The following is a 72,089-nucleotide window of genomic DNA, read 5'->3' on the forward strand; positions in this document are numbered from 1 at the left end:
CTCCCTGATGATCATTTCTGCTTGCTTAGGCCCTGCGCATCGAAGCCAGGGCGTGACGAACCCCCTTTATCTGTGGGGAGTATCCCGCTTATTAAGAATTCGTAAATGGGAGTCATCCAATTCTCCCCTTCTTCTTCCACGGGGTCCGATACTCGCTTTTCTTCAATTGACTTTCCTTCAGGACTTCCTAAGTGTCCAAATGTGAGCGAAGCTAACTTGCTTAGGGCATCTGCGTTTCTGTTTTAATTTCTCCGAATGTGTTCTATTTCGAAGTGGCTAAAGCATTCTATCAACTCTCGTACCTTTTGTAAGTATAACTTTGTCGTACCTTGCTTTGCGTCATACTCTCCCTTTACTTGGCATGCCACTAGCTGGGAGTCAACATACGCATGGATGTTGTAGATCTTCATATCTCTTACCATCCGCAGTTCTGCTAGCAGTGCTTCATATGCGGCCTCATTGTTTGTTACCTCGAACTCGAACCTCAACGCGTAAGTGAATTCTTTATCTACTGGGCTAGTTAGCATGAGGCCCGCCCCATGGCCATCTGAGCTGGCAGCTCCATCAGTGTATAGTTTCCAGGTGTCGTATTCGACACTTCCTACTAGTTCTAGTGACACAGAGTGTGTCATGGAGTTCTTCCCTTCGTGGACTTCGCTGATGAAATCAACCAACACTTGTCCTTTGATTGGATTCCTTGCTCTGAATTCTATGTCATGTTCTCCTAGTTCAATGGCCCATTTAGCCACCCATCCTGACTTTTCCGGTTTACCAATATTTGTTTTATCGGTTTATCAAATAAAACAACAATGGGGTGTGCTTGGAAGTACCTCATAGCCTACGTGCTGCGTGGACTAACGCCAGGGTAAGTTTTTCTAATTCCGGGTAATTGGCTTCTGCGCCCTGCAAGACCCTGCTTACAAAATAGTTTGAAATTTGGTGTCTGTCCCTCTCGGCCACCAACATTGCGCTTACGCATTCGGGCGAGACTGCCAGGTATACAAAAAGAATTTCTTTCGGTTTTGGAGCTGTGACTGTTAGCAGGTCTGCGATGTACTCTTTCATTTGCTCTAGAGCCTTATTTGCTTCGTCTGTCCATGTGAAGTCCTTGTTTTTGGTGCAACCTTTCAATATTTTGAAGGAATGGAGCTGTCTATCTACGCCTCGAGAGAGGAAATGGCTGAGTGCGGCGAGTTTGCCGTTTAAGCATTGTGCTTCCTTGATTGTCTTCGGTGTTGGGATCTGTTTTAATTTGTTTATTTTTGAGGGGTTTGCGTGGATCCCCTTATTGATAATGTAGTATCCCAGAAACTTTCCTTCCTCTACACTGACGGAGCATTTTTTAGGGTTAAGTTTCATGTTTATCCTGCGAAGGTTTCCGAAGGTTTCGAGAATGTCCTCTATGAAACCTTCCTTGTCCCTGCTCTTGATGACCATATCGTTGACATATGCTACCAGGTTCCTTCCTATTTGTGCGGTGAAGGCCTTGTTGACCAACCTTTGGTACGTAGCTCCTGCGTTCTACAAACCAAATGGCATTTTTCGATAGCAGTAGGTTCCCCTATTTGTGTAGAACGTTGTTTTGTCTTCGTCTTCCTCAGCCATTTGTATCTGGTGATGTCCTTTGTATGCGTCCAAGAAGCACTTTAGTTTGTGCTCCATTAGCGATTCCACCGTCCAATCGATCTTAGGTAGGGGTAGCAGTCTTTGGGATAAGCTTTGTTTATATTTGTGAAGTCGACGCACATCCGCCACCCCCCGTCACCTTTCTTTACCATCACTGGATTAGCGATCCAGACCGGGTATGTAGACTATCTTACTATTCCTGCTTGCAGTAGTTCTTCTACCTCCTTTCTAGCAGCTTCGTCTCTGTCGGCAGAGACGCTACTCTTTCTCTGGTGAACCGGCTCTATGTGCTTTCGTTCATTCAGATGGTACTCCGTCACGAAAGGCTTGCCTTCCAACATGACGACCCGAGGGACTCCGGTCATGTCTTTGTACTCCCATGCAAAAATATCCATGTTTGACTGTAGCAATTTCCAGAGCTTATGTTAGCATCCGTCTGAAAGGTGTATGGGTTGACTATGATCTTTATCATGTTTTCCTCTTCCTGCGTGTCCTTCAGGACAGAGGAGCTTCCGTCCTCAGCCCTTTTCACGTCGCTGATTTGCTTTGCTACTTCATAGGATGAGCAGATTATTCCTATGCCTGTTTCGGATTGGAACTTCATGAGCTTATGGATCACTGAGGGCACCATTTCCAGCCGCTGCATTGCGGTTCTCCCTAAGAGAATGTTGTAGGGCGAAGGGGATTGTACTATTAAGAGATCCAGAGTCTCGGTCTTCTCGTGTATCCCGTCGCTGATAGTGATGTCTAGGTCAATTTCCCCTAGCGGCCATGCATGTTCTCCCGGGCACCGGGGATCTACCTTCCGGGCTCGTAGGCCATCTGGAATGTAATGATGATAATTGACCTTAAGTATCTGTTTTAGTGTGTGTTAATGAGGAAATGTGTGTGTAAGTGTGTGTAGGTGCCGAGAGAGAAAGAGTGTGTAATGGAAAGATTAGATTGCTTGAATGTGTAAAAGGTTACAATACTAAGCTATGGAGGGAGTTTATATACCTTTATACAATTTACATTAGACCCCCTTCCATACCTAAGACAATTACAAACAAGTACAAAATATGATAAAATACAAAATATGATAAACTACTAGAAATAATATTTCTAACATGGTAACTTAAGGAAGCAGTGTTCAAAGATGACATCGCACTCGCTCCCGCTATCTAGGTAGACCCTCCGCACCTCGATATTAAATACCGCGGCTTGGATAATGAGAGGGTCGTTGGAAGGTTTATTTTCTCCCAGAGGGGGGAAATAAAAATCCTCCGATTTGATCTGGACTAGATTTGGGCATCCCTTGGCTCCTATTCTTGTTTTTCTTTACCCTCCTTCACGGCGTGATTGCACAAAAATCCCTGTCGTGGGTTTTTGATTCTGAGTAGGGTCCCACGGATGGCACCAAATGTTTTTAAACCAAACCGAGATTAGGTTAAGAAAGGGCCGATGGTTGTTTTTGGTTGTTTGTGGGCGATTCCCCGAAGGTAGAGTTGATCTCTTTACGCCAATCAATTATGATTGATATATATCGGATGGTGATCGGACTATGTTGATCGAAACGTATTCCAGATGAATGAATGAGTGATGTCGTGAAGTCTTTATGAATCTCTGTTTATAGGGAGGACTTCGGCTTGGAGAATAAGCCAAGATCTAAGGTTTTCATGATGAAAGCTAAGAGTATAATTTCCATAATTACCGGTTTCTTTGATAAGAACAAATCCCGATGTTACAGGGAAACGATTCTTATCCCTTTTATCCTCTGTGCGACCTTCGCTACATATAGCCTTCGTAGCATGCTTCGTACCTCAGGCAGGGTGTGTCATCAGACATGTACATTGGAATTCTAGCATTTACTGTGTGATTTGTGGCAGTGTGAGACATTTGGATTGTACGAATGCTTATTGTAGATTGGCTTTGACTATTCGTGCTCAAGATATTGTACTAGGTCATTTGTACTTGTTTTTCTTGTCAGGTGAGTTTCATAGCCCCACTTTTATATGCTTTGGGGTTAAAAGTATACAAATGTTTTCTAACAGTTTGTCGATTTACTGTTTTTATTATGTTTATTGAGCTGTGCATTTGGAGTTGTTCATGTCCATTACTTGGTACCAAGTCGGCCCGTGTTCATGGGATTCATTCATTAGTTCCATTGGGATGCGTTCCTGGTACTAGTCCTGGCCGTATGTGCATTAGGTCATTTTCAATCTTCTTCCAGGTATTGGACTAGGAACATTTGGTGGAGCTGAAGCGATTGGTGTTGGTGCAAGAATTGTTGATGATCGCGGTGGAGAAAGAATTGGTGGAATTGGAGAAGAAACAAATGGAAGTGGTGTAGAAGGTGGTGATGGTGTTGATTGAGATGGTGGTTGTGTTGATTGAGAAGATGAGATGATAGGTGTGATGGGAGATTCATGAACATTTTCTTCCTCAAAAGTTACTCTTTTCGATTTCTTTCTTATTGGCACAACAGTCCCCTTTCCACTAACCCCTCTTTTTCTTTTCGTACTCCTAGAACCCTCACTTGCCAACCTATGCATAGTTTGGGTAGGAGTTTGACGGCTTTTAGACCCCGTAACCGTGTCTAACCACTCTCTATAATTCCTAAGGTGGGGACTGTTGGCCGGCACCAAGTTTAATAAGAATGGTGGAATAGGGAAGGGTTTAGCAATCTCACTACCAGTGCCTCTGATATTTGACTTTTACATAGCAATGACGCATTCGAAACTGTCTTCTAATTTTGGAATTACATCAGTGGAATCAAGAACATCTTCAATGAGCAAGGTGATGAATTTGATGTAAGGGATGTATTTTCTATCTTGTTTGTCTTTGGCTTTAACAACTTGAGCCATTTTCTCCTAGACAATCTTTGCATAGTCAGACTACACATTGTGAGTGACTGCATAATATAATGACAGAGAATGTTTCGTCATAGCATCTATTCCTTTCTGAGAAGGCATCAAGCATGTACTCAGAACATTATACATTGTGTGCCATAGAGAAGCCACATGCATTCTTTTAAAATCTCGCAAAGATGCCAACTCTCCTTCATAACCCAAAGCTTGAACTGCAGCCAACAAATCTTCTACAGATGGCAGTTCTTCATATTCTTCTCGTTTAAGGAATCCCAAGATGGATCTGAATTGTTCCAAGTTAAATTTACACAAGTAATACTTTCCTTTAGATTCTAAAGTGTACTGAAAGTAGTCTTCAGATTTCTTTCTCTTATCAGCTTTCGTATATTCAATGGATTCCCATAAATCAAAGACATACTTTTCTAGAACAATAGCTCCATTTGTGAGAACAACATTTAATGGCTGATGATTTAGAATCTCAGTGATAATCGGGAATTTGGAAGTGAAAGGAATTTGAAGTGCATGGTTTGCTTGCATTTTCATTGAAGCACCTTCTGCAAACATCGCCATCTTTTTATAATTTTATAATCTGAAAGAAAAACAAACTAACCAAAATTTGACCAGAAAAAAAAACTTTAAACACAACACAAAGAAATAAACACATCTGAACAACTTAGACACATTATTTTCACAAAGACAATGCTTCGTACATATATTAAAAATGAGACAACAAAGGTAGTACGCAAAGGCGTTTGATACCTTGCTTCTCATCCTAATATATATAAGAAACAAGACAATATATAGAATCACATAAGTATTAAAAGATAAGAGAACAAGAGTAGTACACAAAGGTGTTCAATACCTTGCTTCTTACCCTAATACTTATGAAACTATAAGTAAACACACAATTAGGACACATTCACGTTTATTTAGACACAGCAAAGTTGTTAAAAACTAGAAATTTAAAACAAGAAAGAAAAAGAAAAACATTTACAAGTTCATAAGTAACAACAATTTTGCCCTATAGCTTTACAAGTATGGAAAATGGTTTTGAAAAAGATTTTGGGCAACTTGTATGATTTGCCGAGCAAAAACCTCGGCAGATAGAAGAAATGCATTCCAGTGAGAATGTAAGTGAAGTCTACTATATGCCGAGCAAAAACCTCGGCGTTTAGAACCAATTGATTAGACTTCATTTTCTAATATATGAAAAATCCTTTGATTAAAACAACAAGAATGTTGCCAATTGATAAATGATCATTTCAAGGAAGATACAGTAGTTTTAAGTCAACTTAGAGAAATTAACTATTTGCCGAGCAAAAACCTCTGCAAATAGTATAAATTGAAAATCATGACTTAGAAAATTTTTCATGAAAATTATAAAATGCAGAGCACATTTCTCTGCAAATGGTTAATGAAACTTTTGAAAATGATTTTTCATCAAAGTATATGGTTTGCCGAGCTTAGTGCTCTGAATAGATAAAGAAAGTCTTTTGAAGAAAAATTTATCACCTTGTGCTATTTGCCGAGCTTAGAGCTCTGCAAATAGTTGAAGATGACTTATGACCAAAAATTCAAACCAACTTGTACTATTTGCCGAGCTCAGAGCTCTGCAAATAGTTCAAATATGCCTTAGAAAGAAGATTTTCTCCAAAATGTAATATTTGCCGAGCAAATAGCTCTGCAAATAATACCTTTTAAGACTTAGCCAAAATTTTCAACAAAAACAATGATTTTCATGAAAAACTGAAGTATGTCGAGCTCAAAGCTCTGCATATAGTTGAAAACACTTGAATGAGTTTTTGTGAAAACAATTGTTTGCCGAGCAAACACCTCGGCATTCTATATTAAAAGAAAGATATTAACAAGTAAGCCCACCTCGACACTTAGAACAAGATCTTCAAATACTTAGAACAATTACCCAACCCTTTATAGATCAAACCCAGAAAATCAAATCAAGCAGATTAGAGTATCTAAAATAGACAAACATCAAATATAAACCTTAATCATGCATATAAACACATCAAACCACACATCAAATCATCACATAAAGTAGACAGATCATGATTAGTTCATATAGGCATTTTATCAAACACTTAAAATGCATAATCAAAAAATGATAGATATACCTTTAAACCAACGATTTGATCGATGAAACAAGATGGAAGTCACTCCAAATCTTATTATTAATCCAATATTTATTTGATTACAACCCAACTTTTTCACCAGATTAAAGAGATAAAGGATGAAATGATCGATTTTTGAGAGAGAGAAAAAAATTGGTTTGAATTTGAACAACAATAAATGAGCCCCGCCCAAACCCTTTTTCCTTTTAAAAACAAATTCGGGTCATGGATATGGGTTTGACTCGCTTGTCAACCCAGATCTAGACTTTAATTTGGGCTTAGACTTAAAAACTTGATAGGCTCACATGGTTTTGGTTTTATAAACAAAATGGGTCAATCTAAAACAACATTTAAAACAATACTAATAAAAGAATAGAAAACAAACAAAAGATTAACTAGAAACTTAAAATCTTTTTTTCTTTTTATATTTTCTATATTTGTATTTGGTTTTTCAATTTTAAACAAACACACAAATAAAAGAAAATTTTAAACAAACATGACAAGTAATAACAAAAACATAAATATTTACATGCAATTGCATACTCCCCCTCGAATTAAGCATATAAGAGAAAAATAAATTTACAAACTCTCCCTAAAATCATGCATTCTACCCTTTTTCTCCCCCTCAAACATTGCATGTAATAACAAGTAAAACACATCAATGTTTGAAACAGAAAATGAACACAGAATACATGGCATGATATCATTTAAGTTTGTAAATCAAGCATTCAAAGTTTGGTTTTTAGAAAATTGAACCTTTTTTCATCCAGTGGTTTAGTGAAAAGGTCTGCTAGCTGGTAGTCAGTAGGGACAAAATAGAGTTCGATGTGACCTTTCTCAACATGATCTTTAATAAAATGGTATTGAACATCTATGTGCTTGGTCTTTGTATGTTGAACTGGATTGCAGGATATTGCAATAGCACTCTTTGAGTCACAGTAGATAGGGATTCTCTCAAACTGAAATACATAATCAGTCAATTGTGTCTTCATCCAAAGAACTTGTGAACAATAGCTAGCTGCAGCAAGGTATTCAGCTTCTGCAGTAGATGTAGATACACAATTCTGCTTCTTTGAAGACCAATTGACCAACCTATCCCCTAAAAACTGTACACTTCCCGAAGTACTCTTTCTATCCAACTTACAACCTGCATGGTCAGCATCCGAATATGCAACTAACTGAAACTCGATATCCTTTGGATACCACAGACCAAGGTTCACAGTGCCTTTAAGGTAACGGAAAATCCGCTTGACGGCCTGAAAATGACTTTCTTTGGGATTGACCTGGTACCTTGCACACATACATGTAGAAAACATAATATCTGGGCGACTAGCAGTCAAATACATGAGTGACCCTATCATACTGCGATATTTCTTTTGATCAAAAGGTTTACCATTCAAATTAGCATGAATTTTTGTTCGAGTTTCCATGGATGTTCCAATTGGTTGACAATTCAACATATCAAACTTTTTCAACATGCCAAGAATATATTTATTTTGACAAATAAATGTACCATTTGACAACTGTTTGACTTAAAGACCAAGGAAAAAGTTTAATTCACCCATCATACTCATTTCAAACTTGCTAATCATCAGGGCAGAAAAATTCTTGCAGTACTTAAGGTTAGTCGACCCAAAAATTATGTCATCAACATAAATCTGGATTAAAATAATGTACTGCCTTGTCTTTTTATGAACAAGGTAGTGTCAATCGAACCTTTGTTGAACTCATATTTCAAAAGAAAAGCAGTGAGAGCGTCATACCAGGCACGATGAGCTTGTTTCAAACCGTACAAAGCCTTATCTAACCTGTAGACATAGTCCGGATGTTTAGAATTCACAAAGCCTTCTAGTTGATCAACATAGACTTGTTCTTTGAGAACGCCATTCAAAAATCCTGTTTTGACATCCATCTAGTATACAGTAAAGTTCTTGTAGGCAGCATAAGCGACAACCCCATTTTCTTCCTTCTTATTCTTGAAAATCCACTTGTTTTTAATTGGTTCTTTATTTTTGTACGGATTCAGAACCAATCTCCACACTTAAAGTCTTTCAAAATGATTGAGTTCTTCCTGCATTGCTTTCACCCAATCGGGACTACAAAGAGCCTCAATCACTATTTTTGGTTCAACCATACTCAGAAAATTCACAAACAAACATTCATTGGCAGAAACGGGATTACCAATCATCTGAGAAATGGGATGAGCTCTAGAACATTTGGTGGTGTGAGGAAGTGGATCTAGTGGATTACTTGGTTCTTCAGAATCAGTAAAACTAGGAGTATATTACTTAGTCAATTGTTCCAATGAAGTACCAATTGGCTCTACAAAGTCATCAATTTCATAAGCTTCTGGATGTGTGCTGGGATTTGTCACTTGAGTGATATGAGGAGTGGAATTTGGCAAATCAGAATTATCAGAAGATGGAGGAGAATCAGATGATGATAAAGAAAATACATCTGATGATTGTGATGGTGAAGACTCAGTTGGAATAGATCAGTCAGAAGTAGTGGTATGGGAACCAGAAGCTTCATCAGAAGGAAGTTCGGGATCACATACATTGGGATGATAATGGTAGAATTCTTCAAACAAAATATCCAAGTCTTCTGTTGTTGGAGTTTTGAATGGAGATTTGACAGTTGAAGTAGATTTTGTTGCGGAAGCTTATGGACATTGAAGTTAGGGTCTTGAACTGTGTTGTTCAAGAACCATACCTGAGAGTTCATCAAATCGAACATTCATACTCTCAACTATCTTCTTTGTTCTACGATTGTACACACGATATGCAATCGATTCTCTTGAATAACCAATGAAATATGCCTCATCACCCTTTGGTTCAAACTTTCCCAAATTGTCTCGATCATTGAGAATATAACAAATACATCCAAAAATGTGCAAGAAGTTCACATTGGGCTTCCTTTTATTGATCACCTCATATGGAGTTTTGTCAAATCTCTTGTTGATTATTGACCTATTTTGAGTAAAGCAAGCAGTAGCTATAGCCTCAGCCCATAGATTTGGAGGCAACTTTGAATAGGCTAGCATTGTTCTAGCTACTTCAACAAGAGTTCGATTTCGACGTTCAACTACTCCAATTTGTTGAGGTGTTCGTGTGGCAGAGAATTGATGAGTAATACCCGATGATTTAAAGAAAGAATCAATTGTAGAATTCTTGAATTCTGTGCCATTGTTTGAGTGAACAATTCAGACTAATGATTGAAGATTTACTTCGGTTTTCTTGATGAAATTAATAATTTCATTTGGAGCATCACTTTTAGCATGAAGAAAGAATACCCAAGTGTAGCGAGAATAATCATCAACAATCACAAGAATGTATCGCTTTCCATGAATGCTTTGAACTTTCATCGGTACACACAAATCCATGTGTAAAAGATGTAAAGCACCTTCGGTACTGAGATAATTCTTTGGTTTGTAAGATGCCTTCTTCATCTTGCCAATAGCACAAGCCAAACAAACATGTTCACTTTCGTACTTGTAATCAGGACGACCTTCAACAAGTTGTTTATCCACTAAAGCATTGATTGTTTGAAAATTAAGATGAGACAGACAACGATGCCATAACCAAGAATTTTGTGCAGAGGCTTTGGAAAGAAGACAAATTTAAGAAGAAGTTGGGATATTGTTAAGATCAATGGTGAACAGGTTATTGTCCCTTGCTTCAGTGAGAATATCTACCCCTCTTTAGTTTGAATTTTGCATTCGTATCTTTGGAAAAGCACTTGAAGATCATTGTCACATAATTGTCCAACACTAAAAAGATTGTGACCTAAACCATCAACATAAGAAACTCTCTTGATTGAATTTCCATTCTTGACAATGTCACCATAACCAAGAATAGGAGCAATATGATCTGTAACACCCCGAGCTAGGCTCGAAATGCACCGAAAAGCATGACACGAGATGGAATTATCATAGAACGAGACTATATGAAAAATAAAAGGATTCCGTGAACCCAACATTTAGTTTACAAGTTACACAAACAAGGAGCATACAACCATCAAGAGTTTTACAAAAATGATATCAAAAGATGGCTCATGATCCTAAGCGAGTCCCATCAATGGGAAATGAATCACGGATCCATGGTCATAGTCCAACTTCTAGCAATGCAATCAAGCTCTTGGGTTATCTTGGTTACCTGAAAAGTGTACTAAACAATGTCAACACTAGGTTGGTGAGTTCGTAGGAAAGAAGGAACAAGAACACGTACCAATGCCATCCATCACAAATGCAAACATAAAGAACAAGAGTTTAGACATCAATTAAGTATCTAACATGACCAATGATCTCACACTTGCACACAATGTCCCTCAGTTGTTCTCATGTCATCCATAATTGTCATCAAGTACATATCGTACCCGTATAATGTCATCAAGCACTAAAAGTGCCCGTTTGTATTGTTATCATGACCCTCATTTGCATTCATTGCACATAAATTGATTATCCATGACCATCATTGTCCACACATAACCAAACGCCGTGTCTATATACTTCGTATGATACTACTTTTTGAAAGGCCTTTGATGTTTATGTATAGGGTCACCCGCAGCCTTCCCACCACATCTCCAACCTTTCAAAGGCATTATCATCCTCCATATATACCCAACTATCCTAAACAAACTCATCATACATAAACAAGTAACCATACAACGAAAACACATAATTGCACGTCATCAAAACCTTCACACAACATGTAATTTACAAATTGTCATCATGCACGAAGTACACTTTTCAGCCCGACTCTTAAAAGAGTAAGGGAAGCTACGAAAACTCACCTTTGCCTTGCAAATGCTAAGGTTAGAATGAGCTACAACGTCAATTGATCACCAAACGTTCCCGACCTATCAATGTATAACATAATGTCATCAATGTCATCCCTAATCCCTAGGACAAGTTGGTCTAGTGGTTCAACTCAAGTCGCTAACCCACAGACACTACAATAATCTTCCCGAGTAATAACAAGACACTTTGGCTCAAAATTTTTAAAAATGAAGGAAGATTTGACCTAAATGATTGTTACCACAAGAAACTAGACTCTCATAAGATTCTAATGATTGGTCATATGGCTCGATTGGACTTACGGATCAAAAGTTATAAACCTTTCAAAATGTTATAAAAACCAGTCCTTAACGGGAGTTACCAAAAGTAACGGCCATCACGCCCTTCAGATACTAACGGCCATTACACACCCTTCAGATACTAACGACCATCAACAAGACTAACGACCGTTACAGGGGTAGCCGTTAGGGGGGGCAAATGACTAACGGCCATTAAGATCCCTAACGGGTGTTATGGCCTGCAGATAATTCCAAGATTGATCCAAAACCCATTTCAACTCAAAATCTTGACACAAGGCTCGAATTAGCAGTTCATAAACTAAATTTTTGACATACATAACATGTTTTAACTTCAACCAACACAATCCATTTCAAAACTTGATCCATTAACACAAATCTTTGCTTAAATTCGGCCATAAACAACCCAAGAACAGCCACATTTCGATTTTTGACTTCTTGTTGATTAAGGATACTTTTAACATAAATAGACAAAACCCACATCAAAAACACACTTATTAACACCCATCTTTGCTCAAAATAGTTCTTGACCATCACAAACCCTAATGAAACCCTAGCTTTGAACCCAAATCGATTTTGACCCGAATTTGACCAAGGACACTTAGATTTAATTAAGAGACATGCTTAACAACTTGAAATAATAAATTTGGGCTAGAAATCACTTACCAAAGCTTCCACAAGCAACCAAACCCGAATTTGACCTAAATTGAGCTTTTTCTAGCACTAGAAACCTTGAATTTTTGATATGATGCTAGAATGATGATGAGGATGATGATTTTGTTATGATTCTACTTGAACCCCATTAAATTTGTGAATTAAATTAGAGAAAGATTGAGATCTTGAGTGTGTGTGTGTTTGTAAGTAAATAAGAAAGAGAAAGAGATGGAGAAATGGGTGGGGGAGAAAGGGATAGGGTTGGGTTAACTTGGGTGAGTCATGGTTTTGGCACAACCCATGGGTAGGATCCATTTACATTTTACTAGTTAGCTTGAATGTCATTTAAGTAAAAAAAAAATCGATTAACACCTATTAATTATCTTGATTAGCACATAATTCTCAACTTGAACAATAAATTGACCCATATGAAGACATTGTACCCAATTGAACCTTAAATTGCACTAGAACATTTATTGATTACTAATGCTTAGTCAAAATGTACACATAGTCAAATAGTCAAAAGTCACGATTGTTACATGATCATTTCCAAATCTGACCGTTCCCATAAACTTCTCAACAAAATTGGTGAGTAAAGACTTGTTACCAGTCATATGACAAGAACATCCCGAGTCAACATACCAAACACATATGAGATATTCCTGCAAGGACAAGTTATATTGTTAAGGTACCCACATATATTAGGTCCTTGTCGGTGAGAGGGATAAAATGCAAGTACAGATATAAACAAACATAAACAAAAAAAAAAAAGCACACAAACATAATTTTATTCAAACAAACACACATTGTTGTCCAAATTTGAAATACGAATTACAAGCAAAACAAAGAAACAGATTAAATACAAGTTTTGTTATAAGCGGGAGTAGTTCAAGATATATTAGCATTATCTAAAGATTTTGATCTATGAACAATCCACACTTGTTTGACATGTGTCGAAATTCCATCAAGATTGAATTTTCTAGAAGCATGTAAAAATCTATCTTTAGGAATCCACTTACAGCTACTAGTTAAGCACACGTCACTAGAAACGTGAACATTCTTTAAATTAGAAAACAAATTGGTTTTTATGTTCTTGTCGGGGTTCTTCTTGATGATTTCGTTACTCTTTTGAACTTTCTTTATATTATTAGGTGACATCCAACGATATTGATCTTTATATTTAGTAATCCCTAAGGTTGTGTCTCTAACTACCTTTAAAGTGTACTTGGAGGTCGTCTGAGAACGCCTAGAAAAACTAGAATGTGTATGAGTCTTTGGTTGTTTGTTACCTAATAATAATTCATTCTTCACCGGTTTTGAAACCTTTGGGAGTTTTACTTCTGTTGGTGACATAACTTCAGATTTAACTTTAGTCAGATTTGAGTCACGAGAAGTCTTAGATTCGTGAGAACTTGAGGAAGCTTTTGCGGTCTTTGGTCTTGTCAACTTACCTTGTTGATTATGTGACGAATTGGAATCTTTGTCTCAGTAAATTCAAGTTTGCTTTTTTTTTTTTTTATCCAAAAGTTTTTCAAAGTCAGGATCAAATTTATGATTTCCATTCATAAAATCATTGAACAACTGAGATTCCGTTTCCAATTTCACACTTGTTTCAGTCACATTTATCTGACATGAACTTTGCTTGATTGAAATTGATGCTTTTTCTTTGTCTAAAAATGATTGAAGTTTCAATTGTCTCAAAGCTAATTCTATTTTGACTATATTAAGTTCCTCAACCACTTTTATTCGTTATTCCTTTTCCTTTTCAAACTTTTTGATTGCATCATCAAGTTCATTCAAGTAAGTTTGAGTTTCCTCAGAGGGCTTAGGGATTGATGTATCAAAATAAATGTCATCGGGAGTAAAAGAAACATCATCATAGTCAGCTTGATCACATTCAGTTTGAACAGAAACATGCACAACTTCAAGATCGGTTTGCCCAGATGTATTCACAATTTCACATATGGAACAGGTAGAATGATTTGAAGTTTTCATAACTTCAGAAGTGGTTTGCCCAGTTGCATTCACAATTTCACATATAGAACACCCTGGTTGTCACAAATGGCGGAGGATATCTTGGATGGGTCTCTTTTATTAACACAATGATTTTGAGTCTTCAATTTTTCTATGAGTGCTTGATTTTCATCTAGAGACTTTTTAAAATCGTCAATTTCTTTTTCCAAAACACTTTGAGGTATATAAGGTCTGACTTTTGCAAGTTTTGGAAATGAAATAGAATTATCCAAAGGTTTTTCCTTAAAACACTCAAGTATTTCAGGAACTTCAACCTCATGATTATCTTTATTGCTTTGACGCACAGGTTGAGTTAAAAAATCAAATGACTCATCAATTAACTCATAATTAAAATAAACATTTGCACTCTTCTTTAGAAAATCATCTGTCTCAAAATCACCATGACTTGGTCTAACAAATTGGTTAGTCGTCCCACTTTTCATATGAGATTCTTTATATAAGGGTGGAACTTCTTCTTGTGCTTGGAGCAAATGTTCTGGATTGACATAACCTAACCCTGAGTTTAATTGAGTTTTCGAATTTCTTGGCCAATTGAAATAGATTTTTTGATAAGTTCGATTAATCTTGTACAACTTTTCTTGATAAAAATCTATCTCAGTTTTGAGTTCCCCATTTTTCTTTTCAAGTTGTTGATAAAAGTGAATCTTTTATGCAACAATCATATTTTTGGTCAGAAATTTTATCCTCCATTTCTTTTAAATCAGGGGTAGACTCATTCAATTTGACATTTAATGATTCTATGTCCTCAACCAAAGCATTTGCTCGAAGCATCTCATTGGTCTTCTCGACTTCCAATTGTTTCATGGTCTTGTTTAATTCAAGGACTTTGGTTTCAAGTTCTTGTTTATCAAGATGTAACTTGGAATTTGGAGTAAAAGTGACTGCAGCCTTTTCAGAATTCAAATTGTCAAATTTCTTTTGAAGTAGATCAAATTTAACTTGAAAATCATTTAAAATTTGGTCTTTTTCTGACAAATCTTTGTTTGTTTTTGAAATCTCTTTACTTTTCGTTTTCCCTTCTTGAATAGTTGTTTCACTTTTATGCATGTAAAATCCTAAGAGTTTCTTTGGTATTGTGATTACCTCATTATCATCTTCAGTTAGAACATTCAGCATCACCATCTAGCTCCTTTGACTTCTTGATTTTCCTCATAAAGCACACATTTGCTGCAAGTTCAACACTTTCTTTATCAGTGAGGTAAAGCCATTTGTCATCCTCAGCCAGAAGACCAATCCCACTTTCTTCTTGTTTTGCTAGCATGAGCTTGTATTTGTAGTATTCTAAATTCTTTTGACGGGGTTGGTGCAATCTGTGGCTATATGACCCGGAATACCACAATTGTAACACTTTTTATCCACATTCTTCTTTTCCATGACTTTCCTCTCAAACTTTTTCTGATTATCAAACTTCTTTTCACCATCAACTAACTCTTTGTAAGTCTCAAACTTAGGAACACTTGCATTCTTGACATATGAGGAAACTAAGGAGGACCTAAGCTGATTGTTGGTGGGTTTCTTCTTGAAAAATTTCTTTTTGAAAGCCTTTGTGAAGTAAGCTAGTTCTTTGTACATTACATGATCCTTTTTATCTAGCTCAGGATCACTTACTTCACTTGAAAGAGAATCAGTTTCAACTTCAACACTACATTTCATTGAAACTCTTGAAGACTTTTTCTCAACTACTAGAGCCAATGGATCAGAATGAACACTTTCTTCTTTCATCTTTTGAGTCTTCAAAACTTGATTAGTGTTCAATGTCAACTTTTCATACAAAGTGTGAATGGTAAGGTTCCCAAAGTCTGCTTGTTGGTTGAGCTGAGTGCCATAAACTTGCCATTCCTCGTCAAGATTTTTGATGAATTTGATGTTCAATTCCATGTTGGTTCTTTTGACATCATTCTTTCGCAACTCATTGATGATATTGAAGAATCGTATATAGACATCACTGAGAGGTTCTCCTTTCTGTTGTCTGAATGTCTCATACATGTTCAAAACAGTTTACAACCTTATGGTGTTTGAAACATCAGAACCTTCCATCTGTTTTTCAACTTCATCCAAAATGTCCTTTCTAGTTTCATGTGAGTCAACATTGCAATATATATCATCTGGAAGATCTTGATAAAGATAAGCAATGGACATTTGATCCGCCTCAACACGATTTTTCTGTTCAGATTTCTTCTGGTAGAGGTTCATTATTCACTGAATTTTTGGGAATTTCAGGACCATCTTTGTAAGATTTTCTGATGTTCTTTGCATTCTTTTGACGATCAATCTAATTCAAAAATATTTTCTTCCATAGGATAAGATCCTCTAAACAACACAGGAGGTCTACCGTCAGAACCAAGAGCCAAAGCTTAACTTGAAGACATTGTTAAAGATTTTGAAAATTTGAAGAAATTTTAACCAGACTTGTGAAGAGTGCCGAGCTTAGACTTCGGCAGATAGAACAAGATGATTTTAAAGAATTGAAAAATTTTACAACTAAAAGAAAAGCAGATTAAATTCTAAACTTGAAACAAATTTTCTTTGAAAAAGGTTGATTTGTGAAGAATGCCGAGCAAATATCTCGGTAAATAGAACAGTATCCTTCCAGTATACTGAATCAATGTCAACTTTAACTATGTGCCGAGCTTATACTTCAACAAATAGTACAATCACTAACATTGATCACCAACACTTAGCCAAAATATCACACTTCACTTATTTGCCGAGATAATATCTCTGCAAACAGTACAACTTGTTCCAAGTATTAACCAACTCCAAAGACTTCACGTATTTGTCGAGCAAACTTCTCTGCAAATAGAACAACTCGTCTCACCACTTCACAATTTTCAGAGAATTCAACTATTTGCCGAGCAAATATCTCTGCAAAGAGAACAACTCATCTCAATACTTAACAAATTTCAGAGAAATCAATTATTTGCCAAGCAAAGAGCTCTAGAAATAGAACAAGTCACTCAATACTTAGCCAAGCTTCTCAATACTTGTATTTTCCGAGCAAGGAGCTCTACAAATAGAACAAGTTCAAATCAACCACCTTGGTAAACACTAGAAATCACAAAACGACAAGATAGTCGCTGCCTCTGTGCAAACAAGGTCCGGACTCACATATTCACCTATTTTTTGAATGTTCGTTCTCTTCTCAGGTTTGTTTAAGCGTACGCCATCTAGCTCAAATGCAACAATTAGTCCAAGGTGGGATAATATTTTTCCTTGGCTACTTCAACGAGCAAACTCAAGATCGGCGAAAAGTGTTATTGGAAGACTTTTAGTGGCAGCAACAACATATTTTATTTGGCAAGAAAGGAATATGCGTTTGTTCTCTGACAAGGTTCAAGCACATGACCAGATTCAAGACTCAATTGTTGCTACTGTCAGGCTAAAACTTGTAACCTTGCGATTCAAGAACATGGAGTAGGTTGATCGCTTTGTCAAGGCTTGGAATCTGCCACGAAGCTTGGTGGTTTTTGATAATATAGGGTGCTCTCATTTGTAATATGTAGTGCCTGTTGCACAGTGTAGTGTTTCTATTCATTGATTGCTAGTTAGCGAGTGTTTCCTTTGATTTTACATATGCATGGTCTGTCATGTATATGAACTAGTATGGTAAGCCAGCCATACTACTTGATTTGTAATGTTTGGTTTTGGTATAAAATTCACAGGGGTAAACCCATTAACCAAAAAAAAAAAACAACACTTTTATGTCGAGCTCACTGTAAATCTTCATTTTCTTTTTCAATTTTGTGAATTAAAACTTCAAATTTGTACCAAAATGCTCAGAAAAGAACTGCGAACACATTCTAAAACAAATTAACACCTAAAATCAACCAGAATTCAAATCCACTGATGTATGCATTTACCGAGCTCAAACGAAATCTGATCAAATGATGGAATTGAACTATAAAATTGATACTGAATGAAGATAAACTAAATCCTAATTGATCGGTGAACAAAGTTTGAAGAAAAACACACTAGATTTGCGGAAATCACTAGAACAGTGATCTCGGCAAATAGACCAAATGTAGAATCGGCTGAAAAACAACAAAATAAGAACAAATTCAGCTTCTAAACTGCTTCTGGATCGTTCAGTTTGACTAATTTTGCTTTGATACCAAATGTAATGATGTGAATTTGAGCTTTAGTGTGTGTTTTAGTGAGTGTTAATGGCGGTTAGTGTGTGTAAGTGTGTGTGAGTGTCGAGAGAGAAAGTAAGTGTGTAAGGAAAGATAAGATTGTATTATGGGTGTAAAGGTTACAAAACAAAGCTATGGAGGGGGTTTATATACTTCTATACAATTTACACTTATCCCCTTCCATACTTATGAATATTACAATACATGTACAAATATGTTTTTAATACAAATCAACTACTACAAATAATATTTCTAAAAAAATCAAACCTACGCTTTTGGACAAGATAGTCAACACTTGGCGGCACGTTAAGAGCACGTTTACCTATAATGAACACATACTTAATTATGATAACTTGAAACAGATTGTTGCGTGTCGGGTATTTGCTTACTGATATCTTGCGTAGCATAATCTTGTTGCTAGCATTCAGGTTAGCTTCGTAGTCCCCTTTTTACATGTTTTCTCAGGGCTGAAAGGATACAAAATGTTTTCTTGTAAAACAGTATTTATTTGATATGATATTGTGACAACCTATTTTGACTACACGATTGATAACCTATTGTGGATACATTTTGATTACATATTGTGGATACATTTTGATAATGTTATTTGGATACATATATGATTTCATGACTTGGATACCTATTAATTTACATTATGGATACATTTGGATGCATTGGATACATGTTATTGAGCACGACTGGTTGTTGAACCGTAAGTCCCTTCCTTTGTTAGCACGACTGGTTGTTGAACCATAAGTCCCTTCATAGTCAACCTTAGCCAGGTATCGTAAGTCTGTGGCAACCTTATGATTATGTCAACCGCGATAAGTCCATGGCAACATTATGACTATGCAACCTTGTGATTATAGCAACATTGAGTATACATTAAATGCGTCACGTTAACCTGACAACCTAGACTAAAATACTACGAACTCACCAACCATTGTGTTGACGCTTTTAAGTATCCTTTCAGGTGAAAAGGTTAGAGGTGGCTGAGGAGAGTAGCATGGAGCCTTTATAGCAGACTTTGGACTCTAGGATTCCTTGTTGCTGTTATATCATCTTATGTTCTCTTTACATTAGTATGGCATTATCCCTAACCTTTGATCCCCTGTGTGGGAGTTGGATTATGCTTTATTTGTGTTTGGATTTATGTTAAATGTTTGTGATAATCTATGATAAGACTATCTATATTCGTGGATTCATTTAATCCTCCTATGTAATATCCATGACGCGTGTACTTTGCGTCGCATCCCGAGTTTTCCGCCTTAGTCGGGGTGTGACACATAATGTCATTGAATTCCTTATAGTTGCACCTGGCAACTTCATTAGCCCAAAACAACGAGTGCAACACGCTATCTTCAGCCTTGTAATAGAACGAAAAACCGAGGAAATACTTTTTCTTTTCTTCCATTTTATTTATCAGCATTTGTGAGTCGCTTTCACTAATATAAACATTCAAGTCCCGTGACCATTTCCTGAAATCACTTAACGGTTCCATTGACATTTTCATCACAACCTTTCATGCTACTATAAATCTGATGTGCCTTGGTTGGTCCTATATTGCATACTGATGCATTGTACACAAACAGTTGTTCTGCGTATTTGAGCTGCCTATCATGCCTTGACAAGTGTCTGTATTGAGGCGAAACCATTTCATGGTTTTGTATTTCATCGAAAACAGTGAGCCTGAAATACCCTGTTGCACCTATGGCATCAAATCTCACCATCGCCTTGCATCTTGTACGCTCTGCATTGCTTTTTCTAATTGGCCTTTCTTGTGTGTCCACTTTCATTTTTGGTGGGTTTCCAGCTCTGCTACATATATACCACTTCTGGTATATCCTCCTGTCTTTTTGTTATTTGACTTTTTAACATCAAATCCTGCCCTATATGCATAATCTTGGTACATTTGTTGTCACTGTTCTAGGATTCCTTAATTCATTCTTAAAACTGGTTTATACTTTAAATCAACATCCGGCTCACGATACAAGGACCCTTCTAGTGTTGCATGGTTTATCGTTATAGTTGTTTTTGGCGTAACTTTTGAACTGCCAACACTTGTATCATAACCTGTGACACGCAATTCCTATCAAGCATTTTTTGATCAAACTGTTTATGAGCAAAGACATATTAAGCAAGCAAATACAACTCTTCAATCATTAATAACGTGATTCCATATAATCCTTCTATATCATTTAAACTATACAAGCATCTTGTGTTTCACAATCTACGAACAATCAGTTTTATTCAAAACTACCAATAACCTGTTTAAAACTACGATAATCACAATTTTCAACAAGCGTTAAACCAGTTTTATTCAAAACTACGAATAATCACAGTTCCATGCAATCCTTCTATCATCGAAAACATTAAACTATACAAGCATCTTGTGTTTCACAATCTATGAATAACCACTTTTATTCAAAACTACCAATAACATGTTCAAAACTATGAATAATCACAATTTTCTACAAGCATTAAACCAGTATTATTCAAAACTACAAATAATCACAGTTCCACTAAATCTAACTGTCATTAAGCAATAAAATAGGATTAATAATGTGATTCGATATACAAACACAGTCTTTCATTGAATCCATTAAAACATACAAACACCTTGTGTTTCACATTCTAATCATATTGAGTATCAAACAGTTTGAATAAAACCTAAAAATTATCACAGTTACATGAAATCTAACTGTCATTAAGTGACACAAACACCTAGTGATTCAGATTGATCAACAATTATGTGATTCCATAAACTGCAACTATAAATAGATACAAACAGCTTGTGTTTCAGATTCACTTACCGTTTACTATTTGTTCGAGTTCCTCATCACTTATCACATCGTCTTTCTCCATTAATTGATTAACAACTCAAAATCAGTTACTGTTTTAATTGACGGCGGCGAGGTTAATTGAAGTTGAATTTTCCGGCGCCGATTAACAACACGAATCATACAAAATAGATCAAAGGAAGATGACGGCGTGGAAATTGTTTGATGTTGATTACCGACAGCGATGACGCCATGTAGTTTGTCAAATAGGATTTCCGGCGGTGGTTTATTTCATCTAGGGTTTTCGTCGCCGGAGAAAACGCGAATTGAAAGAGGAGTCAGGTGTTTTTTTGGGTTTATATACAGCGTGTATAATTACTTTTTTGCCCGTCCGTGTTGCTTTTTTTTAAAATGATCTTGGCCTTAGATTAGATCTGAACCAATGGCCTACATTTATTTCCTGGTTTTCACAAAAACCTTTATTTTCAAATGAATACAACTCTAATAATTATATCTAAGGTTCGTGACTAATAATAGCTATTTTCGGTTTATGATTTAAGGTAATTTTTTGTCTAATCATTTAAAACTAGATTATAACCCGCATGAAACATGGGAGAAACCTATAAAAAAAATTGATATCTTTACGTATAAAAAGTTAACACAATGATATAAAAAAAAGTACTTAAAGCTATAAAAACATAACCTAACAATAAATAAATAAATAAAGAACATTAATCGGTTGTTGTTTTCAATAACTAACCATATTATAAATATAAATTTAGAGACTAAGGTTTAACACTGGTTTCTCATCCACTCAGCAAGTGTATTTTACTTTCTATGTAGTGTCATAAATGATTATATTTTGTACAATATGCACTTTTTTTCATTGAGTTAAAAGCTATAAAGGTTGGCCTAATATAGGGAAGCAGTTGACTACGTATAGTCACAAAGTTATAAGGATCCATTGATGTCAGCCACCCCATCAAACACAAATTGATCTACCATGATATTGTATATGTGGAACTAAGAGCAAAAATTTAATCTTTATTTTGCTAAATTATAGTTCACGTACAATACTCATACATTTTTTATATCACGGTGATCAATGTTTGTCAAAATATCTCCAATGAGCTCATTTAAATAATTCACAATATACTACAATAATCATATTTTTCAACCAACATAAGGTTAATCTAGACTATAATTCAATACAAAATTAGTTGTATTATAAATTTGTAATAAAATCAATTAGGAAAAATAAACTATGATGGAAGATGGATCAATATTACTTGACACAAATAAAAAAAACTCTGTGTATATTTGCTAATACTCGTTAGAAATTCAAGTATTAAAAAGTTTAAAAAAAGGATTGAAACAATCATTTTTTGATATCAAATCAAGAATGTGCAACATTATTTGATTTAGTATCGGAAATAGCAACATTTGACACGTTATTGGATCATTACATGTTTTTAGAAATGAACTTTCATTTATTATCGAAAATAGCAACATTTGACACGTGTACATGATGATGTGGACATTTTTTGATTACGTGGCACTTTTTAATGACGTGACATTATTCTTTATTTATTACTATTTAATTTTTTATCGGTCATGTCATTTCCCAAAAAAAAAAATATGGTTCCGTTTCAGTTTCAGTTCCGGCAAGGTATTTTTTCTCGTCATTATATTCTGAAGCTGATTTCAGTTTCTTTTCATTGACTTTTGTTGAGTCTCTTCCATTTTCAAGCATTGAGAAGCTGTGTATGAAGATCATAAAGGAGACATAGATCTATATCTTCTTCGTCTATTTCGAGATTTAAAATCTCTAAAATTAGATGCCAAAACATCTTTGTTTTCGTCAGATAGAGATCCTGTGGATGTTTAGGTAAGACGAGAGTTTCATAGGCCGGATTTGGTTTCTTTAAGAAGAGTTTGTTTGCGGATGAGATAGATCCAGATGACGAAGGTCCAGAGATATTCTCGAACTCGAACAAACTATCGACGCTTTCTAAGTTAGTTGAAGAAATTGAAGAAAAAACCATCTCCACATCCAACACTGACGGGGTGATGAAGTAATCCGACTATAAAGTAGAGTTCATTTCTATTTTCGTAAATTGTTCGAAAGGTCCTTTCTATTTTCTGTGTTATACAGAATGTCACGTCATTAAAAAATGTCACGCAATCAAAAGATGTCCACGTCACCGTGTCCACGTGTCAAATGTTGCTATTTCCGGTAATAAATGAAAGTTCATTTCTAAAAAACAAAACTTTTAAAGGTTACTACTATTTATTGGTTTAAAGGTGCTTTCTATTTTCTGCAGTTATCCCTAATATTAATCCATAAGAAGATTTATAGAAAATTCAAATATGAAATTCATATAAAATTAAAAGAAAGATAGATGATATATGTTATATGAGATCGATGTAAATCAAAAAAGATAGATAACCGAAAAATTATACATATTAATTTTGATATCGTTGAATCACTATAATATTAATTAAAATTGTTGTAGCATTTTATCTTAGTTAAGGATTAAAATAGTATTTGACTGAATATTGATTTGTCATGTTGATCCAAAGGTAGATAAAAAGGTTAGAAAATTCAATAAATGGTCTAAATTACTCCATTTTTAAATTAAAGTTTCCGTCTTAATATTTATAAAAGATATATAATTAGTATTGTCATTTAAAAAATATAAAATAATTAAATTTAATCAATTATTTATAAATCAAAAATGAAATTTATATATATATATATAGGTTCTTATTTGTTTAGTAATGAATTTAGTAACATGTTATATATACATATTATTAGACAGATACATAAGTTGTATTATTTGTTTAGACATGTAAACAATATTATATATATTTTTTGGTTTTGAATGATGTGCGTCGTAATATTCTATCTTCATAATTTTTTATTGACTTATTATTTTGGAGATCCCTGGACTCTTGAGCCGTGTTCCGAAATTTTTGAATATGCCGAGAGAAGACACTTCTTTATCTCTTTCTATTGTTAGTCACTTGCCAAATTTGGCAATTGAATACAAAAGAAAGTCACCTGTATGACACAATTCACATAATTTAAGGCGGAAAACCCTCGAACAACAACAGATAATCTCTATTTATTTGATATGTAATTTAATGACGATTGGTAACCATTTTAAATACTATTCCTCCATATATAACCAATCTCGTTAGCAAATAAAGAATAAAAGGTTATAGTAATGGCAAACATGAATTTAAGTAACGTGGTTAAGGCGTTTAAGAACATTGTCAACGAGGTTTCATGTCCATCTTTTGAGAAAAGCCATAGAGCATTTGTCACGGCTTCGAGGCCTTCGCAGAAAGTATGCATATAATGTTTTAATTGTTATAATCACCCATCGAGCATTTTGTTGGACCATTTTGATTATTAGAATTTACCAAATATCTATCATGGTTACCACCAATGGCCCAATGGGGTTGGTAAGTTTTTCGAACTTTGAAAGACTTGGTTCGAGTCTTACTTTTCACATTTGAGAGTCTGGACTAACAAGAGAGTGTTTCGAGATTCCTGATTTCCAGGTATACGTGTAATTTAAAAGTAAAAGTAAGATAGAATGTCGTTAAAAAAAATTTAAAAATTCCATCATGGTTCATAAGTAGTTTAAGAATGCCTAGATTGGAATTAACATTCCTCATTCTATAGTTAAAGCTAATAAAAGGGCATTTGGCATATCGGTATTTGACCAAGATGAATTATAATGGATTGTAGGTTTTAGACAGTTTTTACAAATTGTGAACGTAAATATGTTTTAATTTGTATTGAATAATGTCACAATTGACATATACGTACATATATACTTTCACATTATACAAAAGGAAGTTTTGTTTAATATTCTAATGTTTCGACGATTTAAAGGATAAATCAGATCAAAAGGTTGAAGAAACATGTGAACAGGTAACTCAAGCAGCCGATGCAGTTAAGAAAGGAGCAACACAAGTAGGTTTGCAATGTATTTATTTATTTATTTATTTATTTATTTATTTATTTATTATTATTATTATTATTATTATTATTATTATTATTATTATTTTTATTTTTTATTTATTTATTTTTTTTGTAATAATTATTTTTTAACGACATTATGAGTTGTTGGTGGTTCTTGTTCGGCCGGTTAGTAATGTAACTTTGAATTCCGGATTTAAACCCGATACTTCAAGAGACGTAAAGTTTCCCACCTGAACCACCTGACCAAAGCTCATCGGCTTTAATATTTACTTTGATAATCTTTCATAATTTGTTGTAGTTATTAACTACACATTAATTAATCTTAGGTTACAAACATGACCAAAGACGTGAGAGGAAAAGTAAATGAAGCAACGGACACCATAACGAAAAAAGCTAAAGATGATATTGTTGATGTGGCTGGCAAGAAACTTAAACAAAAAGTTATCGAAGATAAGTGAAGAACATGTATTTAATTCCCGTGTTTGAACATATTTGTAATTCAATTTAGTTATATCTTCGCTTCTCGATTATGTGTATTTGTGATTTTAGGATTAATCTGTTAGAATATGAACACATAGACATACATAATCACGAGTAAGCGCAACGGAAGAAATCGAAACATATATGCAATTAAATTAATTAACAAAGAATAAAATCGAAACGTGTACCTTATATGCAAAGATCCAACAAGATAATAATAATAAGATTATTATTAATGCTTAGGGTTTAAAGCAAAACCCCTCCACGATCGCACACTAGATACCCCGAGTAATGTATGCTAGTACCCCGATTACGAACCTAAACAACCATTTGTTTAAAACCCTTAAACTTAAAATCGAAAACCGAAAACCCTTAGAGAAGGGGGGCTTCGGCCGAACTAAAGAAAAGAGGGAGGGAGGAAAGAATTTGCTTTGTGAATGAACGAATGAAAACCTAGAATTAACCCTTGTATTTATAGGGAAAATAAGTCCTTAACCAAACCGTCCCCCATGATAGACTTTAGGTCCAAGTCCACTTTCCAATTTTCACATTTTAATCCTCCTTTTTAATCAATTAAATATAATTAACCTTTTAATTATGTTTAATTAATTATTTCGTGATCAAATTAATTAATATATTACTTTAATATATCAATTGTTATTATCGAGTTACCGTGTTATTTCGTGTGACCCCGTAGGCTTAAACTATTCCCGGATATGCGACTTATAATAATATGATCATATGCCAACATAATCTTACATAATTTAATGCACATTTGCTTGATTTTATGGAGGATACCAGCTTATCAAGTGCACTATTTACGCAAAGCCATACTTAAAATAAAATATACAGTTAACGGCCTTACTAACATAACAAGTTTCGTCATTAACTAACATCACAACAACAATAATTAAGGCCCTTCCATGGGGCCTTGTCACTACAAGAAAAAGATGTTTTTGCGACGCCTAACCCCATCCCCTTATGTCCCATAAGTCTTAGAGAAACTTTGATGACAACATTTTGTAGTGTGACCTGTATTGTCCTGAATATTGGTTACCTAAAGTTTTTTGCCACAATATTTTTGACGACGAGTAGTGGGGCCCATGAAAAGTTAAGAAAAATGGAAGAGAAAGTTAAATACATTTCAGCAACGATATATAAACATATTCGGCCGTTTGTGACCCATTGGTAAAGTTTTAAATTTTGGGGAAATCCATAAGGTTTCGAATCCTACTTCCTGTTAGAGTGTGATCATGTTAACTATAAACGTATGTCCGGAAATAACTTAAGCCTACGGGGTCACACGAAATGACACGGTAACTCTATATTATTAATTAGTATATTAAAGTAATATATTAATTAAAATATAATCACAAATATTTAATTAAACTAATTAAAGGTTTAATTGGATTTAATTAAATAAAAGAGAAGGTGTTGGATTGAAATTAGAAATTAGAGTTGTTTCCTAATTCCATCCATAGGGGCCGAAATTTTAAGGGTTCTAGAACCTTTAAGATTGCTTGTCTACCAAGGTAAAAACTCTTACATATTAGCCTATAAATAGATGACTAATTCCAAGGGTTTTATACACACAATACAAATAAGAAATTCTCTCTTTCTTTCTCTGTTAAAAAGGTTGACCAAACCCTTTCAAAGGGTTTTTCGGTTTTATGGTTTTCGTTCATGTGGGTTTCGATATTAGGGAGATAAACAAAGGGTTGTTTGGTTTATGATTCAGGTACTAGCATACGGTATAGGGTGTCTAGTGTGCGATCGTAGAAGGGTTTTACTTTAAACCCTAATTCATCATAATAATAATATTAACAAATATTATTAGAAGCTTTGCGCAAAAGTACACGTTTCGATTCCTTTATTTGTTAATTAATTGGATTGCATATTTGTTTCAATTCTTCCGTTGCGTACTCGTGATTAGATGCATATATTCTAATAGTGCTATTAGAGCCACATATGTGATCTATTAATCACAAAGATAAAAACTTGAAGGGGTGTTAAGGGTTGGTTTATATTTAATTAATTGTTAAATAATTAAAAGAGTTTTCTTATTTTTTTTAATTAAATCGATTTTAATTAAATAAAATCTAGGGTTTTGTTTAATTAATTTAACTTAATTCAATGGAAGATTGAAACCCTCATGGCAAGTTTTGAGTTTGTGAATTGACATGATTTATGTGTTATAAATTGCATGTTACGTGTTTCTTAATTATTTGAAGTCGTTAAATAAAAGTAAAATCACAAGGAATTCATGCAAAATTAATTGTGATTTTACTGAGTATATATATATATATTGCAAAGAATGATGATCAAATAATTAGGGTTAATTATTAGATAATTATGTGACTATGTAAATTTTTCGTGTGATTTTCCTGATTTGCGACAGCTCACTAAAAAATTCATATCGTTTAATCGGTAATGAGTTAGAAGTTGTGATTTGGACAATAGATGCTAAACACATAGGGCTAAAACTTTGTTGTTCTGGCCGAAAGCTGAATCGGACCAGAAACTGGTCTAAACTGCTGGAAATTTCCAGTCAGCAAGTTTACGTGTTTATGTGATATTACTTGGTAAATTAAATTGTTTAAAGGCTTACGCAATGAAGTTAACTTGAAGTATGTGGTCCTTTTCTTCGGAAAGGGGAGCCGGAATTTAAACATATGCATGAACCATAGTGACCATGGTTAGGTGGCCTACCTTAACTTGTTGCTTGATTAAAGTAGTTCGGTAATTAGTAAGTTTATTAATTTTTGTATTATTTATAAGTTGTTTAAAGGTGATGCAAAAATTGTTTTTTTGGAAAAATATAAACTTGACTAAGAACTATCGAAATAGAGATTTCATTATTAAAATTGGAGTCTTACAACCTTGAGATACACCGGCTCACTCATTTGAACAAACTCTATGAGAAGTATAAGCCAGAGTGCGTTAGCCTTCTAAAAGAGCAGGTTTTTAATTGCGTTCATCGCAAACCTTTGCCCTTGCGCTTCTTTGTGCGTTCAAATGGAGCTACCGAGCTCTCTTGTGTTAATAAGACTACAAAAATGATTTTATTAAATCTTATGTTATGAAGATTTGCATGAGTCTTCATACATAAACTTTTGATTCACATCAATTGCATTACCCTTTTAAAGTTAAGTCATTGCCACCCACTTTGATTAGAACACTTGCCAGTGCTTTTCGCTCTGCGTGAGACCATAGGCGAATTGTATATCTTCAAGGTAGATTAACACTCGTTGTGAGATAGCGGTGGACTATCTACATGTTCTTAAATGGGCGACTTAAAACGAGTTAAGATGTGAGATCCTTGACCCGTTGCATAAGACGTGACAAAACATATTTACAAAACACTTAATACCCCTTTAAAGTGTTGTTGTAAGTACCATACCTCTAGGAGTTGCATGAATGCAATTATCGTTTTCACGATTACCTTTTGAATACCGTCGTTTCTAGCTGATCAATAGATGAAATGATTGTATGTCAAGTTGGATCTTAGCCTTAGTGAAAGTAATTTGTTAGATGAACTTAACAAGGGTAAATTACATTTCTTAAGGATAATTATCAAAAGTACCGATAACTGAACTTTTGTCTGTTTTGAAGATGGCAACAACAAATCCTTCTCAAAATATACACCAATAGGATTTCAGGTGGATGGTAGAAAGAAAAAGACTTTCTGGAACCAATTTTCAATGACTGGTTTCATGTCATTGATGAGCAGATACCGTTGTTCCGGGAGTGAATGGTTCAACTTGAAAGTTGGCTACATACAATGCTCAGTACGATAGACACAATGAGGTTGCTTGTTTAAGGTTGGGAAACATGAATGCCGACCTTCAAAAGCAATTTGAAAATTCTTTTCCTCGTGATATGATTAACGAGCTCAAGTCTTTGTACAAAAAGCAAGCTGGGGTGGAGTTGTTCGACCTAGTTGATTAATTTCATGACTTGCGACGCGAGCTATGAACATTGGTTAGTCCTCATGTACTCTAGTTGAAGAGGTACTCATGAGAATTTGGAAAGATTGTACTATGCTTATCTGGCTATTACAATTGGCAAAATCCTAAAATCTTTTCCAAAGGATTTTGTGGAGTTTGTGCGCAATTATAATAAGCACAACATAAGTAAAACCATAGCTAAACTTCATGCCATATTAATTAAATATGAGAAAGAGCTTCCATAGAAATCTGCTACACCCCAAGTTCCAATGATCAAGGGGGGAAAGATTCATAAAGCAAAACAACCGTAAGCTAAGGGCAAGAATTTTGGTAAGAGAAAGCAAGTTGTGTAGTCTCTAAACCTTAGAAGACCCTTTAGGCAAAAGGAGCATACGGCTAAAGTATCTAGCTGAGTTGAATGCGAAGAAGAAGCAAGCTGGTTCGGCCAATGCTTCAAGTATCTTCATAATTGAATTATATGTGTTGTTATACAAATAATAATTCAAAAGAGTCGAGTTTAACCTGGACTCTAACTATCTTTGACATTGTCATCTTGTTTAATTTTGTCAAGAAAGACATTAAAAGACTTCAAAGGGACGGTGTCTTACAGTCAAATGATGAATCATTTGATAAATGCATGTTTTTGACATTATCATTAACAAGAAACGCATTAAAAATCTTCGGGATGAAGAAATCTTGCAATCAAATGATGAATCATTTGATAAAATGTGCATTTTTTGATTGGTCGTTAGCAAGAAACGCGTTGAAAGTTTTCAAAGTGAAGAAATATTACAATCAAATGATGAATCATTTGATAAATGTGTTGTCATTAGCAAGAAATGCATACTTCAAAATGAAGGGATCTGAAAACCAAATGATGAATCATTTGACAAGAGATCGTTAAATCAAATGATGAATCGTTTGACAAATGCATGCCTTGTGTTTTAGGCAAGATGACAAGAATACCTTTTCCGCATAAAACCAGAGAGGGCTAAGGAATTACTTGGACTAATACATTCGTGTGTATGTAGCCCATTTAGGCATGTATCAAGGAGAGGTACTAGCTACTTCGTCACTTTTATGAATGATTTCAGTCATTATGCTTATGTTTATTTACTTAAGCATAAACATGAAGTCTTCGAAACATTCAAGGAATTTAAAAGTGAAGTAGAGAATCAACTCAGTAAAACCATCAAGATTCTTCATTCGGATCGAGGTGGGGAATACTTAAGTCAAGAGTTTAAAGATTATCTTAAAGCTTGTGGAATAGTTCAACAACTTACTCCTCTATATACTCCTCAACATAATGGGGTTTCGGAGAGGAGGAATCGAACCTTGTTGGAAATGGTTCGATCAATGATGAATCATAAAACTCTTCCTTTTTCTTTTTGGGATTATGCCCTTGAGACTGTTGTTCGCATTCTCAATATGGTTCCAACCAAGAAGGTTGACAAGACACCGCATGAATTGTGGCATGAGAGTGTTCCCAAATTGTCTTACTTGAAGGTCTGGGTATGTGAGGCACTCGTGAAACGAGATACGCTTGACAAACTTGAATCTAGATCTGTTAAGTGCATCTTTGTAGGATACCCAAAGGGAACAATGAGTTACTACTTCTACTTTCCTAAGGAAAACACTGTCAAGGTATATAGATTTGCGGAGTTTTTTATAAAAGTGTTAGGTCCAGTTTTTACTGGACTAGCTCCAGACTTGAAGACTAGAGTAATCCTGAAGATTTGTCCAGAAATTATGGAAGTCCAGTTAGCGTCTACTTGTACAGGAAATCTGAAGTCCTCCAGATTTGCTTATTGAACTTCACTCCAGTCCAGATCTACTCCACTGAAGAACATTCTCACTAAAGACAAAGTCTGAAGTTTGAAGAAGAAGACTGACATATGGCGGAGCCCACTGGCAGACTTACCAGATCAACAACTGGAGTCCTTGTCAGTGTTCTAGACCTTACAAGTCTGAACACTAATTACGAGAAATTGACTTTACACCTTTACACGCTTTTACCCGGATATCTATTTTGTGCCTTGTAAAGGTTGTACACGCGTGTAAAGGTGGTTGGCTAAAAGGCGACAAGTCACTATCAAATGTGACTTTATCCTTGTACTTTTAGTATTGCACTTAAAGAAAATACCAAAGTTCCTTAAATGCTCCCAACCACATTTGTACTGCAAAATAATCATTGTAGAGATTATTTTGCCTATAAATACTAAGTCATTTTCCTCTTTCAAATTACTTTTTGCAATTTGGTGAACTTGTCTAAATACTCTCGATCCAAACAGTTATACTTCACAACTTTAAGTATTTCGATCAAGGAGATTATTTAGCAAGTATAGATCACTTGTAATTCATAAGGTTGTTTAGATATTTACTTTGGTATTATCTAGGTTCTGCAACAACCTTGTATTTTGTTTATACATCAATAAATACAATACACATTGAAAATTACTTTCGTGTTCCACCTCATTTAACTTGCTTATTTATTGCTTAAGTCTTGTATCTACTTATTTATATTCTTGCATTTATATTGACCCTAATGAAACTAATGCTAATATTGACCCTCCTGTTTCACCTCATAATGTTAACAATAATCCACCACCTCCTCCTCCTCTTGTTTCTCCACATGTGCATGTGCATTATTCTAATACTCCCTATCCCAAATTCAGTGGGATTGATGAGGAATTTAGTACGTGGAAAGCAAGAGTTTTACTTCATGTTACTGGTATTGATAGGAATATGTTAAGAACTTTAAATGAAGGACCTTATATTCCCAGAAATCCTATTAATCCAATTCTTGATCCAAGTGGTTCAAGGACTGGGAGGGAAAAGAGAGAAGAACATTGGTCTGAAAAGGAGAGGAGACTTGTATCTCACGATACACTTCTCAGAAACATGATCCTCGGGGCTGTTCCAGAAACTCTTATTCCCACACTAATTCTTTATCCCAATGCGAAAGTATTATGGGATGAATTAGTTAACCAGTATGAAGGAGGTGATGACACTGTTAGCACCAGAAAAGTTTCTTTAAATAAGAAGTATGAGTCATTTTTTGCTTTGCCCAATGAATCATTAACTGGTACTTATACTAGATTCATGTCAATTGTAAACCAGTTAAGGGCTCTTGGTGTCAATAAAGACAAGGATATACTTCTGGAAAAGTTTTGTGACATTCTTCCCACTAAATGGTCTCATATGATTTTGGTATTAAGACAAGGAAAAACACTTCACACACATACACTTTCAACTCTGTATGGTGCTTTTAGATTTACTGAAGAAAACCAAGCTCAAAGAAGTGAGGCTGAAAAAGATGCTTTAAACCATGCTTCAGACCATGCTGCTGTGACCAGTCATTCTAGGCCACCATGTGCAGCCTTATTATCTTCAGAGAATGTATTCTCAATTAAGAAGATGATGTCTGTTCTTATGGAGTTTGGAGTTACTAATAACACATCTCCAGATTGTGAGGAAGATGACAGTGATGATCTGATGGCCATGATTGCTAAAACTTTTAATCGTTTCAAAACAAGAGCCAATAGACCCACTGGACACAATGCACCCAGTTCTTCCACTGATAAGACCAATTTGACATGCTTTAAGTGTGGCAGAAAAGGTCACTTCATGAAAGAGTGCAAGTCTAGTCATTATGTCTCACAATCTGGTCCACCAACTTCTTATAACAAGCCTGAAGATAATTATAAGCATAAATACAAAAAGCTTAAGGCTCAGATTGCACTTATGGCACAACAAATGGAAAATAACAATAATAATAAGTGCATGGTTGCTGAAGAAGAATGGATTCCCTCTGATGACTCATCAGTCGATGAAGAGGAGGAAAGAGATTGTTGTTATATGGCTCTGGCTAATGAAGAGCATCTTGTGACGGATGATGTCACATCTGGCAGATGGGTAGACATTGTGATTAAAAAGGTTATTGATTATGATAAAGAAATCGATCCAGAATTGAAACTAGATATTGCTGAAGCTCTAAGTTCAGATTTAAATTTTGTGGAAACTGTCAGATTTGATAGCTTAAATGGTATTGAAACTGATTCCTCAGAAAACTTTGTTTTAAAATCTAAACTAAAAGAACTTCAATATATTGAACTGGCATTTGAAGCCCAGGTGTTGGTAACTGAACAACTTTGTCAAGGAAAAGAGGAATTAGAAAGAGTTTTAGAAAGTGAAAAACAAGTCATAAAATCTTGGCTTGAAACCAAAAAACCCTATGATGCAGCAGTGAATCAATATCCATCACAAAAACGTGCATTTCAAGATGGAAACATTCATGCTGCTGCCTTAATTCCTGTACTTGATAAATTGCCAGAGAAGGCCCGACCAGAAACAATTTATGATGAACTAACCACACCCAAGGCATGTATAATTCCAGCTGATATCCAAGTGGTTACTACTTGAGTACCTCAGATAACTGCTCCAGTGAAAAAGAAAGTCAAAAATTCTTTGCCAAAGACTGCTTCCAAAAATCCCCAGATTAAAAAGAAGATTCCCAGTCCTCCTTCTAAGCCGAAAATCCAGTCATCTGGAAAGGCTAAGGAGTCATCTGAAAATGAAATTTTGTTAAGATTGGAAAGCCAGTTTCAACTACTGGCTCGTCAAGTTCAAAGTTGTAATGTAAGACTGAACAACTTTGAGGGTTCTTCATTTAGTCCAAAACAAATTTCAAAACCATTTTCCAAGAAAAATAAAAATGTCTCTTCCAAAGAGAAAAAGAAAAAGGTTTCTAAACTATCTGTTCCAATAATTTTTGATAAACCCAACGTTGAAAAACGTGAACTCGACCAGATACCAACGGGGGTCCACAAGGCTGGATCCAGAGAACCCATCAATCGATGGGTTCCCAAATCTAACTAACTAATCTGGTGGATGTGCAGGGCTGATATGTCCATTTATATGCATATTCCCATATCGTTTCTAAGTCATTTTAAGCTTAATTATGTGTAAATTATATGTATATTCGATGCTTTGATGGTATTGTTAGTGATTTCAGGTTTAGAACAGGTACCTTGGCTAGAAATAGCATTTGGAAGAATAAAAGATACATATGGATGATTCTTGGACGAGCACGAGTGAAGACGAGTTGAAAAATACAAGTTTCGTAAAATCTGGGAGCTTGTGCGGCGCACACAAGAGGCATGCGGCGCACAGAAAGTGGAGAAATTGGACAGGGAATTTGGCGATTGTTCATATGCGGCGCACGAAAGGGTTATGCGGCGCATAACGGGCTAAGGAAAGTCTGAAACTTGGAAACTTTTGGTTTTGTGCGGCGCATGGAGAGTTTGTGCGGCGCATAAACTAGGTCGGCTGAAGGGTTTTGATTTTTCACTATAAATACAAGACCATAACCGTCCCATTCGATACACAATCACTTCTAGTCGACTTTAGGGTTCTTTGGGGGTATTCTTAGCAGCTTTTTCGTCCATCAAGGTCTAAGGGCTGTTCCTGATCTCCAAGGCATTCAATTGTCGATTTTCTTAGCGTTTACTTGTTTTCTACACATTGGTACAATATGTTCTCTTATATTTTTACTCTTTGTGCTTTGTTTTTGATTATGAGTAGCTAAATAATTCGTCATCCACTGAGATGAAGTGATACATTGAATAATGGTTGCATAAATCTTTTGAATTCAAGTTGATTTGATTTAACGTTGTGTCGTAATCTTAGCTTATTAATTCTTTGTTATTTAACTTTCAATTGCGGATAGTTTTTGCATAACTTCAGTGGTAACTAGGTTGTGTAGAAGTTATTTTGATTGCTTGGTTAGAAGCAATTGTTTCTATGACGGGTACGGTAGGAAGTAATTGATAATTAATAAGGGTTAACGGGTTAATGGTTGGGTACAATCAATAGACACAATTGTTATCTAAATAACCAAAACAATTAATTAGCTAGGAAAGTTATGAAAGGCGTCTTGGGGTACTGGTCTTAGTAATGGAAGTACTTAATTAAGGGAATTTAATAAGGTAACGAACTTGACGGATACGGGATGAGTCTTTGTTAATTCTCGGTTATAAAATCAACATAATTGAATTGTTTCTTCAAATATACGCAACCTAAATAATGTGTATCATGGAGTCGAAGTGGATGATCTTCTCATCCTCTTTGATTAAAAACAAATCTCTTTTCAATAAATTCTACGGAATTTCTAACTCTTTCAATCTAACTAACTTTCAAATTAAAATCAATATGACGTGATGTCTTTAAAAACCAAACTCTTTCTAAATTACTTAAAACTCGCTAACTCTTATTAGTCTCCGTGGAATGAACCTTTACTTACTTCAATCTATATTACATATGAACGGGTCCACTGCCCGATTGTGTGTGGTAAACGATTCAGAGTATTTATAGGAATTTAATTTAACTAGATTTTTACACATCAAGTTTTTGGCGCCGCTGCCGGAGGTTAATTTAAGAGTTTTAGTTTGAGATTTCGTAGTTGATCCTTTCTTGTACTCTAGTGCAAGAAAGTTACTTGCTTTCTTAGGTTACTTTTCAATTTTTAGTTTAAATTTTCTGTTTTGTTTATTTTGTGTAACTTGGTGCGTTTTACGGTTTTCTTTGTTTGTGTTTTCAGGTTTTGTTTCTTAGTTAATGACCACAAGGGCTACCGGTATTCCACTAGTAAGCCCTCAATCAAATTTGGGAAAGACGAAGAGCAGAAGAAGGAAACCATCTAAAACCGTTAACCCTTCATCTAGCAAAATAGATACCTTAAACTTAAACGTTGAAGCCGAAAGTTCCACACCACCGGAAAATAGACCTCAAACTCCACCAAAGACTTCACCGAAGAATTCACCAAACTCAACACCAAACTCCACTCCACCCTCTACACTTCCTACTACACCAAGAAACATGGCCGAAGACATGGTTCACTCTTTTGATAGGACTATTGGGGAGAGTTTTCGAGTCATTGCACCTAATAGGGGCTCGGCTATTCGTCCTCCAACTACCGCTCCAAATTTCAATGTCAAAGGTAATCACTTGTCTCGGGTTGAAGAGAATCAATTCGATGGGGTTGTTAAGTGGGATCCTCATGATCATGTGTAGAAGTTTGAAAAAGTTTGTCGATTGTTCAAGTATGGGGAGACTCAAATGCCACTTGTTAAGCTCGAATTGTTTCCGTTGTATCTCACGGGAGAGGCGGCAAATTGGTATAAGAATCTCGATGACAACATATTTGAAACATGGGAAGAGTTGAGGGAAGGATTCATTGAGCGGTTCTTTCCGGCTCAATTGGTTGAAACAATGAAGTTGGAGATTAGGGCTTTTAAGCAAATTAGTGGTGAGGATTTGGTTGATGCTTGGAAGAGATTGAAGGAGTTGATGAGAAATTGTCCGGGGCATGGTATTTGATTGAATGAGCACATTCTTATTTTCTTCCGGGGTTTAGATAGCCGTACTCAAAGGGAATTGGATTGGGCTTGTGGAGGTAACATTAACGATGTCACTTACAATGAAGCCTATAAGATTATGGAAGATATGGTTCGTACTAGTGTAATTCGAGAAGCGGGTAGGACTAAACCGGATCTTGTGAAAATGGGAAGGAGAAGTGTGGCTCGAGTTGATAGTGGTAATGAAGTGGTGGCTGAAATTAAGGCATTGGCAAGTCACATGGATAAGCAATTCGCAAGCATGGATGGTAGATTTGGGTTGATTGAGAAAGATTTGAAGACGGCGGTTGCGGGTTGTGATATTTGTGGTGATAGGCATTACACGGAGGATTGTGATAAGGCACCACGGAACGAAGAAGTTGATTATGTTCAAAATCAATATCAACCACCGTTTGCAAATCGAGGACTATTTCAAAGGAATGGAGCTTATCAAAACCGGTACCAAGGTAATTCTAATTCTAACTTTAATTCTAATGGTGCAGGAAATTATAGGTCCACATTGGGAGCTTCATGGCAAGGAAGAAATCAAGGAGGTCCTTCGGTTCAACCGGTGGAGGTTGTTGATCCTAATGCCGAGCTTAGGGATCTTATGAAGAAGTTCATGGTTGATCAAGACAAGAAGAATGAAAACTACCGAACCGACATCACCGCTTTGAATGATATGTTGAATCAAAATATCAAAAGTCAACAAGCGACGATCAAGGATTTAGGAGTAAGGCTTGATAGAATGGGTAATTCTAATCGTCAACAAGGTTCATTGCCAAGTAATACCCAACAAAATCCTAAGCCTTCCGGTTCGAATGATGGAGGTAATAAGTATCAACACCCGAATGTTAGGAATGAGCATGTAAATGCCATTACTACTCGGTCGGGAAAGGTAGTTAATTCTCCTATTTCTCCTCCTATTTCTAGTGCTACTAATGTTCCTACGCAGGTTGATAGTGAGGATGAAGAAGAAGATGAACAAGTTGATGAAGAGATTGTAATGGAGCCGAACCAAGCCGTGAAATCACCGACCGTTCCATCTACATCTACTACTCTAGTTGCTACACCGGTAGCTAAACCAACGATTGATGAGCCTCAAGTCAAGCCATACAAGCCGAAGATTCCTTTCCCTCAAAGATTGAGGAAGGAGAAGCTCAAGGAGCAATACCGTAAGTTTGTAGACATGATTAAATCGGTACATATTAATGTGTCTTTGGTTGATTTGCTTTCAGGGATGCCGAATTATGCTAAGTTCATCAAGGATCTTGTAACGGATAAGAGGAAGCTAGAGGAAGCTAAGGCTACTTTCCTCAATGCGGAGTGTTTGGCGATTGTTCAAAACCAAATTCCACCCAAGCTTGAAGATCCAGGGAGTTTTCTCATTACTTGTTCTCTAGATGATAAGCTTAATTGTGATGCTTTGGCCGATATTGGTGCAAGCATTAATTTGATGCCTTTTTCGGTTTATAGGCGATTGACTTTAGCGGCTCTTAAGCCAACTCGTGTTAAGGATAAGATTATCTCATTAGGCATAGGAAATGATAGAATTTCGTTTTCAATTGATAAAGCTTTGCAACATCCTTATTCTACCGATGATTCTTGTTTCAGGATTGATGTAATTGAAGAAGACGAAGTTTTGGAAATGGAATTAATGAGTTTCTTGGACACGGATGAGGGAGAAGCTTTGCTTGCTTGTAGTAAAGAGGAACAAGTGATGGTTGCGGACATGGTAAGAGAGATTATGGAGGTAAGCGCGGATGAATCAATGCCGGAAGCTGAGACTTTTGAGGAAATTGAGAGGGATGGTTTGAAGATTGAAACTTTGGTAGACAATCCACCAACCGATTTGGAGCTCAAGCCACTTCCCGAGCACTTGGAATATACATTCCTTGAAAGTAAGTCGCTTCTTCCCGTTGTCATATCATCATCACTTTCGGATGATGAGAAAGGTAAGTTAATGACTGTGTTAAAGGCTCATAAAAGAGCCTTTGCTTGGCGTACAACTGACATACCCGGAATTAGCCCCGAATTTTGTAAACATAAGATTAATTTGCATGAAAATTTCAAACCAAGTGTTCAAAGACATAGGAGGCTAAATCCGAATATGAAAGATGTCGTTAGAAAAGAGATAATTAAGCTTTTGGATGCCGGTATTATTTATCCTATCTCTGAAAGTCCATGGGTAAGTCCGGTCCATTGTGTACCAAAGAAGGGGGGAGTGACCGTTGTCACTAATGAGAATAATGAACTTGTACCAACTAGAACGGTTACCGGGTGGCGTGTGTGTATTGATTATAGGAAGTTAAATGATGCAACCCGTAAAGACCATTTTCCTTTACCCTTCATTGACCAAATGCTCGAACGGTTAGCCGGAAACGAGTATTTTTGCTTTCTTGATGGTTTCTCCGGGTACTTTCAAATACCCATTTACACCAACGATCAAGAAAAGACGACCTTTACATGTCCTTTTGGCACATATGCTTATCGTAGGATGCCATTTGGATTGTGTAATGCTCCCGCCACCTTCCAAAGGTGTATGATCGCGATTTTCCAAGACATGTTAGAAACATCTATGGAGGTTTTCATGGATGACTTCTCGGTCTTTGGTGACTCTTTTGACAAGTGTCTTTCCAACTTGGATAAGATGCTTGGGTGATGTGAGCGGGCACACCTTGTTCTTAATTGGGAAAAATGTCATTTTATGGTTAAAGAAGGGATAGTGTTGGGTCATAAGGTGTCTAGTTTGGGGATTGAGGTAGATAGGGCTAAAATTGATGTTATTGCTAAATTACCTCCACCAACTAATGTTAAAGGTGTTAGAAGTTTCTTAGGTCTTGTCGGGTTCTACCCTAGGTTTATTAAAGATTTTTCTAAGATAATCCGACCAATGACTCGTTTGCTTGAGAAAGATGTGCCTTTTGAATTTAATTCGGATTGTTTGAAGGCATTTGTTTTGTTGAAAGATTGTTTGACTCACTCACCCATTATGGTTTCTCCCGATTGGTCTCAACCTTTTGAACTAATGTGTGATGCGAGTGATTTTGCAGTTGGAGCAGTTTTAGGGCAAAGAGAAGGTAATCATTTTCGTCCTATTTACTTTGCTAGCAAGACTCTTAATAGTGCTCAACAAAATTACACTACTACTGAAAAAGAGTTACTTGCGGTTGTGTATGCATTTGATAAGTTTAGGTCGTATTTGGTTCTTAGTAAGACCATTGTTTTTACCGATCATTCGTCCCTTAAGTACTTGTTTGCTAAACAAGATGCTAAACCTCGTCTCATACGTTGGGTCTTGCTTTTGCAAGAGTTCGATATTGAGATAAAGGATAAGAAAAGGGCTGAAAATTTGGCGGCCGATCATTTGAGTAGGTTAGAGGATCCTCACCATGAGGAACCTAAGGGGGATGATATTGATGATGCATTCCCGGATGAGTCTTTAATGAGTATTGAATCTAATGTTCCATGGTATGCAGATTTTGCTAACTATCTTGTTGCAGGGGTACTTCCAAAAGGATGGGCAAATCAACAAAGGAAAACGTTCTTTTCCGATGTTAAGCATTATTATTGGGAAGAACCCTATTTGTTTCGTGTTTGTGCAGATGGAATGATTAGAAGATGTATTGCGGGTGGAGAAACTCGTTTGATTTTGGATGGATGTCACCAAGGGCCAACCGGTGGTCATTATGGACCAACCGTTACTAGTAAGAAAGTTTTTGATGCAGGTTTTTATTGGCCAACAATTTTCAAGGAAGCTCAAACTTTGGTGAATACTTGTGATGCGTGTCAACGTCAAGGGAACATCACAAAGAAAGATGAAATGCCTCAAAACTTTATCCAGGTTTGCGAAGTTTTTGATGTTTGGGGTATTGATTTTATGGGACCCTTTCCGCCTTCAAATAAGTGTGTTTACATTTTAGTGGCGGTTGATTATGTGTCTAAATGGGCCGAGGCTAAGGCCTTACCAACAAATGATGCAAGGGTAGTGATAGATTTCTTGAAACAATTGTTTTGTCGTTTTGGTTGTCCTAAGGCCTTAATAAGTGATCGTGGAACTTATTTTTCGAATCACCAACTTGCTAAGGTGTTGGAGAGATATGGTGTTCATCATCGTTTCTCTACTTCTTATCACCCGCAAACAAGTGGCCAAGTAGAGAATACAAATAGGGCATTAAAACGAATTTTAGAGAAAACCATAGGTGATAATCCTAGGAATTGGTCCAAGAAATTAGATGATGCATTGTGGGCTTTTAGGACCGCATTCAAAACTCCACTTGGGACTACACCTTATCGGTTATTGTGTGGGAAAACATGTCATTTACCTTTAGAAATAGAGCATAAAGCTTATTGGGCTCTTAGGAATTGTAATATGGATTTAATTGAAAGTGGTGAATTAAGAATGTTACAATTGCATGAGTTAGATGAGTTGAGATTGCATGCTTATGAAAATTCAAAGCTCTATAAAGAAAGAACAAAGGTTTGGCATGATCGTAGGTTAAGGAGGAAAGATTTTAAGGTAGGTGATAAAGTATTGTTGTTTATTTCAAAGTTTAAATTGAAACAACCTAAATTGACTTCAAGATGGATGGAACCCTATGTCATTAAACATGTTTATCCTTCGGGGTATGTGGAATTGTATAAGGGAAATGGGGAAACGTTTATTGTCAATGGTCATAGGTTGAAGATTTTTAATGAAGAAGAGTGTGTTGAGAAAGTTGAGGTGGATCAACTTTCGTTTTATGAAATTGACAAATGATTGGGAAGGTGAGTCTAGCTAATGACTCCTTAATAAATTAAGCACTTCTCGCGAGGCAACCCGTATGTTTTTTAATTTTAGTTTATTTCATTTTTCGTTCCTTATATTGAAAAACCCAAAAACATTTGAAAAATCGAAAAAACCAAAAAGATTTTTGTTTTGTTAGTTTAGTTTTGTTTATTTTTCATTTTTATAGCTTTTTGTTGAGATGTGCAGGTACAAAAGTGTCCACAAGTGTTACGGTATGTCAAAACGAGCCAAGGAGAGGAAAGGCAGTAGCTTCTTCATCAAGTGCTCCAGCATTTGTTTCGGGTATTATTGAAGGAAACGATTATACAAACCCGGAACCTAGCGACCCGTTCACCTATAGAGACATGCCTTTGGATTCTAGGGCAGAAAAATCTTCCTGCCGATACTCATATTTGGTTGACATTCCCAGGGTCGGAAGGGAGAGAAGGATTTCATTTTCTGAATAAGTTCCAAGAAATTCGTTATCATGGGATGATGCAACCCAAGATTCTTAATTGGAGGGACTTTGAAACTTTGGGGATTGCTACTGAGCTGAGACAAATGATGCAAACCAGGTTTAGGAACTCAAATGGTCAAATCAAAACATATCGGATGTGGGAGGAAGCTTTTGATTGTGATTATTCGCCGGTTAGGGAGTGGCGCTTGGAATTTTTGAGCACAATTCGGGTTGACACTAGGTTGAATGGGAATGAGATTTATACCAAGAAGGTGATCCATTTTAGGGCTGGTGGGATACAGAGGCATTTTAGGGCTTATTTGACAGGGATGTAAGGAGATAGAACTTTGGGTGATATTGATGGTTATGATTTTTTGCTTAATGGAGTTTTTGATAAAGGAAAATCTGGTTTTGATGATGATCAAAATGTGAATGGTTATTGGAGAGAGATTGGGGGGTCGGGAGATGTTAAGTCATCTTCCAGTCGGCATATGGAGATTGAGGATCCATTGATGCGTGTTGTGCATAAGTTGATCACGCATTGTTTTCTGCAGAGGGGTGACCATGCTAATAAGGTCACACCTCAAGATGTTTGGTTGATGAGATTGTTTAAGGAGGGAGGAGATTATAGGTATGCTTGTGCTCCATATGTTTTGGCTCGATATATGGCGACCCATCGAGATCCCGAGCTTTTATGCGGGAATTATATTGCTTTGATTTTTGGACAGTTGAATGTGGATGGGATGCGGCCGAGTAGGGGGCTTAATAGGATACCTTGTTTGTCCTTTGGCTTGGATGATTTGCGGAGGGCTGGTTTGGTTGTCACGGTTAATAAACGTGATACTTTGATTGGTAATATTCAGGGGGAACAACGACCGGACCGGAGGAGGCGTAGGGAGGATGGTACTAGTGAGCCTAGGTTCACGGGTTGTGCTTCTTCTTCCTCATCTACTTTTGATTTATCTTCTTTGCAGGGGGCTGTTTTTGGTCTTCAAGTGTTTACAGACATGTTGCTCGATAATGCCCGGACGGCAAACAGTATGCTTCACCGAGTGCTTGGTCAACAAGAGCACTTTCGTTCGATGTGGGAGAGGCAGTATGAGCAGTTTCACCAGCAGCAGTACAGCCAAGTTGATGAAGATGAGCGCCCGGAGATTCCTACTTTTACCCCTCATGAGATAGTGCCTCCCAGCCAAGGTACCTTTGATTATCTTTTTCCCTCACAGGGTTATCAGCAGGACACATACTCGTACAGACCTCCCGAGTTTGATGCAGCTACCCATACTTCGGGTTATGGGATGTATACTTCAGGTGGAGGTGAGACTAGAGGACACATGGGTATGGGTACTCCCTATGTTGCTTTGGGAGATGATTGGTTTGCTGCTGAACGTAACCCTGACGGTGCTGACAGTGTTCCTTCTGTGTTCCCCGACCCCTGATTTTATGGATGTTATTGTGCTGACAGTGCCGGATTCCGTGGGCATTGAGTCATCATAATTTTATTGGTTCACTTTGGTTGATGGTATTGAAACATTGCACATTTGATTTTCAATTTGGTTGTAATGCCCTTGGTTGGCAATCATACATTTTTACTTTTCCGTATTTAGGTTAGTTTATTTGGTATGTACGGTAAACGCTAAGTATGGGGGTGGTTGGATGGTTATTTCGTTTAGCTAATATTCTAATGCTTCTTTTGTTGAGTTTGTTTTTGGTTGTGTTTTTATGCTTTTGGAGAGGAGTTATTCATATGCATATGCTGGTAGTAAGTTCAGCGCCCATTCATTGTGACGAATCTACCTAGCAGTCCAACATTTACCAACATCCGGCAAGTTTTCGTAATTCTTTTCTTTCGTTTTTATTTTTCTTTTTCCTATTTCCCATAGATTTTTTTTCGTTCATTGTACAATGAGTACATGGTACAACTCAAGTATGGGGGGTTAAGGAAATAGGAAAAAGCCGGGTGAAATTGAGACTGTTTTTGATAAGATTGAATAGGTTTTTAACTTTTGCTTGTTTGTCCCTATAGTTTAATTACTTTTGTCACATAGGTTTAATCATACTAGTAAGTAATTAAACTATATTTCCCTTTGGTAAAACTGTTTTAAATTGTGAAATGTGTTTTGAATGATCGTTAAGGCAAATCCATTTGGGATTGATTACATGACTAACACACTCTACCACAAAACACCCAAATATGTGAGCTCTTGATTCATTTAGAGATTTGATAGGTGTTACAGTTTTGGTTTAGTTGCCTTGTAAATTTGTCCCTCTCATAGGCTTTTGGATTTATCCGGAAGTAAAAGTCTCTTTTAGAGCTTTGAACTATGATGTGTAAGTTTGAGGTTAATTTATTCCATTTCCACTTTTCTTTCTTTGATATGAGTGTACCGGTGATTGCGTTGATTCTAGAACTTGTCTTAGTTGATCGTCCCGTAGTTTGCTAGATGATAAAGAGGTAAATTTAGGACTTAAACCCTTTTTCTTTGTTATTCACCCCTTGTTATGTTTATCATTGTTTAACCATGTTTGTATGCATGAGTTTTAGTAGCTAACCACATTGGTTAGTGAATTTCCCTTGTTAAACCTTTGTTGCACTCATTTTTAGTGCAAGATACCCTTAGAAAACTTGTTGAGCTTTGCCTTTTTCGTTTGTGATTAAATCCACTTAAATATATAACCTATTCTCGCCATACCGATAGTCGAAATCCTTGGTTGGTCATTAGTTGCCTATGTTGGATGGTTTTGGGTTGTCTTGATTGTGTCGGGTTGGTATATTCTCTATTGGCGGTACATTGATGTTGTCATAATTATTGATTAAGTCTAGATTATTCGGATTAGCATGATTGTTTATGATTTGTCAACAAATTTCAAAGTTGTAAAAAGGGGGTACCAGTTAGATAGGGTAAAAGTAGTTCATTGAAAAGAAAAAGAGAATGAAAAGAATAAAAAACAGAAAAAATGAAAGAAAAAGAAGAACTTGGACTATCAATTGGTATTTCCCTAACTTTTGGCAAATAAATATAGAGTTGGTACATAAGTTAAACCAACAAAATATTCCTTGATTGTTTATATCTTCATTTGAAGTTGGTATGTTTGTTAAAACCAACATTGGTATGTATGGTGGTTAGAAGTCGTTTAGAAGGTCATACACCACAATGGTGTCGGTTTTTATCGTTCTATTGGGGAGTAATGTCGGGAGAACGTCTTTTGGTTTGTGGATTGATGGCAACTAGTGATATGGGTTGTGTTGGACTAGACTATATGTTAAACTTTGTGTTATTTCCTTTTAACACCAATTATATCCTAAATTTCCATACACATTGTTAATGACCCTTATAAGCCTTTGTACATTACAACCGTGTTATTTACCTCTTTTGATAGACGTTATATGGTGCTTGCGCCATGGCGACATAGGGACGATTCTATTACAAGCCTATGGTTAAAATATATGCATCAGGACTAGGCTTCGAGTGATTGATACAATATTTCAACCCAATAGTTTGTTAGTTGGAGAAAGTTAGTTGAGATGTTCTTCTTTCATTTGATTAAAGTACTTAGTCGTGCTTTCTAGGCTTATGGATCATTCAAGTATTGTCAAACATTTCAATTTTTCATTTAAGAATAAAACTGCTTAACTATTCTTATGGTTTTGCTTCTTTTTGGAATAATGTCATGTTTTTCAATTGAGAACCAAGGGAATGAATGTTTTGAAATCTGAATTTGCTTGAGGACAAGCAAAGCTTAAGTATGTGGGGATTTGATATGTCCATTTATATGCATATTCCCATATCGTTTCTAAGTCATTTTAAGCTTAATTATGTGTAAATTATATGTATATTCGATGCTTTGATGGTATTGTTAGTGATTTCAGGCTTAGAACAGGTACCTTGGCTAGAAATAGCATTTGGAAGGATAAAATATGCATATGGATGATTCTTGGATGAGCACGAGTGAAGACGAGTTGAAAAATACAAGTTTCGTAAACTCTGGGAGCTTGTGCGGCGCACACAAGAGGCATGCGGCGCACAGAAAGTGGAGAAATTGGACAGGGAATTTGGCGATTGTTCATATGCAGCGCACAAAAGGGTTATGCGGCGCATAACGGGCTAAGGAAAGTCTGAAACTTGGAAACTTTTGGTTTTGTGCGGCGCATGGAGAGTTTGTGCGGGGCATAAACTAGATCGGCTGAAGAGTTTTGATTTTTCACTATAAATACAAGACCATAACCCTCCCATTCGATACACAATCACTTCTAGTCGACTTTAGGGTTCTTTGGGGGTATTCTTAGCAGCTTTTTCGTCGATCAAGGTCTAAGGGTTGTTCGTGATCTCCAAGGCATTCAGTTGTCGATTTTCTTACCGTTTACTTGTTTTCTACACATTGGTACAATATGTTCTCTTATATTTTTACTCTTTGTGCTTTGTTTTTGATTATGAGTAGCTAAATAATTCGTCATCCACTGAGATGAAGTGATACATTGAATAATGGTTGCATAAATCTTTTGAATTCAAGTTGATTTGATTTAACGTTGTGTCGTAATCTTAGCTTATTAATTCTTTGTTATTTAACTTTCAATTGCGGATAGTTTTTGCATAACTTCAGTGGTAACTAGGTTGTGTAGAAGTTATTTTGATTGCTTGGTTAGAAGAAATTGTTTCTATGACGGGTACGGTAGAAAGTAATTGATAGTTAATAAGGGTTAACGGGTTAATGGTTGGGTACAATCAATAGACACAATTATTATCTAAATAACCAAAACAATTAATTGGCTAGGAAAGTTATGAAAGGCGTCTTGGGGTACCGGTCTTAGTAATGGAACTAGTTAATTAAGGAAATTTAATAAAGTAACGAACTTGACGGGTACGGGGTGAGTCTTTGTTAATTCTCGGTTATAAAATCAACATAATTGAATTGTTTCTTCAAATATAAGCAACCTAAATAATATGTATCATGGAGTCGAAGTGGATGATCTTCTCATCCTATTTGATTAAAAACAAATCTCTTTTCGATAAATTCTACGGAATTTCTAACTCTTTCAATCTAACTAATTTTCAAGTTAAAATCAATATGACGTGGTGTCTTTAAAAACCAAACTCTTTCTAAATTACTTAAAACTCGCTAACTCTTATTAGTCTCCGTGGAACGAACCTTTACTTACTTCAATCTATATAACATACGAACGGGTCCACTGCCCGATTGTGTGTGGTAAAGGAGTCGAATTATTTATAGGAATTTAATTTAACTAGATTTTCACACATCAAGGGCGATCGAAAGAAGTATATTTGGTATCTTGACAGCGCTGATGGCAGGACTATGACCGGATGTAAGACCCTGCTGGAGGAGTTCACCATTTCTGATGGACCCTCCATTACTTTTGGGAATGATGGTTGTGGAAAGACTGAAGGGTATGGTGTTCTGAATAATGGTCAAGTCAAGTTCAGACAGGTGGCTTATGTTAATGGTTTGAAATATAACCTAATAAGTGTGAGCCAACTGTGTGATGATGGCTACCAGGTGTTGTTTAATATCTCTCAGGGCATCGTATTTAACAAAGATTGGAAGGTAGTATTGATTGCTCCCAGAAAAGGGAATATGTATGTAATGAATATGGAAAGCTCAGAGCAATGTTTCTATACAAACGCTGATGAATACACAAACTGGTTATGGCACAAAAGGTTATCCCATTTAAATTTCAAAAATATTAACAAGTTGTCCAGAAAACAACTTGCAAATGGAATACCTTCAATTTCCTTCATTAAGGAAAGGCCATGTCCAGGATGTGAAAAGGGAAAGTAGAAGCGAGCCAGTTTTAAGAAGACCAAGCAGAATTTTAGCATAACTGAACCTCTTCATATGCTTCATATGGACCTCTTTGGTCCAGTGAACGTTCAGACACTTGCTGGTAGAAGATATACCCTGGTAATTGTTGATGAATATACCAGATACTCTTGGGTTATCTTTTTAAGGTCTAAAGGTGATACTGCTGCTGAAATCATCAGTCACATCAAACAAATTGAACTCAAACACAAGCATAAAGTGTGTCATCTAAGAAGTGATAACGGAACAGAATTCCAGAATGCAACTCTGGAGAAATTTTGTGTTGACACTGGCATCTCTCGGAATTTCTCATCAGCTCGTATGCCAGAACAAAATGGTGTTGTAGAAAGGAAGAATCGTACACTGATAGAAGCTGCCAGGAGTATGCTTGCTGGATCTGGTCTCCCAACCAGTTATTGGGCTGAGGCAATTGCAACTGCTTGCCACACCCAGAACCGATCAGTTTATGTTAAAAGACACAAGAAGACTGCATATGAAATGCTCAGAAAAAGGAAGCCAAATATTGGCTATTTCCATGTTTTTGGATGTCCAGTTTACATCCTGAATGATTCAAGTCAGTTAGGCAAATTGGATTCCAAAGCTGATGAAGGATTTTTCTTGGGCTATTCAGAAATTCGAAAATCCTTCAGAGTCTACAACAAAAAACTGAAGAAAGTTCATGAGTCAATTCATGTCACATTCGATGAATCCAATGAAGTAATCAATAAAAACCCAATTCTTGATTTAACCCCAGCAATTCCAATTGTCTTCGATAAATCTGATCCTATCAACTACAATAAAGATTTATCTGAAGAAGTTTCCAGTCTTCAAGTTTCCAGTCATCCTGATCTGGACCCTGTTCAAAAGGTTGTACTACCCAGTAGTACCTTGTTCTATCCTTCAGTAAGCTTCAAACTACCCTCTGAAGTTACCATTGGATCAGATATTCATACTACTCCCCAGTAGCAGTTTCAGTTGAATCTATACCAGTTCTACAGAACCCTGAATCTCTCCAGGATACTGATCCAGTACTCCAGGAAATGCCACAAAATGATGAATTTTATGATGCAAATCGTAATCTTACAGATTCAGATGAAGATGTGGAGATTGTCTGGCAAGACCCTCTACCTGATCCAACTCCAGAGGGAAATCAATCGAATCCTTGCACTGATGTTATTGTTCATAATCCTGGTCATTACTCTAAGTGGACAAGAGCTCATCCAATTGATCAGATAAATGGTAATCCCACTAGAGGGGTTCAGACCAGAAGTGCCTCCAGTGATCAATGGTTATATGTCAGCTTCTTATCACTGATAGAACCGAAGAAGATTGACGAGGCAATGGAAGATCCAAACTGGGTTATTGCTATGCAAAAAGAACTTAACCAGTTTGAGAGAAACAAGGTATGGAATCTGGTGCCCTTTCCTGCTGGAAAGAAAGAACCTATTGGCACCAGATGGGTTTTCAGAAACAAGGTTGATGAAGATGGGCATGTGATCAGAAACAAAGCCAGGTTGGTTGCCAGGGGTATGTTCAATCTAGAGAAGATTTTGATGAATCATTTGCTCTAGTGGCTAGACTCGAAGCTATCAGAATGTTTTTAGCATTTGCTGCTCATCACAAGTTCAGAGTCTACGAGATGGATGCAAAAAGTGCATTTTTGAATGGAACACTTGAACAAGAAGTTTATGTCAAGCAACCACCAGGCTTTATCAATGAAAAACATCCTCACTGGGTGTATCGTCTGGACAAAGCACTTTATGGTCTCAGACAAGCCCCAAGAGCCTGGTATGACACTCTGACTAAACACTTACTAGCACATGGTTTTAAAAGAGGTGCAATTGACAACACCTTATTCATTCTTCGAGAAAAAAGTAATCTTCTGCTGGTACAAATTTATGTTGATGATATTATTTTTGGTTCTACTGATGAAAATATGTGCAAGAAATTTTCAAAAGTAATGTCAAAAGAATACGAAATGAGTTTAATGGGTGAATTAACATATTTCTTAGGTCTTCAGATTAAACAAACCAGTGATGGTATTTTTATTAATCAAGAGAAATATGTTAGAGATATATTAAAGAAATTTGATATGAATTCTTCCCAAACAAAATCATCTCCTATTTCTGCACCACTAAACTTAAACTCAGATCCTGATGGTAAGCCAGTGAACATCACTACCTATAGATGAATGATTGGTTCACTGATGTATTTGACTGCCAGTAGACCACATATAATGTTTGCAACATGTTTATGTGCCAGATATCAGGCTAACCCAAAAGAATCTCATATGCTTGTTGTAAAGCACATACTGAAGTACCTTAAAGGTGTCCCAAGTTTGGGCGTTTGGTATCCCAAAGGTTCAGGCTTAGATTTAATGGGTTATTCAGATTCATATCATGCAGGTTGTAAGATAGACAGGAAATCCACTACTGGTGGATGTCATTTCCTTGGTGGCAAACTGGTAAGCTGGACCAGTAAGAAGCAAACTTCAGTTTCACTCTCCACTACTGAAGCTGAATATGTATCTGCAGCCAGTTGTTGTGCTCAGATAGTCTGGATGAAGAACCAGTTGCCTGATTATGGTCTTAAGTATACAAAATCTCCTATTTTCTGTGATAATACCAGTGCCATTGCTATCTCAAACAATCCAGTCATGCACTCCAAAACGAAGCACATCGATGTTGATGCACGTTGATGTGACAACATCAACTTAGATTTGATATGTCTTTTAGATTAAGACATTATGTTATTTTATGTCGTATCTATATATATGTACTTGATAGATTATGGAATTTATGTTTTGGTAATGATCGATTACATGTTTTGGTGTTATATATATGTTATGTATGATGTTTGTTGTGTGTTATACAAATACAAACACAATATGTGTTAAGATTCCTTAAGATGAAACACTTAGGAATATAACCAAGTATTACATCAAACGAAGATAAGGAATATCTTCGTTAGAGGCAAATGAAGATAAACTTCGTTTGGTACAAACGAAGATTAACTTCGTTACATGGGCTGGGCAGCTAAGTTCGTAAGAACAAAGCCCAGCAAGCCCAGTTCGATCTAAAACATATATATACGAATGAATACCCTAAAAACAAAAACACATTCGACATACACGTACACCAGACCACTAAGTTCGTTCTATAGCTTATACAAACGAATATAGCATCATACAGCTGATTATTTTCTTGATAATTAGCGATATACACGTTAACTAATCAAACTAGTTATCTCGTGAGGATTCCGTACTCACGACATAATAATAGACGATCTCGAGAGTGATCTGTAGCTATCGAGGGACTTACAAGTGGTATCAGAGCCAATCGATATCTTATCGAAGGTTCGAGATCGTTTGTTTGATTATTTTCTCTTAAAACAACCACCCGATACCCTAACTGTCGCTAAGTTCGTTTTCTCAAACGAATTTAGCAAACGAACTTAACCTCATCTTCGTTTCAATCTCTTCAAACGTATTTAGCTTTATTTTCGTTAAGTTCCTTCAAACGAATTTAAAGTTATCTTCGTTCGTTCTCACCTTACGAATTTAGCCTTACCTACGTTCAATTCCTTCAAACGAAGTTAGACCTATCTTCGTTTCTTTCCTTCAAACGAACTTAATCCTATTTTCGTTAAGTTGCAGCAAACGAATTTAAACAATGGCTTCCTCGTCAACCAACACTGCTGTTGCACAATACCTGAATTCTCTTGTCTATCATGATCATCTCGTTGGACGTACTAATTCTCCACCGAAGTTAGTTTCTTTGGCTGACTTCTGGGCGTGGAGAGGCCGATTTGAAGATTATATTCAACGAGAAGATTTGAACATGTGGATAATGATCACCAAAGGATATGAATGGCCAACTCTTACTGTAAACGGTGTTACAACTAATTACAAGGTAGGAGAGTTAAAAGGAGAAGAAAAATCTTTGTATGTTGTTGAAGTTAAGGCTCTTTCTACTCTTCGGATGTGCATTCCTCAAGAATTAGTGCACCTGTTTCCTAAACAGGAGTACAAGACTTCAAAGCAATTGTTCGATGCTATTGAAGCTCACTGTGAAGGTAATCCATTATTGAAGCAAAATAGAATTAAGATGCTTAAGAAACAATTTGATTGCTTTAATGCTACCAAGAACGAACTAGTTGAGGATCTTATCTTGAGATTTCAACATCTTCTTGCTGAGTTAGCCTATTTTGATCTTAAGTACACTCCTACTAAGATAGTAGATAAATTCTTGGATGGTTTGCCGAAAGCTTATAAAGAGTTTCGTCATGGATTGCAAGAAAGAGTTGATTATGCATCTCTTCATATAGATGGTGTTATATCCACATTAAGAAACAGAGAAATGAAGGATAAGGCAAAGGATCTCCAAGACAACTTCACACAAGATCCATCTCTTTATCATGCCACTATGAAAAATCCTACAGCTGATGTTAATGCATTCTTTTCTGGGGTTGGTACTTCTGGCACGAAAGAGAGTTCTAATTGTGTTATGGATGGAGATGATTCTGCTAGTTTCATGGCTTCTGATGCTGGTCACAAGGCTCGAAAGACTAATGAGAGTGCAAAGCCAGGAAATATGACGTGTGGTAACATTTCATCTACTTCTGCTGGTTACAAGTCTATGCCCATGGATATGAAATCTGCTGAGGGAAGGATGAATGTATTTGCCGCAATGTGTGCTGCACATGAAGCTTTTGTTGCAAGAAGGATCACAGATCCAGCACTCATTGATGAAGATTATGACCAAATAGATCCAGATGATGTTGAAGAAATGGATCTGAAATGGAATTTGGCAATGATCACCTGGAGAGTGCAAAGGTTTATGCAATGAACAGGTAGAAAGCTTATTGGGGGTACTCAGGGCTTCGACAAGTCAAAGGTTAAGTGTTACAACTGCGATGGCTTTGGACATTTTGCCAAAGAATGTCAACGACCAAAGAGAGATGTTAATATTACCCCTACACGTCCAGATAGAGGTGGTAATCATCCTTTTAATCCGAATGCAAGTAGAGCTCTCTTGTTGACTGAAGATACTACTGGAAATGGCAATGACAAGGCTATCGTAGCTGCTCAACCTGATGGTTCTTATGTTTGGAATCTTCCACAAGATGAGAATAATAATGCTTATTTGGCCGAAATAGTTGATGATATGGCTCAGATAGTAGATTCTGTTGAGGATTTCTTGGACACCACAGTTTACCACAATGATGAGCATTTGTATGAAAATGTTCAAAGCTCAAACATGGAATCTTCTGCTCAGGTATATGACACTGATTCTGAGTCTGATGAAGAGGTTGAGGTTGATGATATGAAAGATTCTGGAGAGGTGAACGCTGCTGAGAACAAAGACGATTCTGCTACTGAAAAGGTTGAAAAGACAATTGAAGAGCATATGAAGGAGTATGAAATTCCAGCAGGCATGAGTGTAGATGACTTTGTTGCTTACATGGCAGACTGCAAAGAAGCAGATCAACAGGTATCTTACTCTCTACATACTATTGTTCATGTTTGCAAAATTGTTAATCGAATGTTTGATGAAATTGAACAAAAGAATGAACAACTTAAACAATTAGAATCTGTTGTCAATGCTGCTCATGAGGAAAGAGATAAGTTGATTAAAAAAGATCTAACTGTCACTGATAGAGAAAAATTCTTAAAAGATAGGATTAGATCTTTAGAGTCTAACATTAGTGCTATGAAAGACAAAGTTAAACATGTTGTGGTTGTAGAAAGAGTAGGTGGTGAAGCTTATGCATTGTTAGCTAAAAAGTGTGCTACAATTGAGAAAGAACTTGCTAATGCTAGAATAGAAATAGTGGAATTACAAGTTAAGGTTGATTCTGCTAGACATGATGAACTTTTAATGCATATGAAAAAGTTTGAGGATTCTCCATCTAAGAGTTCTGACATTGCTAAGGTTTCTTACATTAGCATGCCTCCTCCTTTCAACAATAACTATACTCCTGTAGAACCCAATATTCCTGAAGTCCTACTTTAACCTAGTGTTGATGTTGGTAAATCGAAAGACTGGACTCCTAAGCCTAATTTGACTAAGGAGATAGCAGAGTCTAAAGGAGTTTCTTCTCAACCTACCAAGGAAGAGAAATTCAAAGGTGTTGTCCTAGATACGTCCACTTCTTATGGTCAAAAAGACAGTATTACTCACTTTACACTTCGAAAGAGTAGTAGGGTCTACACTGAGTTAGAATTTCCTTTAGCATCAATTGACCCTAAGAGGATTGATAAAGTCTGGGATGTTGATATTAAGGATATGAAGCGATTAAGTCAGTTGCGTCAAACTCCTTTACCTAAGAAGTCTAGGGATAGCAAATCTGAAGATGAATTAGTTGTTAATGTCGAAGCAACTAAGGTTTTGAAGCATATTTTAATGCCTGCACAAAAGAAGTCCCCAAGTAAGTCTAGGATATCACCGACCAAACGAGACCATGAGGATTCTCGAAAAACAAGTAAGTCAGTGGACACTAGTGAATCTGTAAGTACCAATAATAAGATAGATACAAAGAAAAAGACTAAGGTCCTCTCTTGCTTTGCTTGTCATGAAAAAGGTCATGTTTACAGTGTATGTCCAAATTGACCTCGGAGATCAGGCTCTCCTTCAAAGGTTTCCACCTCGGAAGGAAAAAGGGGGTTGGGTAATGATAAACAGGTTCAATCTTCTACAAAACCGTTTACTATACCTCACCGACGTGAATCTCCACCAAAAGGTTCATCTCCTAAGGAACAAAGATTCACTACCCCTAGTGGGAGTTCGAGTCGGTCACAAACACCTCCAAGTCGTAATTTATTTTATGACCAAATTCACTCAAGTGTTAGACCTTCTTTTGGCCCTCATTCCCCAAGACCTTCTCCGACGAGAGGTCAGAAGTCTTCTCCAGTGAGAAGACAAGTTGAGAATCAAGTCACACCCACGACTTCTAGCAATGGATATTGGACTGAACTGATTCTTAAGGATGAGAAGGGACGACCCAAACCTATGAAGGTTTGGGTCCCCAATGAAAACTAATATTTCTCATTTTATGTGTAGGGAGTTCCTAGGAAACCAATTCATTTGTGGTACCTTGACAGTGGATGCTCCAGGCACATGACAGGGGACAAGAAGCTCTTGTCCAATTATACTGGTATAAATGGGTTGTATGTTAGTTTTGCTGGATCCAAGGGCAGCAACATCACCGGTCAAGGAGATGTCGTCAATGGACAACTAAATCTAGAAAGAGTTAACTATGTGGAACAACTTACTCATAATCTAATGAGTGTCTCTCAGATCTGTGATAAGGGCAACAATGTTCATTTCATAGAAAAGGAGGCATACATCTTGAAGCCGGGGTTCGTTATTCCAGAAGAATGGATAATGCTCAAAGCTCCTAGGAAGAGAGACATCTATGGCTTACTTTTAGGTGTTGATAATCCAAAGGAGCCCCTTTGTTTGTTGAGCAAGGCAAATGAGACATATCAACTTTCGGAAGATGAATGAACTTATTAGTCTTCGGTTAGTTGACGGTGTGCCAGTTAAGAAGTTTGGGATGGAAGATAAGTGTGTACTGTGTTTGAAAGGAAAGCAACATAAGAATCCGCATCACTCCAAAGTACTCAACTATATTTCCAAACCATTCGAATTACTTCATATGGATCTCTTTGGTCCTGTGAACAAAAGAAGCATTGGAGGGATGTCTTATTGTTTGGTGATCACTGATGATTACTTGAGGTACTCATTGGTATTCCTTCTGAAGACCAAGGATGAGACCGCAGAACGATTTATGGATTTTATCAAGCAAGTTGAAAATGTCCATGGAGTCAAAGTTAAGAGAATCAGAAGTGACAATGGTACTGAGTTCAAGAATAATACTATTACTGTATTTTGCTTGACCAAAGGAATTCAACATCAGTACAGTGCACCATATGAGCCACAACAGAATGGCGTGGCTGAAAGGAAGAACAAGGCATTGATTGAGACATCCAGGACGATACTTGCTGATTCAGGGCTTCCTATTACTTTCTGGGGAGAGGCAGTGAATACAGCTTGTCACATTCTGAATTGGGTTTTGACAGTTAAACGGTTTAAGAAAACTAGTTATGAACTGTTGCACAACAAAAAGCCCAATTTGCAGAATGTTGAGCCTTTCGGTGTTCCTTGCACTTTTCTTAAAACTCTTCCTCAACGGAAATTTGAACCTAAATCTGAGGAGGGTTTCTTTATGGGTTATGTCCCAAGTACACCGATTAGGCGTGTGTATAATCAGAAGACTGGCAAAGTAGATCTTAGTACAAATGTCGTAATTGTCAGTCATAAACCTGTTGTACACATTGGTCCTGCTAATAATTTTGATTATGATGGTGTCTTTACTTCTTTTCATGGTCTTGTTTCTTTTGCAGGTGTTCCAATTGTGGAGGATGTCGTTACTCTCCATGATCCTCTGGATGGTGCACCGGTTTCTGGTTCTTCTTTTGTTTCCTCACCAATAGTTGAGCCTACTTCTGAATCTGGAGAATCTAGTGGGACAAAAGTAGCAGATTCTACCTTAGAGCCTGCTCCTATAGTTCCTACTGATCTCTTGCATATACCTCTACCTGATTCTCCTTTCTATGATACTTATGACACGGAAGGTGAAAATCAGGAGGAGCCTAACACTCCAGATTATAAAACTCCAGAGCAACATGTGCAGACAAACTTGGGTGATGATCTTTCAGTCGATAAGGTTCCTCAAACTAGGGTCAACAAGGATCATCCAGTCGAGCAAATCATTGGTGATGCTTCTGCCTCTGTTCACACGGGGAATCAATCTAAGAAATTGTCGTGTATGTTTGCTAAAGTTAAGGATACTGGGGCAATTACTTGGTACTTGTATTATTGCTTTATCTCTCAGGTTGAGCCTAAAAATGTTGGCATGGCTCTTAAAGAACCGTCATGGGTTGAGGCGATGCAAGAAGAATTGGCTCAGTTTCGAAAGCTTGGAGTATGGAAGTTAGTTGACCTACCTCCGGGTGAATCTCCTTTAACAACGCGTTGGGTTTTTCGTTGTAAACGAGATGACAGAGGTGTAGTCACTCGCAATAAGGCTCGCTTGGTGGTTAGAGGATTTGAGCAACAAGAAGGCTTTGATTATGATGAGACATTTGCACCTGTACCTAGACTTGAAGCTATTTGATTATTTCTGGCATATGCTAGTTATAAAGGTATTAAGGTGTATCAGCTTGATGTAAAGAGTGCCTTTTTGTATGGAGACATTAAAGAAGAAGTGTATGTAGAACAACCTACCGGGTTTGAGGATCCAGACTTTCCTAATAGAGTATATCGTCTCGATAAGGCTTTATATGGTTTACATCAGGCTCCTCGATCGTGCTATGAAAAATTGTCAACACATTTGAAGGAAAGTGGTTTTACCAGAGGTTCTATAGATATCAGGCTAATCCGAAAGAGTCTCATTTTTGGTTCATCTGATGATAAAATGTGCAAGGAATTTGAACAGAGCATGAAGGCTAAGTTTGAGATGAGTGCTATGGGAGAATTAACCTTTTTCCTTGGACTACAGGTGGATCAACTGAAGGATGGGTTTTTTATACATCAGACCAAGTATGTCAAAGATCTTCTTACTAGGTTTCGAATGTCTGATGCTAAGGATGCTGTTACTCCCATTAAGACTAATCATGGGTTGTGTCCTGATAAGCCTAATGATCCATACGTCGATGCCACTCAATATCGAGCTATCATTGGATCCTTGATGTATCTGACAGCCTCACATCCAGATATTACCTTTGCTGTTTCTATGTGTTCTAGATATCAGGCTAATCCGAAAGAGTCTCACTTGAAAGCTGCGAAAAGGATTCTTCGTTTTGTGAAAGCCAAGTCTTGTCTAGGTCTTTGGTATCCCATGTATGGTTCTTTTGACTTCGTAGCTTATACTGATTCGGATTATGGTGGTGACAATTCGGATAGGAAATCAACGTCAGGTGGATGTCAGCTTTTAGGGGGGAGAATTATATCGTGGCAGTGCAAAAAGCAGACATCTGTTGCACAGTCTTCCTGTGAAGCAGAGTACATTGCTGCTGGATATTGCTGTTCTCAGGTGCTTTGGATACAGCAACAATTGCGCGATTATGGTATGAATATCTCCAATACTCCTATTTGTAATGATAATAAGTCTGCCATAGATATTACCAAGAATCCGAAAAACTTTAAAGTCACCAAGCACATAGATATAAAGTATCATTTCATACGTGACTGTTTTGAGAAAAAGCTTATTCATTTAGAAAAGGTTATTACTAATGATAATCTTGCTGATCTATACACTAAAGCTTTTGATGGACCTCGTCTTGAGTTGTTATTTCAACTCAATTGTATGATGAATGCCGAGTAGTTTCTCTCAAAGAACTTAAATTTATTTTTCGTATCTTTGTAGTGTAAGTCGTACATAGATAGAGTCATAAAAATACAAAAAAAGTTGTCTTAGTATAAGTTTGTATATATCTAGTGTCAGAAAAATACAAAAACATTGAAAAATCGAAAATCCAAAAAATATGAATAAAGTAAGGTTACTGCGCTAAATGAATAGAAGTGACGATACTTTAGCTTTAAAGCCTGCTTAATCGTAATAGAACTGATTAGTTCAGTGATTACAATTTGGGATATATCGGTAGACACAAAGTACCAAGGTTTCCTTGAATCTGAACTTAAATTATACAATGTTCTTGTGCTTTTCAGTAATGAATTGATCTAATCCTTAAATTTTGTGAAAGATCTAGCATTACTATAAGATTTGTTCAATGAATAGGCAAGAACCTCTACCAATCATGAGCATAAAAGTAAATGTGATATTGTTATGCAAATCAAATGAATGCAAATTAAGGGGCTAATGTGGTCTTTGAGATTCGGACAAGTATGTCCTCGGGGTGTCTTTGTATACCTAGCCTACCTAAAGCTTACAACTTGGGATAGGTTGTCAGAAAGTTCGCTACAAGGATCTCATAGAAAATCACGGGTTCCTGATAAATCATGAAATGCAGAAGCAAATATGTGAAATCACAAAGTAATTAAATTCAATTATCTATAAAGTGTCTTATGATTTGGTAAGGATGTTCTTGAATATATTGAATATTTTTTAACTTAGTGCTTGTATCGATTACGGAAGTATATCTGAATGTGGGCTACATAAGTTCACAAACTATTCAAATGGCATATTAGGCTACTCGGGTTACATGGTGATTGTCCTTGGCCAGGGTATGTCGAAAGTGTCATAACACAAAGGAAACTGGACGTATCGAGTGTTTAAGAGGACAAACATACCGGTAATCGCTGTTGGGTCACGGTTCAGAACTTATAATAAGAGAATTAATTCTCACCCGCAGGCTTATGTAACATGCTAAGCTGATCTAATCAGCAGTAATCATGGATAATGTGAATAATGTATAAAGTCAAGTTAATTATAATCTAGATTAGGTTATTATTCTGCAATTTTTATTTTGAGTTATTTTTCTTGTTATTGAGTCAAAATTGTATTTTTATAAGTTCTGATTGCACGGGAGATCCTATTCAAATTCTGAGTATATGTTTTGCTGAATTCCTTCATATGAATTTTAATGAGGATGTGTAGTTTGTTTACAAAGAAGATTTTCTAATATGGACATTAATTTGTTTAAGTTTAGAAAATGATCTTTCAAGTGTTATGTGAAATGTCAAAGTTATTTTGTAACAAGTTAAGTATTTGATTAATAACTTGGTGACATTTTAGGGTTTGACAAGAAATGAATTCCCTTGATCTTTTGTTAGATTTTTAAGTTATTTCATATTTGTTAAACCTGATTGAGAGTATTTGTAGCTTGAATTTTCTGCATTATACTGTTTTGTTCTCAATGCGTTGATGAGTTCTGTGGTAAGTGTGCAGTGTTCAGGTTAAGAAGATAAAGTTGGAGTGCTGATTTCTGTTACTACATTGTTATTTACGCGGATGATATCATGACGATAAGATCCTTGGTGTGTAGTGATAATATTTGTGATGCATATTGGAGCATGTGAAGGATGAATACATGAACTTGTTTGTGGAATAGTTATTTATTTTATGATTCATGTATTTAATGAAAATAATCAAATTTGATATTTGTTTTCTTTGAATTTCATGCTGTGATTTATGATATCCTTTTGGAAACTTTACTAAGTTCTTCAGTGAATTTTTGTTGGATAGTTCATTGTTTGTTAGTTTTATAGACGACATCTAGTATGGGACTTAAGTGTTTCAAGATGGTTTGCCGTCACGCATATCCATGATCAAAGGAAGTTCTCGGTGTCATAATCGTCATTGGTAATGAGGTTCATATATAAATTGATTATTTTCAGGTTTGTTTATGGTTAGTGTTTAAACCATGGGTTTTCATTCAAGATTATAATGTTCGGTTATATACTTACATTATGATTATGAATTTGGGTGATAAGCACGTTTTTAGTACAAGGCATGAACAGGTTGCTTTCTAACGAGTTTTTGCTATGTACAGATTGCGATGAAGGGTCGTGTTTTGGAAGATTGCTTGGATGAAAATCTGAAAAATTTTCAGAAACTTACTGAAATCTGGAATATTTTCTAATTTTGATTTGTTCTTACGAAGATAACTGTTATCTTCATTAGAAACTATTTTGTTCAAACGAAGGCTATCTTCGTTTGGATAACTTCGTTCGTGGAGTTTAGTCCGACCCATAGTTGGCCCATTGTTATTTCACTATATAAAGGGGTTTTTCTTCGTTTCTTTTTCATAAAACAAAGATTACTTTTATTTTCAAGCAAAACCCTAAAACCCAAACTCTTTTCTTTTCTCTCTATCTAATTCGTTTTCTTGCTTTGTTTTGCAAACCGTGATCTAAGTAAGTGTTTGATCTTATTTTCGTCCACGAAAACGATCTAGGTTTTCTATATATCTTCGATTTGATTCGTTTTGATTATATATATATATTATTGAAATCATTAACAGGTTTATCCAAACGAAGTTAGACTTGTGCAAACAAACTTAGACTTTAGTTCAAAACGAATTTAGATTTGTGAACATGGACTTAGATTTTGGATTGAACGAAGTTAAATTGGGTAGAAACGAAGTTAACTTTCGATTATGCCTTACGAACTTAGACTTTAGTTGATAAGGAACGAACTTAGCAAGGCTTAACAAACTTAGTTTCTTAGCAATGCTTATGAACTTAGTTTCTGTCCAAACGAAATTAGATTTCGTTTATAAGTTACGAACTTAGAAGATAAGTTATAACTTACGAACTTGCATGTCCAGTTTAGACCTTACGAATTTAAACTTCGTTAGGTGAAAATTTAAGTTTAGTTCTTACGAATTTAAGATTTATCTTCGTTTCGTTATTGCTTACGAATTTAAATTCTATCTTCGTTTCTGTATACTTAACGAATTTAGTGCCTATTTTCGTTCAGTTTGAATAATTTTGTGCAGTTTTACTTTGCGAAATTATTGATTAGGTTTTTCAATTCTGCAATTCATTTATCGTGATTATTTATCTTGTTTCGATATTGTGATTGGTTTTGCAGAAATGGCTCTCGCTCCTCGTCAGTTTGTGAAGAAACATAATCTTGCACTGAATCTTGATCCAGATCAGCATAATTGCGAACATTTTCATGAAATGTTTAACTACATTGCTCGCTCGCGATTATTTTTTGCTTTTTGTGATTCGCCTAGACTTGTTAGGCAGTATATCGATTCTTTTTGGTCCACTGCTCATGAAGTCATGGTTGAAGGGCAGAGTTTTGTACGTGCTACTGTTGAAGGCATCACCTTTGATTTCAATGCTGAATTGCTTCGTACTATTTTGCATCTAGGAGCAGAACTGGAAGTAGTAGAAGAGGAAGACGTAGAGATGACTTATGAGTTTGAACTTCTTCTTCGATGTTTTCAGAGAATGGGATTTGTTGGCTAGGTCAAACTTCCTTTTGACAAAAGTGGTTTTCCGGGAAGATGGAGATATCTGGCGTATGCATTGCTCGTCTGTTTGAGCAATCGCAAGGCTGGTTTTGATCAATTGTCTGCTCAGATTGCGTCGCAGATGGTTGCATTGGTATATAATTGACCTTATCCTTTCTCACGATACTTTTATCAAGAGTTTATTGATCAGCTTAATGCTAGGGGGAGGAAGAGATTTCTTTTGTATCCTCGCTTTGTTATGGCCATAGTTAGACACTTTTGTCCTGACTTAGTGTATGACCAAGGTCCTCGCTACGTTCTTCATGCTTGGCCTTCGCATCTTTTTGCTGATCTTGAAGCCAATACAAGTAATGTGGCTGGTCTTCATGATCCACCACTTTTTGGTCACCTGATTAATCCAAACTATCGATCTCGTCTTGAGAATGATATGTTCAAGTGATGCGTTTGATGGTTCGGATGATGGAAATGATGGAGGTGATGTTGATAGTTCCGATGGTTCTGCTGCTACAAATGAGACAGACACAGATGATTCTGCTGCTTCTGAACGTCGAACTAAGATGATTCATGATATCTCGGCTGCTTCTGAAAGCGATCATTCGCATCAGTCGTTTGATCAAGAGGGTGTTGCGTTCCATAGAGAGCGTAGAAGTAAGGCTTGTCATGCAGTTCCTGCTGTTTCAGATTCAGCTAACTCCATTCCTTATGCTGCTGAGATTGATCCTGATGTTGCAGCTCAGCATGATTCTGAATTGCGTGAGATTTTTGAAGATATGGAAGATCCGAGGAACAGAGCCAGTTCGGTTAGTCCGGTGAAACGGCAAGGGGGTGTTGAACTTCAATATACCAGAATTAAGCGTCGACGAGTTGTTGAAGCTTCTTCTGTAGCAATGACTGATCCTCCAAGACCGATTGATCCTCCAAGACCAACTGTTGCTGTTGTTCCTGTTGTTTCACAAGCACCAGTCTTACGTCCTCTGGTGGCTCCTTCCTTATCGTACAGACTTTCTTCTGATTCCTCGCTGGGTCGTCGTGTTGATCTTCTGGAGACTCGAGTTCGTACTTCGGAGTCTGATCTCAACGATACTCGAGTCGCCTTGATGTTTTTGATCAACTGGGTCAAGAATCAAGGGGGAGAAGTTCCTGAAGAGGTCTGCAGATTGTCAGCGGTTCAATCAAGACATCAGAATGACGATGATGATGCTGATAATGCTGGTGATAGGAATGTTTCTTGCCCAGTTGAAGATAAAGGAAAGGGTGCAGAGATCGAGGGGGAGATAGGAGGTGATACTTCTGCTGTTGGTGCTTCTAGTACTGGTGCTGGTCCTTCTGGTGCTCCTCATGATTCAGGTTTCTAATTTTGATTATGATAAAGATTTTTAGATAGAATGTATATTTGATTGTGTGTAATAAGTTATGACATTTTGTGTAATGAAAATGTAATCTATCTTATTTCAATACAATTACATTTCATCTTTATTATAATTATCATGATTATTCTTTCTATTCTGGTGTTCATTTTGTGTAAATTTAAATAGATGATCCAGATTATACAGATTTATTCTTTGATGGTGATGAGCTCGAGGAAGGTGAATTTGTTCCTGAACCAAATCTAAACATATTCAAGAAGCCTTATGGGTTTGATGAAGTATGGGACTCAATTCCTGAAGATTCATCGATTGAAGAGAGTAGAGTGTTGGATCATAAGAGATCAGAGGTTCGGGAAAGAATGTTTCAAGTTCCATTCAGTAGCCAAACTCAAGTCTTACATTTTGTTGTGTATGCTAAGAATGGTGATGCATTGATTCCGTCTGATTATGAGATTAACGTGACAAGAACATTCAATCCAAATGATTTTCCAGTTCCTCTCAGAGATGATGATTCATTACATATGGTTGATCGACATGTTCCCGAGAAAAGAGTTAATGAATGGATAGTACATAGGGAAACGTGGAAACTAAATTTGTATTGGACTCGTATCTCAGACAAAGATGCTGCAAAGTACAAGACAATCATCTGGAGTTGGTTTTATGATGATGAATTGAAGTTGTTTGTTCTTAAAAGACCAGAAGGTTGTCAGTACTTAGCTTGGTGTGAGAGACATTTCAGGAGTTTGTGTGAAGAAGATTTACATGAACTTGGAAATAATTGGATTATCAATCCAAGTGATGATGGTTTAGCTGATGTTGTTGGTAAGAATCTTCGTTATGATTTCTGGTTGAGAAAGAATATTAAAGATTCAGACAAACCAAATTTTAAGATTGAACCAAGATCGAAGAAAAGTGTGGTCAAGCCAGATAAAATAGTTGAGTATGTTCAACATGATGTTAAGTGTATGATCAAAATCCCTGCCAAGAAATGGGCACAAGATGTCTTGGACAAGATGGATAATTGGGAAATTGATTGAAATTCTGGTGAAGCAAAGATGTATGCAGACTATAAGAAGAAGATTTTGATGAGAAAAGTGTATGATCCGATGCAGTTGGTGAACTTTTCAAGAAATGATCTAAGGAAGTTATACGATACAAAGTGTTCGTTCTTGCCATTTTGGAAGCATGAAGAAAGTCGATATCGTAAGATACTTCAACTCTGCTTACATGAAGATATTCATGCGAATAGCAAAAGATTGTTGTTCGATGCATGATCAGATTTTGAAGACTGAAGAAATCGAAGGTGCTGCTGTCAAGGGGGAGTTTGTTGATGCACGTTGATGTGACAACAGCAACTTAAATTTGATCTGTCTTTTAGATTAAGACATTATGTTATTTTATGTCGTATCTATATATATGTACTTGATAGATTATGGACTTTATGTTTTGGTAATGATCGATTACATGTTTTGGTGTTATATATATGTTATGTATGATGTTTGTTGTGTGTTATACAAATACAAACATAATATGTGTTAAGATTCCTTAAGATGAAACACTTAGGAATATAACCAAGTATTACATCTAACGAAGATAAGGAATATCTTCGTTAGAGGCAAACGAAGATAAACTTCGTTTGGTACAAACGAAGATTAACTTCGTTACATGGGCTGGGCAGCTAAGTTCGTAAGAACAAAGCCCAACAAGCCCAGTTCGATCTGAAACATATATATACGAATGAATACCCTAAAAACAAAAACACATTCGACATACACGTACACCAGACCACTAAGTTCGTTCTATAGCTTATAGAAACGAATATAGCATCATACAGCTGATTATTTTCTTGATAATTAGCGATATACACGTTAACTAATCAAACTAGTTATCTCGTGAGGATTCCGCACTCACGACATAATAATAGACGATCTCGAGAGCGATCTGTAGCTATCGAGGGACTCACAATCGATCTCAGGTATCATTTTATTCGCGATCATGTTATGAAAGGTGACGTAGAAATTCATTTCATCCCTACTGACAAACAACTCGCTGACATTTTTACTAAACCTCTGAATGAGAAAACTTTTCGTTATCTTGTTGGTGAGTTGGGAATGTTGAACCCATAAATCTGGAACCTTTGTTATGAACGCCTTTGTGACATTGACAGGGTTCTTTGATTCCAGATTTATAAATCTATACCAGTAAAGCTATCGAACGCCTTTGTGATACTATCTTTGCACTGATAGATTTATAGATCACCATTCCAGGGGGAAAGACTCAGACCACATTTTTTTTTATCTAAGTTTCAAGGGAATTTATTAATTTATTTTCTCACTAGACAAATCTTTCTAAAAATGTTTCTAGTACCTTGTAAATGTGTCCCTCTCATTAATACTGGACAAGTTGATGTGCATGTTTGAAGTAACTTCAGTTGCTTTGTAAATGTGTCTCTCTCATTTGTTTATATTAGTTGATGTGCGTGTTTGAGGACTACCAGAATGGTCAAATCTGGGTAGTTTCTGGAGTGTCCCTTCAGTATACCATTAATGCATATTCTACTGGACTAATCTACCAGTGAAACTGGAGTGACTAGTCATCCTCCAGATGCATTAAATTGAGTCTTGGTTCGTCAGTCATAACAATTTCAATACTTGGTCCTCATAATGCCACGTAAGCAACATTTTCTTTAGTGGGAAACTATCTTTATCCTACGTGGCATAGATTGTTTTCAAATAAAATGATGGTTTGTTACCTTGGGAAGTTAAAAAGTTGAATAATGAGTTTTGTGGGCTGTCAAACATCACTGTTGATGGATGAATTTAATGCGGATCTCAAAAGCCGATGAAAAACTGTTTTGTATAAATTCAAAATAACCTTTTGAAATCCAATAGTTATTTTCTCTTTCTTCTATAAATACCCCAATCCTATCACTTTTTACATTTACTTAAAAAATCTTAACTCCCAAATTCTTACAGCTCCTTCATTTACTTATTCCTTCAATTCCAATCATCAATCTCTTTCTTATTAACTGCAAATTCCTATCATAAATTCTTTCTTAAATTCTTCATTTTCTTCAAAACCCTAAAATTCCTTTAACTTTCAATTTCAAATCTCAATTTCCAAATGGCTCCCAAACAAGCAAGCACAGAAAGAAACCTCTTAACAAATACATACAATCCTCCTGAATGTGTTGAACAAGCTCCTGGCATTATTATTGATACTGATAAAATGAGAATCAATATGCATAATTGGATGGCAAAGTTGGCCGGAACTCATGACCCGCAATCTCCCATTGGCCGACTCAATGTATTCTTTCTCAGTTCTCCTCTTTATGGAGCCCTAACCATGAATCCTGGCAAAATGTATCATGGTTATCTCTGTGAGTTTTTGTTCACGGCTCACTTTCAGGATGGTGATGATGCCACCATTCATTATACTTTGAAGAGAGGAAGTGTTCCTCTAACATTAACAGTCGATTCATTCAGAACGGCGCTTGGACTGAATAACTTGACAGTGAATGAGTTGCCACTTCATCTTCCAACTGGAGTAAATCATAGGCAGGTGTGTTGGGAGATGGGACACACAGATATTGTTGATAAGCATGGTGCTCTTAAGAGAAAAGGTACCATATATATGAGTAGGTTGTCTGAGTCGTGGAGATACTTCTTTACTCATATTGTTTCATGTTTAGGAAGTGAGTCTGGAGGATTAGATCAGATTAATCAAACCCAGTTGTTAATAGCTTATTGTTTATGGTATGGGTTAAGGGTTGATTTCGCCCAAATTTTGTTCAATGATTTGGCTGATAGACTGAGGACACACAAAAGAAAAGCAAATGTCCCATTTATTAGATTTTTGTCTATTATTTTCAAAAGAGAACTGGGTGAAGACTATGAAAGTAGTATGAGTCATTTTTCAATGGCTGAGTATATAAGTGATCTGAACCATTTGGTGTCAAATAATCTGGAGGTTGATATTCCTGAAGCTATGATGAATAATTTTAGAAGGGAAGTTGTTGCAAATGAGGATGAAATACTGCTGATGAACAAAATGCTGAAATGGTTCCTCAAGAAACTCAAGAGGTTCCTAATCCAGAGCAGTCTTCCCTTTCTATTCCATCAACCATCCCTTACTGGAAATTTGGTCATTTCCGGTAATACTGAAGCCAACCATCCAGATTCCTCCCAACAGGAAAGAGAGAACTTGCAAGCAACCACTGTGTCTGCTCTAAACATTGAAAGCCAAACTGGTGTCACTGGAGCCTCACCTCTAGTAATTCCAATCCCAGACTGCTGGTGACATTATGAATCTGGATGGATCTTTGATTGTGGAGCAGGATGTGCCACAAGTGGATGAGTATGTCCAGGTGAATGTTGAGGGGCAGAAAGCCCGGATTGGTTTAAACAGAAGTGTAGGTGAACAACTGGCAGAAGGAATGCCAGATTTTGAAATGGAGTCTCCTATTTCTGATCAAGACTTTGATGAAGATATGGATTTCCTTCGTAATGATGACTTAAACATTGAAAGATCACCCAGTTATATCACCAGTACAGTTGTTGAAGAATTAGATGCAACAGTTTCATCACCACCATCCTCTCCAATCCAAAATGAAAATCAAGCACCACCAGAATCATCAACACAAACACCACCTCTAACAAATCTCCCTTCTCCACAAAATGTTCAACAATTTTCTGAACCATTGGTGGAACTGGAGACTGTCAACCAGAATGAAGACATTACAAGGGTTGAAGCTCCAGTATCTCAGGCCACCAGATTGACTCCTCCAGGTGATCTTTCCACCAGTTTTCCAACCGAGGTCCAAGACCTTTTCACTAAGGTGGCGGACCTGGAAAGATCCCTCCAGACTTCTTTACATGTAGTTTCTGACTTTAAAACCTCACTTTCAAATAATATGAGGTCAAAAATGCTTGTCTTTGCTGGTAATGAGAAAGTAGCTTTTGAGAAGCTGGATGAACTGGTACTGGCCACAAATAACAATTTTGAGAAAATCCAAGTGGCAGTCCAGGGATTGGAAGAAACGTTGATCAGATCAGTGCAAACTGCCATTCAAACAAGTGTTGCTAGTCCCTTGTCCAGTTTGACTGATGAAGTTCAGAATTTGGTGACCAGAGTTGAAAATATGGAGAGAAGGCCAACACTTGACCGGAATTCAGTTGTCAGCAACACTAGTAATGAGGTTACCAGAAAATTTAGAGCTAACATGCTGAACGAAGTTACCGAAGAAATATATGGGTCAGTGTTGAGGACTATTATGGATAGTTTGTTACCACAAGTTAAGAAAATAATAAAAGATGAAATGCCAAAGGACTTGGTCTCTGAAGTCCAAACTCTTCGAAGAGACTTTGAGCAGTTAAAAACGTCTGTGGCTATCATGACCCCTGAATGTAAAACTTTTGGGTCCTCTGATAGGAACAAATTGGAAGATGTGTGGAATGCCCTCAAGTCTGGGACTGGTGGTCATTCTAAGGGAGAAAGCATGTTGAAGGTTGGTACTGATGAAATTACCAAGACAAAAGAAGAAATGATTCAGAAAGCACTTGGCACTGAAGCCATTGCTCAGGCTTGTATGGAAAAAGCAACTGGTACTAATGCCAGTGTGCAGAATGAAGAAGAGGATGCCAGTACTGAAGTTGGTGAGTCAGAACCTCAGTTTGAGGACTTCCCAGATTTGGCTACATTCAAAAAGCAAAGAAAGCCTCATGTCATTTCTGGTAAAGATACTAAAGAAGGTGAAGAAACGGATATTATTGCCTCCTTGCCTAATGCTGATGAAGAAAGATCAAGGAAACTTCAGCAGGAGTGCATATTAATTGACATTTGGAAACAAAACCTGAAGAATGACTGGGAAGCACATAAGATGGATATGGCACAAAGAGGAACACTGGATACTTTCAATGCTGGCCGTCTTAGTGTGCACATTGATGTGTATAGATATATGAAGAATGATCCCAGAGTCATTAAGTGTCTGGAAGTAATGGATGATGTTCGCCTTCGTTCTGTATACGCTCAAGATGAGCAGATGTACGATGCTGAAACTTATGAGGTGAGTATACTTGAATTGATTGCTGTCAGGAACGATGAGTTGATTGAGCTTCAGAGAAAAGCAAAAAGGAATGCTCTGGCCTTGGAAAATGAATACAGGAAAAAGATGAAGGGTGTATCTAAGCCACCAAGGAGAACAAAGGCAGAGAGAGATGCTGATCTAAGCAACTTCATTCCTCTGGATGTGTCCAGGAGCATAAGTAGGACTCAATTACAAAGAGTTGCAAATTCACAAGGCATTTCTAGAGAAACTGAAGAAGAAGTAAGACTGGCAAAGGTAGGCAGGAATACAATGAAAGAATGCACTTTAGAGCCGATGCCAGGAAAATCATTGCTGCAGAAATTAGATTGGCCACAGACCATGAAGTCTACTCAAAGTTCTATGTAAAACTGACAAGGGAAGAAAACTTCACTGATGAAAGAAGAAGTACGTCAGTAAGGGCATTTGGGTGGTCTGAACTCAGAGAAATTGGCTTATACTTCAAGAAAAATCCTCAGCTTATTTCTGTTGATGTGAGGTATTTTATGAAAAGGATTGAGAAGAGCATGGTAGGATCATGATGATGGAAGTCACTCTGGGAATGAGGAAACCAGAAGACTCTCCAAGCTTTAAGAGGAAGGCTACTAAAGAAGCTGGTGGAAGTGCTCCAAAGAGACAAGCCTGGCTCTTTATTTTTCTCATTTTACTTGTTGTATGTAAATATAATTGTAACTTATTGCAAAAGATGTAATGTCATTAATGTTGCAATTTATTTTCACAAGTATATGATCAAATTAAGTCTAAGATAGAACGAAAAGATGAAACTGGAAACACTGATGATCTATAAGGTATCTTCCAGTAACAAAATCTAGACTTAGTCAAATTTCTCAAGTTTTTTCAAGCATATAATTGTATAGATAGAAGCTTGAAAAACCTTGCATAATTTCTAAACAAATAGGGGGAATTTGTTAGGTCTAGTTTTTACTGGACTAGCTCCAGACTTGAAGACTGGAGTAATCCTGAAGATTTGTCCAGAAATTATGGAAGTCCAGTAAGCGTCTACTTGTACAGGAAATCTAGAGTCCTCCAGATTTGCTTATTGAACTTCACTCCAGTCCAGATCTACTCCACTGAAGAACATTCTCACTGAAGACAAAGTCTGAAGTTTGAAGAAGAAGACTGACATATGGCGGAGCCCACTGGCAGACTTTACCAGATCAACAACTGGAGTCCTTGTCAGTGTTCTAGACCTTACAAGTCTGAACATTGATTACGAGAAATTGACTTTACACCTTTACACGCTTTTACTCAGATATCTATTTTGTGCCTTGTAAAGGTTGTACACGCGTGTAAAGGTGGTTGGCTAAAAGGTGACAAGTCACTATAGAATGTGACTTTATCCTTGTACTTTTAGTATTGCACTTAAAGAAAATACCAAAGTTCCTTAAATGCTCCAAACCACATTTGTACAGCAGATTAATCACTGTAGAGATTATTTTGCCTATAAATACTAAGTCATTTTCCTCTTTCAAATTACTTTTTGCAATTTGGTGAACTTGTCTAAATACTCTCGATCCAAACAGTTATACTTCACAACTTTAAGTATTTCGATCAAGGAGATTATTTAGCAAGTATAGATTACTTGTAATTCATAAGGTTGTTTAGATATTTACTTTGGTATTATCTAGGTTCCACAACAACCTTGTATTTTGTTTATACATCAATAAATAAAATACACATTGAAAATTACTTTCGTATTCCACCTCATTTAACTTGCTTATTTATTTCTTAAATGTTGTATTTACTTATTTATATTCTTGCATTTATATTTACGTAAATACTAGTCCTCATCTAGTGCATACTTGACTTGTTGTATTTTACACTCGTGGGTTAAACCATCAGTGAGGGACTTCACAAAAAGCAACTCATATCTCAAAAGGACAGTAGGAGGATTGTTGAACTTGATGAGCATCAAGTTGAAGATGAAGCGATTCCACTTCATAGGTCTTCAAGGACAATATGTGCTCATGAAAGATTAAATCTTATGATTGAATCTGAAGAACACGTAGTAGGAGATTTGAATGAACCTCCTAATTTCAATGCATCATTATCAGATCCGGAATATGACAAATGGCTTGAAGCTGCGAATGTGGAAATGAAATCCATGAAAGATAATCAAGTCTGGAGATTGGTTGATCTTCCACCAAATGGTAGAACCGTTGGGTGTAAATGGATCTTCAAGAAGAAGACCGACATGGATGGAAATGTGTACACCTATAAAGCTCGTCTTGTGGCGAAAGGTTATACTCAATGTTTTGGAGTTGATTATGATTAAACCTTTTTCCCCCGTTCCGGACATTAGAGCTATTAGGATCATCTTAGCCATAGCGGCGTACTATGACTATGAGATATGGCAAATGGATGTCAAAACCGCTTTCTTGAATGCTTTTCTAGATGATGGTGCAACCAAAAGGTTTTATCGATCCAAATCATCCCAACAAAGTGTGCAAACTTCAAAGGTCCATTTATAGATTGAAGAAAGCATCAAGAAGTTGGAATAAAAGGTTTGATGAGGAAA

Source organism: Erigeron canadensis, chromosome 6 (genome assembly GCF_010389155.1).
Source record: "Erigeron canadensis isolate Cc75 chromosome 6, C_canadensis_v1, whole genome shotgun sequence".
Taxonomy (NCBI): Eukaryota; Viridiplantae; Streptophyta; class Magnoliopsida; order Asterales; family Asteraceae; genus Erigeron; species Erigeron canadensis.